The sequence below is a fragment of the Piliocolobus tephrosceles genome, chromosome 7 (assembly GCF_002776525.5).
Source record: "Piliocolobus tephrosceles isolate RC106 chromosome 7, ASM277652v3, whole genome shotgun sequence".
NCBI lineage: Eukaryota > Metazoa > Chordata > Mammalia > Primates > Cercopithecidae > Piliocolobus > Piliocolobus tephrosceles.
This window is the reverse complement of record NC_045440.1, coordinates 57,781,830-57,853,918: the sequence shown is the minus strand read 5'-3', so window position 1 is coordinate 57,853,918 and position 72,089 is coordinate 57,781,830. Positions and strand designations below refer to the sequence as shown.

Below are 72,089 nucleotides of genomic sequence, written 5' to 3'. Positions count from 1 at the left end.
GGAAATCTCACAATACCCATGGACATTTGAGTTGACAGGGGGACCTGCCCAGACAGTCAACAGAGACAGAGCTTGAGTCTGCACACAACCTAGGAAGTTTGGTGCAGAGACAGCTGCAAAGGAACACAGCCATAGACACCCATTCCCCAAGGCTCTTCATACTCCTCTAGGTGGCTCAGGCCTTTGGTAACTGCCAGACCTAGAAAGATCAGGGCTGTCTTCCCCTTGGAACTAGGGCAAATTGGAGCTACATACCCCCTGTTTACTGGCCCCTCCTAGGGTCCCTGCCTGGCTGCTTACAACGGAATGAGTACATAGCACAGCTTCCACTGCTCTGCTGGTGTTCTGCCAAAGACCACTACTGTAGTGCTTTTACTGATTGCCTCCACCACTTTTGCCAACAGCCTCCTGACAGATTGCCCTTGCTAGCAGTCCTTACCACCCCAGGGAGTGTACCACCAGCAGCCTCTGCTGTCTCCAAGTTAGTGCTTCAGCTGGTGGCCCCCCAGTGGAGTGCTTTTACTAGCAGCCAGAGAGCACCTCGGCACCACTAGCACAGTTGGTGCTTGACTTTGAGGGGCCAGAGAATAAAACCACTGGACTGGTGCCAGCCCCCAGGGTTATAGAGTGCAGCCTAGGAGTGTCAAGCTGAGCCAGAAACAAAGTCAGTAAACTATACCCAATTTACACCAGTCAAACCCTTGAGAGAAATAAAGAACAGTTTTATTAAAATTGTTTCAAAAATCAAGGAGGAGGGACTCTTCTCTAATGCATTTTATGAAACCAGCATCATTCTGATACCAAAGTTGTACAGAGACACAATGAAAAGAGAAAATGTCCAGTCAATATCCCTGATGAACACAGACACAAAATTCCTTAACAAAATACTAGCAAACTGAATCCAGCAGCACATCAAAAAGCTAATTCAACATGATCAAGCAGGGTTTATTCCTAAAATGGAAAGTTGGTTCAAAATAACAAGTCAATAAATGTGATCACCACATAAACAGAATTAAAACAAAAACCACATGACCATTTCAGTAGAAGAAGAAAAGGCTTTTGATAAAATTCAACATCATTTCATCTTAAAAAATTTCAACAAATTAGGCATCAAAGGAATATACCTCAAAATAATAAGATCCAAACCTACCACCAAGATTATAACTGATGAGCAAAAACTGGAAGTATTATCCCTGAGAACCGGGACAAGACAAAGATGTCCACTTTCACCACTCTTACTCAGCATAGTTCTGGAAGTCCTAGCCAGAGCAATCTGGTAAGAGAAAGAAACAAAAGGTATCTAAATAGAAAGAGAGGAAGTCAAATCATCTTTCTTCACAGACAATATGAGTCTATACTTAGAAATCCCTAAGCACTCCACCAAAAAGCTCCTTGAACTGACAGATAACTTCAGTAAAGATTTAGGATACAAAATCAACATACACAAATCAGTGGCATTTCTATACACCAGTAATGAGAGAGCTGACAGCCAAATTAAGAACACCACTTACAATAGCCACAAAAAGAACAAAGTATCTAGGAATACAGCTAACCAAAGAGGTGAAAGAACTCTACAATGAGAATTACAAGGCACTGCTGAAAGAAATCAGAGATGACAAAAACAAATAGAAAAACATCCCACCATTCCATGCTCATGGATAGAAGAATCAATATTGTTAAAATGGCTATAATGTCCAAAGAAATCTATAGATTCAATGCACTTCCTATTAAACCATAAACATAATTTATCACAGAACTAGAAAAAAACTACTCTAAAATTCACATGGAACCAGAAAAGAGTCTGAACAGACAGAGCGATCCTAAGCAAAAAGAACAAACCTGGAGACATCATGCTGCCTGACTTCAAACTATACTGCAAGGCTACAGTAACCAAAACAGTTTGATACTGGTACAAAAACAGATACATAGACAAATGGAACAGGATATAGAACACAGAAATAAAGCTATATATCTGCAACTATCTGATCTTCAACAAAGCTGACAATGACAAGCAATGGGGAAAGGAATCCCTATTCAATAAATGGTGCCGAGGCCAGCTCGGTCAGGGAGACCCTAACCCAGTGGCACTAGAAGAATTAGACACACACACAGAAATATAGCATGTAGAGTGGGAAATCAGGGGACTCACAACCTTCAGAGCTGAGAGCCGAACAGAGATTTACTCACATATTTATTGACAACAAGCCAGTGATAAGCATTATTTCTATAGACTCTAGATTAACTAAAAGTATTCCTTACAGGAAACAAAGGGATGGGCAGAAACAAAGGGATGCCTTCTGGCTAGTTATCTGCAGCAGGAATGTGTCCTTAAGGCAAAGATCGCTCATGCTATTGTTTGTGGCTTAGGAACGCCTTTAAGAGGTTTTTTGCCCTGGGTGGGCCAGGGGTTCTTTGCCCTCATTCCAGTAAACCCACAACCTTCAGTGTGGGCATTATGGCCATCATGAACATGTCACAGTGCTGCAGAGATTTTGTTTATGGTCAGTTTGGGGCCAGTTTATGGCCAGATTTGGGGGCCTATTCCCAACAATGGTGTTGGGATAACTGGCTAGCAGATTGAATCTGAACCCCTACCTTTTACTATATATAAAACTCAACTTGGCAGGGTGCCATGGCTCATGCCTATAATCCAAGCACTTTGGGAGGCTTAGGTGGGTGGATCACCTGCGGTCAGCAGTTCGAGACCAGCCTGGCCAACAGGGTAAAACCCTGTCTCTACTAAAAAAATACAAAAATTAGCCAGGCATGGTGGTAGGTGCCTATAATCCCAGCTACTCGGGAGGCTGAGGCAGGAGAATTGCTTGAACCTGGGAGGAGGTTGCAGTAAGCCAAGATCGCACCATTGCACTCCAACCTGGGCAACAAGAGGGGGATTCTGCCTCAAAAAAAAAAAAAAAAAAAAAAAAACTCAACTCAAGATGGATTAAAAACTTAAACGAATTCCTTACACTGTAAAAATCCTAGAAGAATACCTAGGAAATACCATTCTGGACATTGGCCTTGGCAAAGAATTCATGAGCAGTCACCAAAAGCAGTTGCAACAAAAACAAAAACTGACAAGAGGAATGTAATTAAACTAAAGAGCTTGTGCACAGCAGAAGAAACTATCAACAGAGTATACAGACAACCTACAGAATGGAAGAAAATATTATCAAACTATGCAGCCAACAAAGATCTAATATCTAGAATCTACAAGGAATTTAAACAATTCAACAAGCAAAAAACAAGCAGCCCCATTAAAAAATGAGCAAAGGACATGAATAGACACTTTTCAAAAGAAGACATACATGTGGCCAACAAAGGTATGAAAAAGTGCTCAACATCACTAATCATTAGAGAAATGCAAATCAAAATGAGATACCATCTCACACCAGTTAGAATGGCTATTATTAAAAAGTCAAAAAATAACACACACTGGCCAGGTTGCAGAGAAAATGGAATGCTGACACACTGTTAGCAGGAAAGTAAATTAGTCACTTTAATTTGGAGATTTCTCAAAGAACTTAAAACAGAACTACTATTTGACCCTGCAACCCCATTACTGGGTATGTACCCAAAAGAAAACTGTACCACCAAAAGTACACATACACTTCTTTGTTCATTGTAGCACTATTCACAATTACAAAAACACGAATCAACCTAGATGCCCATCAGTGGTGGAATGGATAAAGAAAATGTGGTACATATGCACTGTGGAATACTACACAGTCGTAAAAAGAATGAGTCATATAAAAGAATGAGATAACACTCATTTGTAGCAACATGAGTGGAGCTAGAGGCCATCACCCTAAATGGGTTAATGCAGGAACAGAAAACCAAACACTGCATGTTCTCACTTGTAAGTTTTGAGCTAACCATTGAATACATATGGACACAAAGATGGGAACAATAGACACTGGGGACAATTAAAGGGGTTGGGGGGTAGGGGTTGAAAAACTACCTATCAGGTACTGTGCTCACTACCTAGGTGACAGTATCATTCATACACCAAATCTCAGCAATACACAATATTCCCATGTAACAAACATGTACATGTACCCCTAAAACTAAAAAGTTAAAAGAAACAGAATATGTACCATATTTTAATTTGAAATAAGTATTTTGTTTATTTAAATATCAAAAATGTTACACTGATTGGAGTTTTAAGACCTTTGGAATGCAGGAATGTGTTTATTATATTTTATGCAGAATAAAATTTGTATTTACCACACACAAAAACAAAAGCAAAACACAAAATGGTCTTGTGGTCAAGCAGGCTTCTCAAAGATTGTGATATATAAAACCAGCCTTGAAAAATATGAGGCGTATAAAACTTGAGAATTTGTCAGGGTTGTTCATAGTAATAAGTGACTCATAAAGTCATAAAGGAGAAATAGGAGAATATTTAAAATTAAGTTGTATCAATCAAAAGCACTCAAGAAGTGAAAAAAAGTAAAAATGCAATCTGAATCAAATCATATGGAAGTCAAAAGTGGTTCAAAGAAATTTTAAAAAATGAGAAAAGAAAGAATGAGAAAGAACACCCTGCACCCACTATGGAGCAGGCACCATAGCAGGTGCTGAAAACTTGGGCTCTGCATTTGAGGGGCTAACACACTTACTGTGTTCCCAAGGATATTTGTATCATCCATATCTGGGCATTTGGTGGAAATCATGCTAAATGGGAACTGGGAGACCACGTTTCTCAATTTGGCCTAGCCTTCAGGGAACTCAGTTTACTCACCTATACAATCAAGAGATTGAGCTAAATTATTACTCTAGCGCTCTAACCTCTAAAATTTTCTGATTTGATGTGCACTCAGCAGGTGTTTGTAACTTTGTCATGAGGTATAATAACGTTATTTCTTGAGGAACTTTGTTAGAAGGTTAACAGTGGCCATATCTGCTACAGTCCTCTGCAAAGGAAAGTACCATCAGGCTATTACACTTCTTCAGGTTTGCTATGGCTTTTCCCATGTGTGTGGATGTCAAATAAAAATAACCTTGCTACTCTGGCTGAAATGATTTGGCCAGATGCAAGACACCTATGTGAACGTATGTGAGAACTACAGAGTGATAAGGAGCTTGGGGTGAAACATGACCAGTATGAATGACCCAAAGGGAGCTCTTCATGCCGGTGTGAACACTGATACATGGAAGAAAAAGGCTGAGCATGGTGGCTCACACCTGTAATCCCAGTACTTTGGGAGGCTAAGGCAGGTGGATCACTTGAGGTCAGGAGTTCGAGGCCAGCCTGACCAATATGGTGAAAGCCCATCTCTACTAAAAATACAAAAATTAGCTGGGCTGGTGGTGCATGCCTGGAGTTCCAGCTACTCGGGAGCCTGAGGCATGAGAATTGCTTGAATCTGGGAGGCAGAGGTTGTAGTGAGCTGAGATGGTGCCACTGCACTCCAGCCTGGGTGACAGAGGGAGATTCCATCTCAAAAAAGAAAAAAAAGAAAGAAAGAAAAAGTAGGTCACTAGAATTGCTTTTGTATTCTACATGACTATGAGTCATTCTTAAAGAGCTTCAGGATCTGCTGAACATGACAGTTTTAGAAGCACTGAGAGACAGAATGACTCTACAGTTGCTTGCCTTCCTGGGCTCCTCTTTACTACAGATATTTGTTCACAAACTCCCATCACCCAGAGAAATATGGGTGTGTCTCATCTTTTACAACTGTGAAAACCTCAGGGGCAGGCAGGAGGTGTCTCCATCTGAATGGGGCTTATACATGAAGACAGATGAGTAAGCAGCTAGTTCTACGCAAAGAATGGGTTATTCAGGAAGACCTTACAGCATAATACAACTTTTAGCAAGTTGATGTGGCAAAACTATATATTTTCTAGTTGGTTTAGGACTAAGATAAAGAAATAAATTGGGAAAGTTGGTTTTACCACTTAATTAATTTGGGTTGTTTTATTTATTGAATTATGATTAGGATTTTCTTCAAATTCATAAAAGCAAAAAAGATTTTTTTTTGCTATTAGAAACACTGGCTTTATTATTAATCCTTCTTAGGTCAATTTCTGGGCATGCTAACATTAAGTAGATGAAATAACATGACAAGGAAAAATTTATAGTTCAACTTTGCTTAAAAGTTACAAGAAGTTATAAAGACTCTTTAAGTCATCTCTGAAAAAGTCTGAATTTTTAAAAAATGCCCCTTTTCATATGATTATCCTTTAATTTTCAAGTTTTCTTTTTAACTTGAGGGTGTAGTGAAATCTCAATGTGGACAAAATTATAATTCTGTATATAAACTACAGGAGTTTTTTCTAAAATGTGGGGATTGTGACTATCAAGAGTGTGAAGGTTCTGAGATTTTACTCTGCTTGCAGCTAACAATTGAGTCTGCTAGCCACATGGATGCTGACAGAAGTCACTAGATTCTAGGCTCAAGACAAAGCAATTGTGGCATTTAGAGTGTCAGCATTTGCACTTGTTCCTCAAGCCCCAATTTCCACAGGGTAACAATAAGAGGGTCTCAACTTGTGAACACACAATTGGATGCATTCCAGGAAAGGAACTCTGAGTTGAGGAACCCTAAATCTTTTATAATTAGCAATAAACCTGCCCTACCTTTGCCCCAGAGTGAGCCATCATTTACATTATAATGTAAATAAAACCAACTTGTCCTTTGCTCTAGAGGGAAACACCATCTGTGCCTTCAAGGCTGTTTCCGTATAAACACCCTTGAAAAGATAACATTCTTGAAAAGGAAGTCAGTCCCTTGCCAGGAAAGACATTGAGAAACACAAGAAATCACAGAGATTTGTCTATCAACAGTGACCCATTAATGGAACTGAGAGAAGAGAGACAGACCCTCCAATATTGTCTTATACTGTTTTATACTTAGAAAAGGAAAGAGAAGCAAAACTAAAGGCAGGTAGCCTGGCGCCTAGGAACCAGACCCAAAACTAAGGAACTAGACCCGAAACCAGGCCTGGGCCTGCCTGACCTAAGCCTGGTAGTTAAAATTCGACCCCTGACCTAACAACTGATGTTATCTATAGATTATAGACTGACATTGTGAAACTTCCCAGTCTGTTTCACTCTGACAACCGGTGCATGCAGCCCTGGTCACATACCCCCTGCTTGCTCAATCATGACCCTCTCACGTGCACCCCCTTATGGTTGTGAGCCCTTAAAAAGGACAGGAATTGCTCACTCGGGGAGTCGGCTCTTGAGACAGGAGTCTTGCCGATGCTCCCGGCCGAAAAAACCTCTTCCTTCTTTAACTCAGTGTCTGAGGAGTTTTGTCTGTGACTCGTCCTGCTACAGAACCATCAAATCAGTTTGAAGGGTATAAAAGTATACAATAATATGTCATACATCAGGGTAAGTATTGTTTAGTGAAGCCTTTGTTTGCTATGTCTAAATGTAAAACTTATTTTAATTCTCAAAAAGTTTAAGAAACACTTGCTAGTATATCATGGCTATATTGAGTTCTTACATTCTAGATGACACAATTTGTCTTATGTCTAAATCTACGTAATAGCAATATGCATTATGTTGAGAATTTGATATAATATAAATTATGAACAAAATTCCATAAAGTACATATTCTAATCATGATTGATGAATAGCACTCAAATGCTACTTTCTACAGATGAGAAAATTTTAGATATTTATATATATACTTTTTTTAGAGACAGGGTCTTGCTCTGTCACTCAGACTGGAATGCAGTGGTGGGATCTGGGCTCACTGCAGCCTCAACCTCTTGGAGTCAAGCAATCCTCCTGCTCAGCATCCCAAGTAGCTGGGACTATAGGCATGCACCACCACGCCCGGCTAACTTTTGTATTTTTTGTACAGATGGGGTTTTGCCATGTTGGCCAGCCTGGTCTCAAACTCCTGAGCTCAGGCAATCTACCTGCCTTGGCCTCCCAAAGTGTTGGTATTACAGGCATGAGCCATTGTGCCAGGACTATAAAATTTTTTAATAAATGAAATTTTAAGATGATAATTTTACCTCAGGTTTTAGATAGGTAGTGAGCAAAATGTATATGTCCAGATCACCTAGAGAATAAAATATAATGTGGGAAAATTTACATTACTCACTGAATTGATGCTTTGTAAGCAGCAAGATTTAATGAAGAGTACAAACAAAAAAGTTAAGAAATATTTGATATCTTAAGGATGCCAAAGCAAACATATATATATATATTTAGGCTGATTTGTATGCTGGTGAAACAAATGTTTCGAATAAGCAAAATGAATGTTGGGTCTTTAATGTGTTCGTTAAATTCATTTTTTTTGAGAAACACTTTACAAAATATACAACATTTCATTAAAAAGTAGCTTTTAAAAGTCCAGTTTCATAAATACTTACTGAGTTCTTGCTATATGCATAGGATCTGAGTTAGGTCAGAAGATATAAAGATATGCAAATTAGTTACCTGGCTTTATGTTGTGCATATGGATCAGAGTGATTATAATTTCAAAGGACTGCAACTATTTCCACTTTTCTATTGTATATATAGTGGTCCCTCTCTATCTGTGGGTTCCACATCCATGCATTCAACCAACAAGATAAAAAATATTTGGAAAAAAAATACCAGTAAAAATAACAATGCTATGGTAAAGATAATACAAATAAGCAATACAGTATAACAACTATTTATATACCATTTATATTGTATTAGATATTATAACTAATCTAGAGTTGATTTAAAGTAAATGAGAGGATATGTGTAGGCTATATGAAAACACTATATCATTTTTTTAATGTTGGTATCTGTGTGGGTCTTGGAACCAAATGTTGGTATCTGTGTGGGTCTTGGAACCAAACCCTGCAGATACCAAAGTATGATTATACCTACAGAACTGTCTCCAACAAGAATTCAATATTACTATTGCTAAGATTGGGGCCATACTAAAATGTTATAATGCTAACAAAATTATTTTACATTAATTTTAAAAGTTACACATTTAATTGTTTATTTCTAAATCTAGGGGAAACAATTTTAAGAATAGATGTAGATCCTGTTTTAGAAAAAGACTATCCACAATCTTGATATATGCAAGCCACTTTTCTGAACTTCAATTATCTGCCAAAGACGGAACTTTAATGGCAGAAGCAAACATTGTATCACTGGATCTATTAAAAAAACAGAATTATTGTTTCTATAGGATAGAATCACTTAAGGAAAGAATATGCAAATAATAATCTTCTTGGAAGTTTTATATTTTAAACATGTAAAATGCCATCAGTTCATTGTTTTCTTTCTCAGAAAGGTAGTAAAAGCACTTTTAATGAGGGTTCAACTAAGCTGAACCTGTCTTTAATTCCATTGTACCCCTCCAATGCATATTTAAAGGAAAAAATACAAGGAAACTAACTGGCAGAGATTAATTTTTTTTTTTTTTTTTTTTTTTTTTAGACAGAGTCTCGGTCTATTGCCTAGACTGGGTGTAATGGGGTGATCTCGGCTCACTGCAACCTCCACCTCCTGGGTTCAAACAATTCTCCTGCCTCAGCCTCGCAAGTATCTGGGATTACAGGCGTGTGCCATCGTGCCTGGCTAATTTTTGTATATTTAGTAGGCACGGCGTTTCACCGTGTTGGCTAGGCTGGTCTTGAACTCCTGACCTTGTGATCCGCCCACCTGGGCCTCCCAAAGGCAGGTGGGTGAGCCACTGCACCCAGCCAAGATTAATTTTTATAAAAAAGTTTTTCCAGGGTAAATTTGAAGGTCAGGAGTCATTGAAAGGAACCAAAATGTCCTTAACATCTCAGATGCTAATAATGTTTCATAAATTGATATTGTTTATTCTGTACACATGGAGACTACAAGGAAAACTGGTATTTGTAGGAAAGGTAGCAATATGCAGACATTTAGAAGAGGTCCTTTGCCTGATGTAATCAGAACTAGTGTGAGCCAGTTAACTGAGAAAACTGAATTAAAGTGGGGAATTACAGAAAAAAACTAGTCATCTTAACAATTGAACCTAAAACAAGTAAAAATATATCCATTTGTCTATCTTTTATTTTAAGGCAGGGTTTTTCATTGGGTATAGTTTCTAGTTGCAGATTCAAGTTGTCTCACTTGTATCAGCCTGCATAATTATTTTGCTTTAATTTAAAAAGTTAACACATTTAATTGTTTATTTCTAAATCTTGGGGAAAACAATTTTAAGAATAGATGTAGATTATGTTTTAGAAACAGACTGTCCACAATCTTAATACATGAAAGCCATAAAATTTTCATTTGTATGTATGCATTGTTTGAAGCTTCTGACAACTTGATGCTAAAAAAACAAGTTTCTTTCAATCAAATTCCTATAAAGGTTTTATGATATCACTGTACCACATGTAATTAGTCAAATGTTTTCTTATTGTCATAACTTCTCTTGTTGATTACAGTTATCTGTTAATACTGATTCTCTATGATCAATTACCACTCGAGTGCTAGAACGCCTCTTGGAGCTACAATCTTTAAAGTGACTCCTTCTTTTCACATACCTTCACATTTTCTCCCTCGAGTCTTAATTCCCTTTTTTGCAGTAGAAATGCTCCAGAGCTTTTAGTATTTGCCTCAGTGGTATACTGTACATACTGCCACACTGAATGTGACCCTACATTATTCACCAATATCCTTGGAAAATATTATTCCGTTTATTTTGAGAAACCTCAGTTAGACTTCCCAATGATGCTTTTAATATTGACATGACTACTATCCAACTCATCTTTTTGTTGCTCTCACAGTTTAGGTTGGGGTGGTTCCATTTAACTTAAACCTTTATATTTCAACCCTGATCTTTATCTTTATCTCTGGGATGGGTTTTGAGAATTACTCTGTGACATTCACTTTCAGATATTTGAAAGCAGCTTTGCTTCATTGCAAAGCTGCTCTCAAAAGCTGACAAGAAAGGTAATGCTAGTTCTTTAAGTTCTGGTGCTGTCAATACTCTAGGGATTGTTCTTTCATTGATTTGTATTTGTACTTGATTTTGTGCTGTGATTATTTTTAAGCTACTTAGATTGCTGGCAGGGAAACCAAACAATCAATAATCAGTGCTTTTGTTGTATCTGTATTATCACATGCAAATTCTACAGATGCCCTGAACTCTAAGTAAGCGGTAAAGGTCAGGCTCTACATGACTTGCTTAGCAATGGATGTTTAGAAGTTTGGTATACTTGTAGTTTTTCAGGTGGTTAATTCTAAAGTCCACTTAAAACCAATGCTGTTTTGCTATGAACAGTAAAACAGGCTACATTTTAAGTTGATTTTATATAGATATTTTAACATTTAAGAACGATACTTAATGTTACAATCTTAATATTCACTGTTAAGATTAAAGATTAACTTATGAATATTTATGAAGTATTCACTATCATACTAGCTAAGATCGGTGTTATAGTAGAAGGTAGTTATTTCTGTCAGATTCTTAGAGAGCCTACACTGACTCAAAGATTACATGTTCTAGATTGACCATCTCCGGATAACCTCTATTTTAAGTGGACTCTGTCAAGCAATTCCTTTTCTCCTCAAGTTCTGGTAAGACAGCCAGGCTCGAGTACCCTTGGAAATGAGAGAAGCCCCTGGTTTGTTTTCTCTCATGAAAAACCGGGATCAAGGCATGGTTTTCAGCTGCTTCGAGGATGGTTTATTCTGGCAGGTGGAGGAGGGAAACTCCATACACAAAAAAGCATTTAGAGCACGACAAAGATGTCAAACAGAATAAAGAGCCAAGTACAATTCTTCCCCTCACCGCCCAGTCCCCCGTCCTGCCGGGAAGAGCGCGGAGAAGCGACTTAAAGGTACAGGCTGTCTACACCCCCGCTGGCTAAAAAAGCTTGCAAATCAATCTGTTAAAATGGTTTATTGTGTTTTCCTCCGTTCCTCAATAATCTGAGTGATGAGAAGACTAGACTGTTACTGTGACTTTATTACAGCCATCCATAGTCGTACAATGGGATATTTAATTTAAACATCCACAAGGCACTCAGCACAGCACACTTTCCTGCGTGGATTGCTGCTCGCCACTTGCAGGAATACCTTCCCACCCAGACCAAAAAAGGCAGCTCAGTCCAGCGCCTCCCGTCCCGCCCCGCCCCGCCCCGCCCCAAGGGGAGGTGCCCAACTCTCACCGCCCCTCGCCCTCGCCCCGCCCCGTCGCGTAACCCGGATACACACCCACGCTCCCCTTTCACCTCACGGCCGTAGGCTAACGTGGAAGTCGGACCGGTAGGCCGGCGGAAGAGCCTAGACCGCGCTACCTGGCGAGTCAGGCGCGCGGGGCGGCGTCGGTGCTCTCCGCGGCGCGGCTCGGCCTTTCCTGGGAGGGAGTGATGGGGCGCACCGGGGCCGGGGAGCGGACGCCGGTGTAGCCCGCCCGGCGCCTGGCCCGGAGCGCGGCAGCGGCGGCGGGCGCGGGGAGGCCTGTGAGAGCCGCAGCCCGGAGCGCCCGGCCTCCCGCGCCATGGCCCCCATGGGCATCCGCCTTTCCCCACTGGGGGTGGCCGTGTTTTGCCTGCTGGGGCTCGGCGTGCTCTACCACCTCTACTCGGGCTTCCTGGCCGGCCGCTTCAGCCTCTTCGGCCTGAGCAGCGAGCCTGGCGGCGGCGCGGCGGGACCTGCGGCCGCGGCCGACGGGGGCACAGTGGACTTGCGCGAGATGCTGGCTGTGTCAGTGCTGGCCGCAGTTCGCGGCGGCGACGAGGTGAGGCGAGTCCGCGAGAGCAACGTCCTCCACGAGAAGTCCAAGGGGAAGACGCGCGAGGGAGCCGAGGACAAGATGACCAGCGGCGACGTGCTGTCCAACCGCAAGATGTTCTACCTGCTCAAGACCGCCTTCCCCAGCGTCCAGGTGGGAGCCCACGGGCGGAGCGCCCACCCGAGCCGGGGAGCGCGTCTCGGCCGGTGGACTCTGAACAGTATGGGGTGTGGAGCTTCTGATTCCCATTTTGTAGATGGGGAAATTGAGACGCAGAAGTTAACGTGCACAAGGTCAAACAGCAGAGGAGCTGGGTGAGGTTGCCTGTAGTCTGACTCAGGGCCCCTGCCTTTTTGGCTCGTCCTGGGTCGGGTGTGCGCCGTGTGTACTTAGGATCAGGAGGCCTTGAAACGAAAAGGCTGAGAGAGTTAATTGCACCCGCGGCTTCAAGCTCTTCCGTAGAATGAAGGGGTTGGCTAAAATCCCCCAAGACCCTCTATCCTTCCTTGATTTCATCCCTAGAAGGGTCGAAACTGGAGTACACATTTTCTGGCTGGCTGGCCAGTAGCCAGCTGAAAGACCGAGTCTTGTTGCAGAGCTATTAGCGTGCGGGGTTGGGGGTGGGGAGGTTCGGGGTGAGTATGCTCATTTCGCAGTCGTTTTGTAAGGACGCTCTTAAGTTTATAGTTTGCGGGCCCTTAAAGGAGGTACTTAGAAATATACCAGCTGTTGATCCTACCTGGCCCTTGATTAAAGATCCATGTTTACTCCAGAGAATAAGAATTAAATAACATTTGCCTTTTCTTTGGGTAGGTTTCTAGGAAGGGAATTGACATTTTCTTAGGGAAATCCAGACATTTTTGGATTTGTTATTAATACTTTTTGAATTCGCAATTTCAGTGGAGCTGCTGTTGAGTTGAATAAAGCATTTTTAAAATTTGCAGTTCCAGGAACTGCAAATTTTGTTGAGGAAGAGCTGAACATAGTGTAGCAGCACCTTATTAGTGTATATCTTAACTCACCTAATTGTAGTTTTGGCTACTGGGAAGAAAAATTGTCTTTACTGAAATTTTATTAGATAAACAGTGATGTGCAAACCCAGGCTTCTTTGGAAGGTGACTGACCTTTTACTGCTGATCTTGAAAGAGGAGAATATTGTCATTGTTTAGTTAATGTATTTTGTGTAAGGCTTCTTCCAGTCTGTCATATTGCTTTGGTTTTGCTTTTTATTCTCCTCTCTTCCTCCCCTTTCTTTCGTCTTTTTCTTTTTTTCCGGTGGAAAGAAACATTGGATTTCCTATCATGAGCTACTGGATACCAGATGTAATTAACGTTAGAATTTTTTTTTTTTCAAATTTCTATTTAAAACACAGAATATTTCCACTTTTTCTTTTTCCTCTACTCTGTTTTTATCATCACAAATAATAGTTATCTTTTTTTGCATCTAGATGTAAGATGTGTTTATGAACTGTTTTACCGCCTTTCCAAAACATATGTGTTTCCTTCCCCAAGAATGTATAGAGGAAACAGGAGATTCAGAGAAGTTGCTATTTAATAGTTTTAACAGTACTAATAATAACCATTTATTGAATATATTCTACGTGCCCAAATACTGACTACACAGGACTTCATTTGATCGTTACAGCAACTTTAAGAAGTAAATTTTATTTCTGCCTACTTTACAAATGGGAACTCTGAGGCTCATGACACTCCAGCTTATATGAACTATCCAACATTTTAGCTAGATCTTTAGAAACCTGCTTAAAACTTATAATTTTAGAAGCTTAAAAGCAATAATAGTGAAATGTGGCAAGCAGAGTTGATTTTTTTTAAGTAAAAACAAAAGTTTCTTAAATGTTGAAAACACATCTGTGTGTGTGTGCATTCTCATTTATTAGCAAACAATAAGGGGAATGGCTGCCAAGAGTAGTGAGCTGCGTTTTATTAAACACAAAAGCTAAGCTTTTGGAATTGCAGATGTTGAAGTCTCTGGCTTCATATAAAACAACTTTTTGTTTTCTTGTGACTATTTGAATGTTTGCATGTGCTTCTGCAGTATTCCTGTTGGGTCATGGCTGAAGGAATAGAGGAGATTTGTGCTCATTTATACAGTGTCAAAGTGGAGATGGTGTCATGTTGAGCGATCTCCTTATACCCCTGTGTTATAGGCTAGAGGCCAAATATTGTAGCCATCTAAGTGGAGAATCAACCTAAAAGAGTTTTTCTCCTTTTGTGCCTTCCCCTCTCCTAATGCCCAGAAATACAGTCTTAAATGCCTGGTTGATTTTGAAGCCTCACCCCAAATTTCTTGGTAAGAAACTTAAATTATATTCCACTTACTTTACTTCCTAGTGGAAAAAGACCTTTGAGAAGCATCAGATACTTCTCTTTTATCCTAGTGCCCTGTGTAAATATAGAAAGATCTATTTTCTCCCATTGCTTTCCTATGTAGAGGCTGAAGTCTGAGCTTTCATATCTAATGTTCACTCCTCAGTAAAAGGATATACCAGGGGTTTTTCTAGAGCACTCAGCTGGAGACAGTTTGGTCCCCTAACTGACATTTGACAAAATCAGAAGACATTTTTGGTTGTCACAACCAGGGGTGGGATGCTATTGGCATCTAGCAGGTAGAGGGTAAACATCCTATAATGCACAGGACAGCCCCCTACAACGAAGAATTATCTGCTCCATTTGTCAGTTGGTGCCCAAGTTGAGGAATCATACTCTAGAAAAGTGAGTGCTGTCTTAACAAAACTCAAGTTTCACGTAGGCTCCCTGGGTTTCCTTTTGTCTTCAATTTTCTTCAGGTTAGAGATCCCAGAGAGTCCTCCAGGCAGCTAGTCTCCTCTGCCTAAACACTTTGGCAATGCTTATTTCATTGTGTCAAAGTAATAATAACTCCAGCCATTTGTATGGCACTGTCTCTTTATCCTTGCAGGTAACAATGAAAATGAAGGCTGAAGATACTTTTGTGGAGTGGCTTTGCAGCCACAGAACAGACAAACTTAGATTTATAGTTTTGATTTAATGTACAGGGGGACTGTCTGTTTGAGGGGCTCCTGTCCTCAACTTGCTTTGTTCAAAGTTCTGACAGTAACTTATTTGAAGGTAAAGCATGGTACTCCAAGCTGGTAGCAACAACTTGGGTCTGTGTCTTCCTTGACCTATAAGATGGAAGTTATGCTTCTGTCTTTCAACAGAAGTATGTCCCAGAAAAGTTTGAGAAGCACTAATATAGTGCACAGAACACTTGCATTGACATCTTGTGCAGTCACCAGCCTAGGTGATACTGGCCAGTCATTTAACATTTTTGAACCATAGTGTCCTCTTCTGTAAAATTAGAATAACTAGTAATTGGTGTAGACATAAGCACTGAAAACAGAGGAAAAGAAACTAGTTCAAAGGAACAGGTCCAAGAGAGATAGTAGGACAGCTAATTCTTGTAATCTAATGAGTTTGAGTAAAATGCACTTGGGAGAATTATTGTGGAAGAGATTGGGAAGGTAGGTAGGGGCTAGGTCGTATTCCAAGCTCAAAGGAATTTGGACCCAATCCATAGTTTACTACTAGAATACTAAAAGAAGGCCAGATTTAGCTGACTTTTCTTGAGACCTCAATAAGCCATACTTTGGGCTTTGGGCATTTGGAGGTAGATAGGGACTAGTTAGAGACTGCTAGAAGATGCCATGTGAGAGATGAGGACCAGGACTCAAGCGGTGGGGAAGTTTTGCTGAGCTTGTTTTACTAGCTAACATTTGCATAGCCCTTTGCAAGCCACAAAAATTGAATTAAACTTCTTAATGACATTACTAATTTTATGTTCACAGCAATAAAAGAGGTTAAGTACTACAGCCTCTATTTTTCAGATAAAGGCTTGGAGAGGCTAAATAATTTGCCAAAGATTGCCCAGCTAGAAAACAATCTTTTTTTTTTTTTTTTTTTTTTTGAGATGGAGTCTCACTCTGTTGCCCAGGATGGAGTGCAGTGGTGCCATCTCGGCTGACTGCAAGCTCTGCCTCCCAGGTTCACGCCATTCTCCTGCCTCAGCCTGCCGGGTAGCTGGGACTACAGGCACCACCACCACGCCCGGCTAAGTTTTTGTATTTTTAGTAGAGACGAGGTTTCACCATGAGAATAATCTTAGACTCGCTGAGATTCACTTAATGGTCAGAGAATCATCTCAGGTCTGTTTAATTCTCTATATAAGGCAGTATAACAGATGTAACAGAAGTATACTCTTAATTAACTATAATGTTATAAGTGAATGGAAGGACTCAGTAGTTGCTTGGAGGATGGTTTGGAGGGGAGGAAAGTAAATACTGGGAGACCAGTTAGGAGGCTTTTTCAGGTGAGAGCTAATATCTTTTGAATTAGGGCTATGGTTGTAGAGAAGATAGATGTAGAAGGAAATGAAATAATTTTTAGGGATATGTTAGAAATAACTCCTCTATTTATAGCTTTCACAACTGGGGTTTTGTTGCTGGTGAAGGGGAGTAGTGGTTAAGTTGGGGGGCAGATTATGAATGCCATTTTAGGCTTGCTATGTTAGAGATGCCTTTGATATGTGCAAGGGGAGCTGTCAAAGAGGCAGTTGAATATATGAGTCTGAAGCTCTGAAGAAACATCTGAACTGAAGATACAAATCTGCGAGTCATCCGTGTTGTGATGTTAATTGAAACTGGTTGTGGACAGAATTGGTTAGGGAGAGAATATAACATGAAAGGGGAATATCAGGGCCTAGAACCAAGGATAATGAAGACTGAAAACAATCATTTAACAAGAATAGTAGCAGACAGCCTTTATTAAATGCTTACTCTGTGTTAAGCATTGTACTAAGTTTGTTTTACCTTTTCTGTTTCATTCTTCTTAAGAACCTTACAGGGAGATAGATCATTGTCCCTTTTTACCAATGAGGTCATTGTAGCTCAGAAAGGTTAAGTGACTAGCCTAAATTATTCACATACCCAATAAATTGAAGAGTTGGCATTTGAACTCAGGCAACCTATGATTAGGAGGTGAGGAAATGGAGACAGTGAGTAAAGACAAGTCTTATGAGAAATTGGGCTTTTGGCCGGGCCTGGTGGCTCATGCCTGTAATCCCAGCCCTTTGGGAGGCTGAGCTGAGCAGATCACCTGAGGTCAGGAGATTGAGGCGATCCTGGCTAACACAGTGAAGCCCCGTCTCTACTAAAAATACAAAAAAAAAATTAGCCGGGTGTGGTGGCGGGCACCTGTAGTCCCAGCTACTCAGAAGGCTGAGATAGGAGAATGGGGTGAACCCAGGAGGCAGAGCTTGCAGTGAGCTGAGATCTCGCCACTGCACTCCAGTCTGGGTGACAGAGCAAGACTCCGTCTCAAAAAAAAAGGAATTGGGCTTTTAAGGAAGTTGGCTCGGGTGTTAGGTGTATTATGTTTCCTAAGAGAAGGTTCTGTGCTTTCTTTTTGGTATATTTGTTTTTAAGATACGAGACACTACAGCATGCTTAATTGTTTATAGAGATATATTTGAGAGAGAGTAGTTGATAGTAAAAGGTTTCTGTAAAGGTGGGAAGAGAATAGGACAGGTAGAGGGATGTTTATTTATATGTTTAGAAAATAGTTATTGAGGGCAGGTGTGGTGGCTCACGCCTGTAATCTCAGCACTTTGGGAGGCCAAGGTGGGCGGATCATGAGGTCAGGAGATCGAGACCGTTCTGGCTAACACAGTGAAACCCCATCTTTACTGAGAATACAAAAAATTAGCTGGGCATGGTGGCGGGTGCCTGTAGTCCCAGCTACTCGGGAGGCTGAGGCAGGACAATGTCGTGAACCTGGGAGGTAGAGCCTGCAGTGAGCCGAGATCGCACCACTGCACTCCAGTCTGGGTGACAGAGCAAGACTGTCGCAAAAAAAAAAAAAGAAAGAAAGAAAATAGTTATTGAATGTCTACTGTATTGGTCAGGGTTCTGCAGAGAAAGAGAACCAATAGAGATTTATTATAAGGAATTGGCTCGTGATTATGGAGGCTGCGAAGTCCCTTGATCTGTCAGCTGGAAACCTGCAAACTGGAAACCCAGGAAAGCAAGTGATGTGATTCAGTCCAAGTCCAAAGGCCTGAGAACCAGAAAGCTGGTGATGTTAGTCTCAATTGGAGGGCGGGAGAAGACTGATGTTTCAGCTCAGCAGTGGGGCAGAAGAAGGGGCAGAGTCTTTCTTCTCCCTCCTTTTGTTCTATTCACACTCTCAAAACATTGAATGCTGCCCACCCACATTAGAGAGGGCAGTCTCTTTTATTGAGTTCACTGATTCAAATGCTAGTGTTATCCAGAAACACCCTCACAGATACAACCAGAAATAATGTTTATCCAAATCTCTGGGCATCCCATAATTCAGTCAAGTTGCCATATAAAATTAACGATCGCACCTATAGTATGATAGGCACTGTGTGAGGTTAGGATATAATGATTTATGGAGAAATGAGGTAAATGATCGATTCCTTCTTAAGGCATTAACCAGAAGTCCCTTCAAACCCCAAAGTAACTGAACTAGCATACTAATGGCATTGATTGTATTTGGGGGCCTTGAACTTTGACAATACTGTTGGAGAATAGTTTCCTTCCCCTTTCTGGAATTTAAAAGACAAGCCTAAATATATATATGTGTGTATATGTATGATATGTATATATATATGTGTGTGTCCATATAATTAAATAAAATCTTTAAATAGACCAACTTAAGAACCTTTGTACAGATGGTCCCCAACTTAAGATGGTTCAACTTGGGATTTCTTTACAATGGTGCAAAAGTGATATGCACCATTCATTGTAAAGAAACCATACTTGTACCCATACAACCATTCTGTTGTCCAGTTTTAATAGTCAGTGAATTATATGAGATATTTAATATTTTATTATGAATTAGATGATTGTGCCTAACTGTAGGTTAATGTTAGTGTTCCGACTACATTTAATTAAGGTTGGCTCGGCTAAGCTGTGATGTTTGATAGGTTAGATGTGTCAAATACATTTTTGCCTTTAGATATTTTCAACTTATGCAATACAAATGCTTCTCAATTCACAATGGGTTTATGAGGACGTAACCCTATCGTAAGTTGAGGAGCATTTGTATACATAAGCATTTGATTCCTGACCCCTGACTTGATTGTACTAATTTTAAGGTATTATCTAGCATATAGATTAAACATTTTCTATCCTCACAATTATGGAACACTCCTACTATTCTGTACCTATTCTCCTATCTAATACTGCCTCCTCCTTTAAGCTGTGCTTTCCCTTCAGATCTGCACCTAGGTATTACTATTTTATCCCCCAAATTATTTTTCCTATTTCCCCTACCTCCCATCCAGTAACAACAACGGTTTTTTTTGTTTGTTTTGTTTTGTTTTGTTTTGTTTTCTCAGAGTTCGTGATGCAAGGTTGAGGTTTAAAGGAAGAGACTCAAATTGATTCACCCGTGTGAATTTCTTCTGACGCTTAAACTACTTAGGAGTATTTACTTTTATAAAAGGAAAAATGCATTAGTCAGGGAAGACTGAGTAGGCAATGCTGTAGTAATGACATCCTCCAATTCTCAGAAGCCTGACACTCTCCAAAGCAGTTGTCCTCCATGAAGTGACTGTGACCTAGTTGATGTTGATGTGGAGAATTGGGCAGGAGCTTTCTTTTTATTGCCTAAGCCAGAAAGTGATGTGCATTCACATTTTTGTCCATATTTTGTGCGTTTACATTTTTGTCCATATTCTACTGGCCACAGTCACTCTCATGTGCCTCTGACTACGAGGCAGATGCGAAGTATAGTCTCCCAGATATTCAGGAAGGAAAAGAAAAGTAGATATTATGAGTACTAGAAATGCCTACACAGGAGGCAAGTTAACTTAAAGAAATCCATACTTGCTATACATAGAGGCTAACAAAAGGATCTGAGAGTGTTTTGATAGTTGCCGGGTGTAGGTGGAGACTGCAAGATGAGCTATTATGTATCAGCATAGACCAAGATCAGTTTAGTGTTTTCTGATTTCTAGAACTTTTTTTGCTTACTCTTCTAAAATTATAAGTTCTCTAAAAGCTGCATTGTTCATTCCCACCATACTGGGCTTCTTTGGGAGTGATTGGCTGGGTGTCAGGAGGGGGCAGGGACTGGCCAGGGCTGTTTGTAGGTTTGGGTTTTTGGATCTTGGGTTGATTTCTTATGCTTCAATTCCCCGTTGATGTCTTTGACAGGCAGTAAGGATGAGGAAGGAAGAGTAGGTTGAGTGGAAGAGGATTATGGGGAAGAAATTAAAAAACTACAGTGGCTAAGAATAATATTGTCAGTTAAGGTATATTTATTGAGTACCTACTTTGGTTTAGACAATGGGGATGGAGCTACAGTAATAAAGAAAATTTGTGTCCTTGCACTCACAGAACTTACATTCTAGCTGATCAAGATAGTAAATGTAAACAAGCAACATGGTTTCTGATAAGGGCTTTGAAGAAGAAAAACAGAGTCATGCAGGGAGTGTGTCTGGTGGTCCCACTTTATCAATGGTAGTCAGGAAAGGCCACTTTGAGAAAGTCTTGTTGGAGCCAAGACCTGAGTAAGAACCATGATGTCATGCAGAGATCTGGGAAAGTGTGTACAAGCAGAAGAATGCAGTAAGTACAAAGGCCCTGAGGCTGAGTGATCACAAGAAGACTAATGAGTCTGGAGTACAGTAAATAAGAGTGCAAATAGAGAGAAATTACTGGATAGCATTTACTACTGTCATTACCTAGATCATCTAGGACTTAACGTTGTAGATTATGATAAGGAGTCTGGATTTTATCTCTGCATAATGAGAAACCATTGGAAGATTGTAAACTAGAGTGCCATGGTCTGATTTAGGAAGATGGCAGGTTGCTGGGTTGAGAACGGAAGCTCTGTAAAAGCAGTGATTTTGTCTGTTTTGTTCATTACTGTATCCCAATCCCCAAAACAGTTTAGAGTATATAGCCATTAGATGTTGAATGAATGGGTGAATGAATACACTGTAGGAGGCAAGAACAATTGAGGATTATTGTAGGAATCCAGGTGAGAGATGGTGGCCTAAACTAAGATTTTCTTGGTAGACATGGTGACATATTTACATATTTAGAATTGGGAGGTAGAATTTCCAGGACTTACTGACTTGTTTGGATGTGGCATGTGAAAAAGGATTGAGGAAGACTTTCTGGTGTTGACCATAGCAACTATTGATAAGGTTGTTTACATTGGTGGGTAATAGATTTTTCAAATTTGTAGGTGTGTAGTGGTTGTGGCAGTTTATAAATAGCAGTTACACAAAAGCAGATTAGGTACTTGTGCTAGTATTCTTGTTCTCCTGCTCTGTTTCTCCCTAACCCGATTCTCAGTGAAGATTTTTTCAAATACTGTTCTATAATGTGTTCGCTCATACTCAGTTGCAAGTATATGGAGTAGCTGACTTGAATTCTACAAAAAATCAGTGAAGCTCCATAGTTGCCGGACTTGGCACTGCCATTTTTGTAAGCTACAGTGGTTAAGGCCCATAAACTACTTTGTCTTTTCCAAGAGTCACATTTCTTTTTTTAAAAAGTTTATTCCTTTTTGCTTGGTGTTACTATTAACCTTCATTGATCTGAAGTAGTCTGGCATTGTTGTTAAGAGTGGTTTCTGAAGCCAAAATGCCTCACCAGTGTTACACTGTCTTAATTATTCTGTCATTAAAATAGGTCTTGATATCTGGTAAGGTAAGTCACCACACCATGATGGTATTTTTTTTCCCCTCTTCCCAAAATGTGTTGCTTCTTGACTTTTTGTTCTACCAGGTAATTTTCAGAAATGGCTTGTCCAGTTTCCAAGGAGAAGGTTAAAAAACACCACTACCAATAATAAAAAAACACCTGTGGGGATTTTGATTGGAGTTGCATTTATCTGCAAGTTCTTTTATATTTTCTCAGTGTTCAGTAATCAACTTCATATTATGGGTTTCTTTCTTTCTTTCTTTCTGAACTTTGTACCTCCCCACTTGCTCGTCTCCCCCTCCCTTTACCTTACTGCAATGACTAGGACCCCCTGCACATTGTTCATAGCTGTTGTGATGGAGGGCAACTGGCTCTGTGTTACAGCCTGCAAGGTCCTTCACCATCTGGCTTCCATTACTCTCTGACCTCAACTTTCTCCTTGGCTCAGTCTGCTATAGCCTTGCTGGCCTCCTTGCTGCCCTCTGAACACACCAGGCATATTCCCACCTTAGAATCTTTTCATTTGTTACTTATTGGGCTAGAATGCACTTCGAGCTGCCTGCCAGGCTTATTTTTTAGTGTCTTCAATGCTTTATTCCCATATATGGCTGAGTAACTTTCCATTGTGTGGATATACCAAATATATTTATCCATTCATCAGGATAATGGATAAACTACTAATTGATGGACTTAGTAGTTCTCTGGTTTTAGCTAGTATGAATAATTGCCTAGCCACCCTTTCTTAATCTTATCTACCCTTTTTCTTAAAGAATAAACCTTCCTCTACTCTCTAACAATCCTTTCTCTACTCTCCAGCACTCTTTCTGTCCTTCTGTTTTTTTTTTCTCCTCCTTACCACTATCCAACATACTACATGTTTTTTTCATGTGTCTCGTTGTTTATCTATACTAGAATCTGAGTTCCACAGGGCAGAAATTTTTGTCTCACATTGATCACTGTGGTATCTTTAGGACCTGTAACTGTGTCTGTCATATAATAGGCAATCAATAAACGTTTGCTGAATTAATAAAGACATAAGTGAATAAATTGAATGTTTACTTTGCTCTGTGCTAAGAAATATTTAATGATTTCCTAGGCACGGTGGCTCATGCCTGTAATCCCAGCACTTTGGGAGGCCATGGCGGGCTGATCATGAAGTCAGGAGATCGAGACCATCCTGTCCAACACGGTGAAATCTCGTCTCTACTAAAAATACAAAAATTAGCCGGGTGTGGTGGTGGGCGCCCGTAGTCCCAGCTACCCAGAGGCTGAGGCAGGAGAATCTCTTGAACCTGGGAAGCGGAGGTTGCAGTGAGCCGAGATCACACTGCTGCACTCCAACCTGGAGACAGAGCGAGACTCCATCTCAGAAAAAAAGAAAAAAATAATGATTTAAGTGGTTTGATGTTTCTAGACTATTACTATTTTTAACCTCTCCTCTGATAATTTGGGGTGTTTCAGGGTACCTTCTGGAGATTGCTGATAGTAGTGGTATTTTTTAAAATCATGTCTGTGACTTTCTGAAGACTATTCTAGTGAGACTCCAGGTGAGAGATGGTGTATTGACAGTACTCGTGTATTGTCAGTGCTGTGATCACTCTGGCACTGTAGCATGGGGTCTAGGCATGGCATCACATGTAGCATAAACATGACCTAATCTGGAAAGGGAACTTGTCAGAAAGCACAGGACCCAATAGCCTGTCCTGCTGAGGGTGTAAGTCCCTAACTAAAATTCACATTTTGGGGACCTGTTTTCTTGTGTGTGTGTGTATTACTATGTGATACAAGTCTCGTGGTGAGGCGGTATTCAAATAAGATGGGTGATCTGTTATTAACTTAATTCTTAACACTCAATTCTTAGATTTAGTCCATTGGTATATGCAAGTTTATAAAAGTAAATGCAGTTCTAAAACATTATTATTTATTATTATTACTATTATTTTTTTTTTTTTTGAGATGAAGTCTTGCTCTGTTGCCATGTTGGCAAGTGTGGTGGCGTGATCTCAACTCACTGCAACCTCCACCTCTAGGGTTCAAGCAATTCTCCTGCCTCAGCCTCCCGAGTGGTTGGGACTACAGTCACGCACCACCACGCCTGGCTAATTTTTGTATTTTTAGTAGAGACGGAGTTTTACCATGTTGGCCAGGATGGCCTCTACCTCTTGACCTCATGATCCACCCGCCTTGGCCTCCCAAAGTGCTGGGATTACAGGCATGAGCCACCACACTTGGCCAAAACATTATTTTTAAAACACTATTTTACAAATTAGACTATATTTTAGCATGCATTAAGAAGTATGCTGTTAAAAACTGTTTTTTTCATAGGATGAGACAGGGGTGTACTTGACAATGTCTGGAGACATTTTTGTTTGTCACACTTGAGGGTGTTGCTGCTGGCATCTAGTGGCATTTAGCCAGGGATGCTGTTAAACATCCTACAATGTACAGGACAGCCCTGCGCCAAAGAAATATACAGTCCAAATTGTCATTCGTGCCAAAATTGAGCAATCTCAATTTAAAGGAATCTGTAATGTATTTGTAAATGCATAGAATACTTATATAAAGTATTATACAAACACATGTGTATATATGTTATATATAGAAATAATATGTAACATATATAGAGAGAATATATATATGTATGGGGGTGTGTGTGTGTGTGTATATACGTATGTAAGGGTGTGGGGTAAGGAGAGAATATATTCCTCTCTTCTCGTAACAGCCCTTCCTCTACTTGTATTTCTCTCCTTACCCCACATCCTTATATATTTGTATGGTAAGTTAAATTTATTTTATGTTTTAATTTTATTCCTTAGTTTAAAAAAAAAAAGGTAGAAAATTGACTGTACCTCCCTATTCTGTGATATGTCTTTCTTCTAACTCTAGTTGCTTGTGTTGTGTTCCAGAATATTGTCTATTTTAACACTTTAGAGCTATTCTTTTTCATAAAGCGTTGTTAAGGTTTAAGTAGCTTGTTTCTTTGATGCTCAGTTTCTCTATATTTCTCTATGTCTGAATTATCTGTCTTGATTAGTCAACAAACCAAGTTTGAATATTAGATTGGGAAGCATTTAAAGACCTGATATCATGGATTTTTTTTTTCTTTTTCATTTTGCAATATGGAGCATCAAAAGAAATAAAAATAGGGATTTACTTATTTATAATTTATGTGATTTTTGTCTGTAATACTTTCTCTTTTGTAGTTTATCAAATAGTGATTGTTTTTCTTACTTTTTTTTAACTGTCACCTGTTTTTAATGCAGATAAATACTGAGGAACACGTGGATGCAGCTGATCAGGAGGTTATCTTGTGGGATCATAAGATTCCTGAGGATATCCTAAAGGAAGTAACTACTCCTAAAGAGGTACCAGCAGAAAGTGTTACTGTCTGGATTGATCCACTTGATGCTACACAGGAATATACAGGTAATTTTTAAACTGAACTCAAAACATTTGATTGACATTTAGTAGTAGAGAACCAGAACCAAGGCATACTTCCTATAGGTGATAGTGGCTCACTGATTATTCAGTAAAGAAGCATTTTTAACAGTAGTAGCAAAATGTTTTATATTGGACACCTATAACTGAAGAAACTTTAGCCAGAATTTAATATTTACTCAGGATATTAGGAATTTAAGTTTTAATGCATGTACATCTGACTTTGGAATTCAAAATAGTAAATTTCTAGGTACTCAGAAAGCAAGTAAGTAATAAAACAGAACTACTGCCCCTCCAGTCCCGTTTTTTACCTAGTCCTAGTCAAATTTTATTTTTGTAGATCCCCTCTCAGGACTTATTTCTTACCCAGAAGTAGCTAATTTCTGCCTTTCACTCTTCCTTTGGTTTATATGTTAAAGTTAATCCATTTATCCTGCTAGATGGTAAGTTCCCTAGATGTGGAGGCTTCTACCTCTTTTTACCTTTGTATTTCAGTGCTTTTGCACTGAACTTGAACCATAACAATCAATATATAACTTTGGAGAACAGGGAGAGGACACTAGATGTATATATCTAATAGTAACTGAAATTACTACATAGAACTTTTTAGGAATAGATAATAGAAATATGGAATATCAAGGAATTTGTTCATAAAAAGTTCTTCCTAAACTGAGATTGGCCTGTTCTTATAATAACAACATTTAGTGAGCGCATCCCTTGTGCAGGGATTATTTTAAGTGTCTAATTTGATTTTTTAAATTAAAAGTTATTTTAATTTATACCTAAAGATGAGTGCTTAGTTATTGTTTATATTATACAGATAAGGAAGCTGAATTTAAGTAATTTACTCAAAGACATTCGGTTAACAAAATGGTGGGCTAGGAGAATAACCCAGGTAGTCTGCCTTTAGAACCATAACTCTTTTGTTTGTGTGATTTTTATAATATAAAAGAGTTATGACTCTAAATGCAATTTTTTTTAACTTTTATTTTAAGTTCAGGAGTGTTAAGTGCAGGTTTGTTACATAGGGTAAACTTGTGTCATAAGGGTTTGTTGTACAGATTTATTTCAGCACCCAAGTATTAAGCCTAGTATCCATTAGTTATGGTTCCTGATTCTCTTCCTCCTCTGACTCTCTATCCTCTGAAAGGCCCCAGTGTGTGGTGTTCCCCTCTATGTGTCCATGTGTTCTCATCGTTTAGCTCCCAACTTAGAGAACACGTGGTATTTGGTTTTCTGTTCCTGTGTTAGTTTGCTAAGGATAATGGCCTCCAGCTCCATCCATGCCCCTGCAAAGGACCTGATCTTGTTCTTTTTTATGGCTGAATAATATTGCATGGTGTATATGTACCACTTTTTTTTTAACCTGGTGTATCATTGATGGGCATTTAAGATGATTCCGTGTCTTTGCTATTGTGAATAGTGCTGCAGTGAACATACACATGCATGCGTCTTTGTAGTAGAATGATTTACATTCTTTTAGACCAGTAATGGGAATGCTGGGTCGAATAGTATTTCTTTTTTTAGGCCTTTGAGGAATTGCCTCACTGTCTTCCACAGTGGCTTAACTAATTTACACTCCCACCAACAGTGTATAAGCATTCCTTTTTCTCCACAACCCTACTCACATCTGTTAATTTTTGACTTTGTAGTAATAGCCATTCTGACTGGTGTGAGATGGTATCTCATTGTGAACCAGAACTGTTAGCCACTCCTTTAAACTGGCTCTTGCCCTTAGACTCTGTTTGCTTGAAGGGATTGTTGTTTTGGAAAGACATTTCATGTATATAAATTTTTTAATGAACTAAAGTGTAGTATCATATCCTGAATTTATGCACATTACTTTGACATTTGTGTGTGTTGTTTTGTTTTTTTTCTCGTAGAGGATCTTCGAAAGTACGTCACTACTATGGTGTGTGTGGCTGTAAATGGTAAACCTGTGTTAGGAGTTATACATAAGCCATTTTCCGAATATACAGGTATGAAATTTGCTAGAGCTTTCAAGAATTATTGTTATGGAACCATTTGTCTATAGTATTTACTGTCATACACCCAAATTTGTGTCCACTCCTATATTAGTTTCCTAGGGCTGCTGTAACAAAAAAACACACATCATGTGTCTTAAACAACAGAATTGTAGTGTCTGACAGTTCTGGAGCCTAGAAATCTAAAATCGTGGTGCTGGCAGAGCCATGCTCTCCCTGAAACTTTTAAGGCAGCATCTTTTTGTTTTTCTCTTAGCTTCTGGCATTTTGCCAGCATTCCGTGGTGTTCATTGGCTTATAAGTGTTTATTCCAATCTCTGCCTCCATCATCATATGACATCCTATCTGTGTGTCTATGTCTCTTCTCCTCTTACAAGCACACCAGTCATTTTGGATTAAGCGCCCACCTTACTCTAGTGTGACCTTATCTTAACCTAGTACGTCTACCATGACCATATTTCCAAATAAAGTCAGATTTCGAGGTGCTGGGAGTGAGGATGTCAGCTTATCTTTTTAGGGGACACAGTTTAACCATAACAACACAGAATGTTAAGGTAAGCATTGAGATGAGATTATACTGGATTAGAGAAGGTTCTTAAGCAAATTGGAATATTTTTATAAGAAACAGAAAGAACACAGACATATGTGGGATAAGATGATGTGAAGGTGGAGGCAGAGATTGGAGTGATGTCTTTAATAGGGTAAGGACTGCAGTCACCAGAAGCTAGGAGAGAGCCCTGGAAGTTATTTTCCCTCAGAGCTTCCAGAAGAAACTAATCCTGCTGATCCCTTGATTTTAGACTTCTGGCCTTTAGAACTATAAGGAAATATATATATTTTTATAAGCCACCAAATTTGTGGTACAGATTAAGTATCCATTATCTGAAATGTTTGGGGACCAGAAGTGTTTCACATTGCAGATTTAATGTATTTGCATATATATAATGAGATATCTTGGAGATGGGACCCAAGTATAAACATAAAATTTATTTATATTTCATATATAGCTTGTTTACATAGCTTGAAGGTAATGTTATACAACATTTTAAATAATTTTGTGGTTGAAGCAAAGTTCTATCTGTGAACTATCATGAGGTCCAGTAGGTAATTTTCCACTTGTGACATCATGTCAGTGCTTGTCCTGGATTTTAGAGCATTTCAGATTTTGGAATTTTGGATTAGGAATTCTCAACCTGTAGTTTTTTATGGCAGCTTTAGGATATGGACACAATGGGCATCCTATACTACCATCATTTACTGCAGTCATCCCCATTGTGTCTTAGGGGCGTGACTGATAATTGACATAAATAGGCTGTCTGTGAAGTGGGGAGAAGCAGAAAGACAAAGTTAATTTTTGATTACTCTAAAATTATGTATTTGCTTTGCTGTGTAACTGTGAATCCCAAATCCTGGCTGCTCTGAGATTGGCTAAACATCTATTTGAGTGTTGGCTCTGTGTTTCAAAATCAAGTCCACTTTGTGCTATCTGACCTTTTTTCTTCTTTTCATAATTCAAATAATTTTTAAAGTTGATGGTTTGATAAGCTACAAAAGATTTATGCCATTAGTATGACAATGTACTGTAAGATTAATTTTATAGTTGCTTTTTGGCTTATGGATTACCTTCACATATTTTCCTTAATCCTTACTGAATTAGTTGGAATACACACTAGGCTGTTAATTTAGACTACTGTAATGTACACCAAAATATATGAGGTTGAATACAAAGTAGTTGTATTCTTTAAAAGATAGTATATAAGCAGCCCATGACTGCCAGGGTGGTTCCCTGGTGCCAGGCATGCAGTTCTCTCTCTATTATTGTTGCTTTGCTGTTGTCTTCCTCTGTGTGACTGAGGATGGCTCACCACTTCGGCCATATTTCACCCGTGGAAAGGGTAAGAAGGGAGACAGAGGACATTTCCCACTAAGGGTTTGACTTGTGAAGTCAAACATGCATCTCTTCACCTCACATTCTATTGATCAAAGCCTATCTAGAACCCAGTCTCAAAGAAGGCAAAACAATGTAGTCCTTATTTTCAATGGCCATCCAAACTAAAATTTAGGGATTCTTTCAAGGAAAACAGGGAAAGTATGGAGTACAGCATAGTACTGCTACACAGAGAGAGGGACACAGTTACTAAAATCAGTACTCTCACTTAACAAATGAGGAAATGAGACTCAAAAATTTAATACCTTCCTCAAAGTCATTCATGTAAATTAGTGGTAGAATCAACCATAGAAATTTTATTCAAATCAGTATCACACGACTTTCAAAATAATAACACCATAATTTCTAACATTTATATAGAGTTTAACAATTTGCAGTATACATAATGTTATCTCATTTGAACCTTTCACTATGTGACAAGGAAAGACATTATCATTTTTTATAGATGAAAAAATGGACTTAGGAGCTCCTGTCATGAAAACCATAAGTTCAAAATGTTACTATAAGAACTAACCACTCCTTAATAGTATCTTACAATTATTTTGTATTTTCACAGTCTATGAAGTGCATTGACATAAGTTTTTTCAGTCTTCGGTAACTCTGGAAGGAATATAAAATGGAAATTATGGTGACCTTTTTTAATAAAAAAAAACAGGCATATAAAAGTTAAATACAGGGCTTAAGTCTTTAATCCCTCTTGTTCTTTTGACACTGTCCCTTATTATCTCACTATATCAGTTAGGATGGCATTTAGCTACACACAATGTAAATCTGATTGCAGTGGTTCAACAAGGGTTTCTTTTTCTCAGCTAACAGGAAGGCCAAAGCATAGGTGTGCTTTAGTGACTCCATAATATGTTTAAGGATCTAAGTCCTCTCTTTTTGCTTTTTTTCTTAGAAGGTAGCTTTTTGTTTTCATGTTCACAAAGGTGGCTCCTCTCATTTACCATGGTTCTCTGTTCTAGGCAGGAAGAAAGGAGAAAGAAGAGAGACTAAAGGTCTACCTTATATTCTTTGTATTAGGAAAAAAATATCTTGAAGTCCTATCCATTAAACCTCTGCTTCATTTTATTGGCCGAATGTCACATGACACCCTTAGCTGCAAACACAGCCTGCTATTCCAAAGAGAATTGGAAGCTCAATGAAGGAAATGAAAAGGAAATTGGTATTAGATTGGCAAATAGATTCACATTCTCTGGGCATTGATTTTCACATCTGTAGGTATTAGGGGGAAGAATAGGGATAATAAAATTCTCCTTTTTAGAAACGTTTATTTAATAAGAATATATATTCCTCTCTTGTCTGTAGGCTTACCCACCTTAAAGAAGCCAAACGTCCCTAACTTAGCAAAAAGTGGTTTCTAAAAATGTCTTTTTAAATTAGTAATATGATACCCAATCTTCTGTAATGCAGCTAACTTGCCCAGTGTGCTGGAACACAAAGGTGCTTGCTAGTCTGCAAACTCTCTAACATAGTAAGTTCAGAATTATGTTGGGTTGACCTTCCATTCCCACACTGAATGTTTGCTTGCCTTGTGCCCTTCTCTTGGAATGTTATTTTCAGATCCAGACGGTATGTTGATGTTGGAGGAATACCAGTTGTTAAGTATTGGGTATGTTTACCAGAATTTAACTACACTTGTCTATAGAGAGAACTAGATATTATTGTTGTTGGCAGTAGTTGGAGCAAAGCTTATAAAAATTTTTATCAGACTTAATTAGCATTAATTCCTTGAGTTTGAAATTCTTAGAATCAAGAGATACTTGAATAGTATTTTAATGAAGTAATATATAAATGTATAAGTAAGTGTAGTACAGTAGACCCATGAACAGTACAGGAGTTAGGGCACTGATGGTTGAAAATCTATGTATAACTTTTGACTCCTTAAAAACTTAACTGCGAATAGCCTTGTTTTGACCAGAAATCTTAATGAATAACATAGTTGATTAACACATATGTTGTATATTTATTATCTACTGTATTCTTACAATAAAGTAAGTAGAGGAAAGAAAATGGTCCTGAGAAAATCATAAGAGCAAATATATGACTGAATAAGAGGGAAATGGCTTATAAAGATCTTCATCCTCTTTGTCTTCACATTGAATAGGCAGAGGAGGAGGAGGAGAAAGAGAAAGGATTATTAGTCTTGTTGTCTCGGGTGGAGGAGGTAGAAGGAGAGGCAGGATATACTTGATGTAACTTTGTGAAAATATGTTGTAATGTCTGTTTGACTTTTTTACTTTTCATTTCTGTAAAAATTTTACTATATGGTACCAATCCTTCCTTATTTGCTTTAGTTTCAGTGACTGTATTATAAAATGGTCCATGTCATAAAAGAAGTCAAAAGCAGTTTTGAATAATGAGAACCTTTCTTCCGAATTGTCTAATATCAATGTATTTTCTGGCACTGCTTCTTCTACATCTTCTTTCTCATCATCTAGCCCTGGTTTGAAGCACTCATCTCCATCAAGTCATCTTCTGTTAATTCCTCTGGTGTGTGGTGTCTATTTACTCTTGAATGTCTCCAAGATCCTTATCTTGAAACCCTTTACCTCCCACCTTTTAAAAATAATATCTGCACTCTTTCATGATTTTCTTGATTGCCTCTGTTGTAAGTCTTGAGACATGCACAGTATCTGGACAGTTTTTTCCAGCGGGAATTTATTATTTTCGGCTTGATGAATTCATGGGTTTTCTATAACAGTGGCATCTTTAGTGGTGTAATCCTTCCAGACTTTGAATGATCTTCTCTGTCAGGGTTCACTACTATTAGTATTGACAGTCCTTTCCATAGAGTACTTTGTATAATGAGCCCTAAAGGTCCTCATGACCTCCTCCTCTAGAGGCTGGATTAGAGACATAGTGTTTGGGGGCAAGTAGACCACTTGATGCCTTTATTGCTGAACTCATGGGGTTCTGGGTAGCCAGGGGCATTGTCCAATACCCAAAGAACTTTAAAAGGCAGTCCCTTACTGGCAAGGTACTTTCAGACTTCAAGGTCAAAGCATTAGTGGACTCAATCCAGAAAAAGGATTGTTGTTGTCCAGGCCTTCTTGTTGTAGTCAGAATACTAGCAAGCAGCTGGTGTTTTATCTTTTCCTTTCAAGACTCAGGGTTTAGCGGTTTTGTAGCTAAGGGCTGTCCTGGTCATAAAGCTGACTGCATTATACAAAACAGTAGAGTTAGCCCATCCTTCGTGTCTTAAATCCTGGTGCTCATTTCTCCTCTTTACTAATAAATGTCTTTTGTGGCTTTTTTTTTTTTCCAGGATAGGTCACTCGTCTGCATTGAAAACCTGTTCAAGCAGACAGAATGCAGTAATTTTCTTAATGGCATCTGGAAACTTATCTGCCTCTTGATTGGTAGAAGCTCCTTCTGTTATCTTGGCATTTTTTAAAACCAGACCTCTTTCTAAAATTATCACACCATCCTTTACTGGCATTAAATAATCCAACTTTAGATTCTTCACCTTCCTTTTTTTTAAAGTTGTCATATGACTTTACTTTTTCTTAAATCGTACTATAGTCTTTAGGCATATAGCAATTTTGTACCCACATAATAGCTGCATTTTCATATGAGATAAAAAGGTATTTCATAAAAAGTGTTAAGGTTTTTGCACCTGTTGGTGTAGCTTCAGCAATGACTTCATGAGTTTTCTTGTTTGTTTTTTTTTCCACAATTATTCTTATGCTGTATTCATTTATCTTGACATAGTAGGCAGCCACAGCTATAGACCTCAATCTGTGGTGTATATCAAGCAGTTCAACTTTTTCTTGTAATGTCATGATTTTTCTCTAGGTGGGAGCACTTCTGGCATCACTAGTGGCTCTTCAAATGAGTCTTATGGTGTTATTCAAAGTTTGCATTAAACACTATGAAATTGTACTAAACACTATGAAAAATATGCAAAAACCACAAAAGATCACTTTTTACCATGATAAGCAATTTACCAGAGAAACAAACTGCTCACACAGAGATGATTACATCACATAGGGTTTTAAGTGGGTGTTCATGACACTTGGGCTCACACAATAGCATTGGGGGGTGGTACAAAATTATTTCAGTAATATATTATGTACTATAATTAATTTTGTGCAGTTTATGATTTTATATTTGTTTACATTTCTCTTAACTGTGAATGGTGCTATGTATGTATGGTCTGTAAGTGCTTGTGTGCTTAAGTTTTCATAAGTTGTAACATTTTATACTTTGTATATATTTTATGGTAGTAAATGATAAAATAAGCTAGTACCAACATACATTTCATGCATTCATGACATACCTAGCTTTTTCTTTTTTTTTTTTTTTTTTTTTGTATTTCTAGGCTACATAGTTTGTCCGTGAATTTTTTTCAAATCATCACAAATCTCCAAAAAGCTTACCAAAATATTTATTGAAAAATATCTGGGTATAAGGGGAGCCACACAGTTCAAACCCATATGTTGTTCAAGGGTCAAGTGTATATTCACTCAGTGGAAATTTGTAGCTATTAATAATAAATTGTAATGTCTGAAGTCGGTGTAGGAACGTACCAACCACTTTTTATTGCCTACTGGGCTTTTTTTTTAGCATATCTTACAGGTAAGATAAACACATTTTGTAGCTGCTCTTCTACCTTACCACCATACCTCAGTATCATCCATCATTTATATTTATTTAAGCACCTACTGTGTTAGGCACTTGAAATAATTGTGTTCATGTGTTACTAATGAATGTATTGAGTTTATGTAACATGAAGAACATTTTTAAAAATATGAAGTCAGCAATTCTTACATTATTCTGGTAGTATGTGCTGAGATATGCTATAATATTTTTATTCTCTTACACAAACAACAATACTGACCTCTAGAGATAAAGCATTGTAAATTCACTTCTTAGTAAAACTGATTTTGGGAATATTTATAAAAAGGAGGATTTTTTGTTTTTTTGTCTTTTTTTTTTTTAACTTTTATGAATAATTTCAACAAACATAAAATTATTATTATTATTATTTTTTTGAGACGGAGTCTCGCTCTGTCGCCCAAACTGGAGTGCAGTGGCCGGATCTCAGCTCACTACAAGCTCCGCCTTTCGGGTTCACGCCATTCTCCTGCCTCAGCCTCCCGAGTAGCTGGGACTATAGGTGCCTGCCACCTCGCCTGGCTTGTTTTTTGTGTTTTTTTTTTTCAGTAGAGACGGGGTTTCACCGTGTTAGCCAGGATGGTCTTGATCTCCTGACCTTGTGATCTGCCTGTCTTGGCCTCCCAAAGTGCTGGGATTACAGGCTTGAGCCACCGCGCCCGGCCCAAACATAAAATTATAATGAATGCTTATATACCCCTTCATCCTGATTTAACAGTTGATAACAGTTTTACGTATTTGCTTTCCTATTTTTCAGCCTGTGTACCTTAAAGAAAATTATAAGGATCATAATAAACATTTTACCCTTATACTTCAGTATGCATCTCTAACAAGTTAGGAGATTTCCTACAAAAGGACAGTATATTAATATAATAAAATTAACAATTATTTCCTAATGTCGTCAAATATTTACATTTCCCCAATTGCTGCTAAAGTGGATTTTACAGCTGGTTAGTTCAAACCAAGATCCAGTCAACCAACAAGCATTTATTTTGGTTGATAGGTTGTTAAGTTAAGGTTTCTTAATCTAGAACAACCCCTAGGCCCCGCTTATGCCCCCCATGACATTGATGTTGGGAAGCTTAAGTCATTTCTCCTTTAGAATAGTCCGACTTTTGGACTTGTCTGATTGTTTTCACAGGGTATCATTTAACTTCTTTATATTTATATCCTCTTATAAAGTGCAGATTAGATCTGAATCCTTGATAGGATTGAAGTTAAGCATTTTTGTCATGAATACATTGTAGGTATTTTTCACGTACTTCCTACTGCATCATATTACATGATACTTGTCTTGCCATTAATGATACTCAGATGATTAAAGCCTTTGTGACCTGATCTCTTAGTTACAAAATTTTTATTTTTTTGCTACTAGCAGGTAATCTGGAGAGAGATTTTGACATCATTTGAGATCCAGTTTTATTAAACCTTTTGCAGAATCGTTTTAAGATCTCTTAAAGATGTTATAAAATGAGATTTTCTGTTTCTGTTGTTTCTACATATATTAGCTTGAATTCTTCTATAGAGAACTTTCTCTATTAATTGGAATTAATTTGTTTATTCTGAAGTGTTTCTTCTGGAAAAGCAGGATAAATGTTTAATTATTTTACTTTATTTACCAATTTTCAGAGTAAGGAGTTAAAGTACAGAACCTTTCCAGCGGGAACATGTTTTTCCAGGGAGGAACAGGCTCTCTCTCTGTAAAATATTCTTATGATCTTAATGAATTTTATATGTTCAGTGTGGTTCAAACAACTACTGTTATTATTTTTAAGTTAAATTTGTTCTTTTTGTTGCTTTTACTAATGCCTTTATTTATCCTTTTTTCTTTACATACTCATGTAGTCCTTTTCTTTAGACATTGTCTTATTGTCTCTTGGTTCACTACTATAAGTGGCGATGAAATTAGCATGTTTTAGCCTTGACCATCATTTCATTTTAGACAGTTATTTTTTTTTTTTATGTTTACTTTTCAACTCTGCTGTTCAGCTTGTCAGAGTTAAATGGTGTCCTTAAACTTTTATCAGCCAACTGTGAGATAACCATTTATACACCTTTATTCTTTTACCTTATTCCCATCTTTGGTTTCCTCTTAAATCCACAGTTAAATTTGTTCAATGGTAACCAACAATGCATTTGCTAAGAGTTTCTCAGTCACCCCTTGGTTTGATAAAGCTTGTCTTCTAATAGATTACCTTAGAAGAGCTAACTCATGGTATGATCTTCCCTGAGTACACGCTAACAACTTTGTCTATAGTCTTGATACTTAAAAGACTGCTTGGCTAGTTATTACAGTCTTTGGTTCACTCTGTATTAGTTTTCTTGGGCTGTTACCACAAACTTGAAACAACAGAAAATTATTCTCTCAAAGTTTTGGAGGTTAGAAGTCTGGTATCAAGGAGTCAGTAGGACCACATTTTCTCTGCAGGCTTGGAGGAAGTTTTCTCTTGCAGCTTCTGGTGGCTCCAGACATTGTTGGCATTCCTTAGTCAATAGATGCGTCACTCCAATCTCTGCCTGTCTTCACATGACAGTCTCCTTTATGTCTCCTCTGCTTATAAGGACACCGGTCATTAGATTTAGGGCCCACCTTACTCCACGATGACCTCAGCTGAACTAATTACATTTGCAAAGATCCTATTTTCAAATGAGTTCACAATCTGAAAGTTCGAAGTGTACAGGAAGTTTGGTAGGACACTGTTCAACTCACTAAACTTTAATGATATAACTATGATGTCTTTTAGAATTGGCCTTCTGGGCAGATTTCCCAGGTACTCGATATGTCTCTCAGTGTAGATATTTAGATCTTCTCCTAAATTTTTTTATTTTTTTAAGAGACAAGATCTCACTCTGTTGCCCAGACTGGAGTGCAGTGGCATAATCATAGCTCAAGCAGCCTCGAACTCTTGGGCTTAACAAGTGATCCTCCTGCCTTGGCCTCCCAGAGTGCTAGGATTATAGGCACAAGCCACTGAGCCCAGACTAAGGTTCTCTTTTGTTTTTTAGGGACATTTTCTTGAATTGTAATTTTAAAGATTAGCTCCATCCCATTAATTTTTCTTTTTCAGGGATTCCTTATATATGTATGTTGACTCTTTTTTGTTTTTTTTAATCTATCACTTTCTCTATAGTCCCTTTTATCTGTTTACTTGTTTCATTTCCCTTTTTGCTTTTCTCATTGCTTGCCATATTTTGAACAAGTCTGTTGCCCTTTGTCCTGTGATTTAGTGCTAAGCCTGCAGTGATTTTGTTCTTTTCTTTTTTTTTTTTCCAGTTTCTTTTCTGTGTTATGTGAGTGCCCATTTCACATCTTGTTGTTTGCCCATCTTTTCTGAGTTGTTGATCTTTTGTTTCATGGCATTTATTCAGTATATTGTTGTTTATTATTTGTAATCATGTTAGAATATTGGTTTATGGTTTTTCTCTGCATTGTGGAAATTTGAGTATCCTGAAATGTTTTAATCTGTGTGTTCTCTATGTTTTCTTTTTGTATTTTTCAGTGCACATTGCAGTTTTATACTTCTTATTCCTGTTTGGGCCAGCTGTTGTGGGATTAATGGAAGGTTGGTGGCAGGAAGGAAGTTTGGATGATTCTCAGTTCAGGAGGTTTCATTTCTGTTAGTGTGGGAAAGGCTTTATCTTCATTATCAGTATGGTTTTTCATTTTCAGAGCTCTTCTTTCTTGTTTGATCTGACTTTGTTTCAATAAAGCCCCTATCTTAATCTCTAGTTGCTACCTTCCATATCCCAAAAATTGTCTTACATCATCACCCCCTCCCTTGCCACCACGAGGGTGTTCTCAAGACTACAATTCTGGTCCCATATCTTCTCCAAGCTGCTTCTTTATGCTTTGTTGCCAAGTTTCAGGACTTTTTCAGTACTTCCCATTTTAGATGGAACCTCTTCCTTCTGGGGAGAAATCCTGGCTGCTATTATCTGAGTCCTGCAGCCACTGAGAGTTCTCTGACCTCTTAGCACCTCTGTGAAGCTCTTGCTATAATCCCCATACTAGGGTCAGCTCTAGTGCTTATCCTGCTGATCTTCAGTGTTTACCCCCCTACTTTCTCATACATTTGTGTTGATAGCTCTCTTCTGTCTCCTACTTACTCTGTAGGTACAGAGCATGGGTATTTCTGTTGTTCTTGTTGCTGTGTATAGTTTTTAGAAGGAGGTATGAGAAGGGTCCAGGAGACTGCCATCATTCTTGGGGAACTCAGAAACCCAAACTCAGCTAATGTTTTTGATTTTTTTTTCTGCAGCCAGAAATAAGCTGGTGATGCAGCTGGTTTCATTACTAGCCATGGTGGACTATATCTTGCCCTGTAGTGAGTGACTGCTAAAACAACAATCTAATTGGGATAATTCTGAGTAAGTTTGTTCTCTTGTATAGTTTTATAGTCAGTGAAGAAAACTTCCAAACCAAGAAAATCATCTGAAGCCATCTCTGGCATCCGCTTCCCTTTTAAAAATTCTATTCTATTTTTGAAATCTAAAGCTTTTTCTTTAATACTCTCTGATAAGGCTGATATGTAAACCTAACTCACCTCTTTCAACTATTTTCTGTTTATAAAGTCACTTAGGAGATTGAGCTAATATGCAAATAATTGAAACCATGAGTATATAGAAGTGGAGGCAGTATAGGAGAAAATGCATTTTAAAATTGGAGTTAGGGAAGTTAGTCGTGCTTATGTTGCAAGTTGGGTTCTCCAGGAATCAGACTTGGAGCTGGAGATTAGCTTCAGGATGTTTATTAGGGAGTGCTCTTGGGATCACAATTGTGAAAGGGAGGAAAGGAAGTGGGAAAGATGCAGGGAGAAGTGGAGTTGCAGTGTCATGCCAGTGGAGCATGGGAATCCTTAAGCTAAATATTTAATAGTCGTTGTCTTTGGCTGTGCAAGATAACATGACCTTTTTTAGTTTCATCTTAATACATGTCCATTTTAATGTAAAAATACATATATATTACTTTTGTATTCTGAAAAAAAAATAAAGCTTTCTGTTTCGGGGGAAAATACAAATAACTTTTTAGAAGAGAGTATTTTGTCAGTCGTACATGGCACTTTGGGTTCTGAAGAATATAACCTTTAGTTTTAAAGCTTCAGTGCCATTAATGGATATTATATTTGCTTTTCAGCTTGGGCAATGGTAGATGGTGGTTCAAATGTGAAAGCCCGCTCTTCCTACAATGAGAAGACCCCAAGGATCGTTGTGTCTCGTTCCCATTCAGGGATGGTCAGACAAGTCGCTCTTCAGACTTTTGGAAACCAGACTACAATTATCCCAGCTGGTGGTGCTGGTATGTTCCTCTTCCTGTGTGATCCCTGGAGAATATTCCTGGCATGGTCAAGGCTGTGTTAGGAGACTGATTTGCTTGTCCATGCTTGGGAAGAAAGTGAGGAAGAATGGTGTACTTTTAAGGCAGGCTTGGTCTCCTGTTTGGTAACCTCGAGGGTGGGAGTTTTGTCACTCTGCCCTTCTTATTAGAAAGAAGCAGTCTCACAACAGTGATTTCTCTTTCTTGAATACACAAAAGCATATTCCCTCCCATTAGATCTACCACTAATTGCTTTTTATGCAATCTAATTTCAAAATAATTGTCTTATCTGTGGGAATATCACAGAGGGGAAGAAAGATCAAGCACTTACGATGCTTCATATGGCAGAAAGACGCCAGGAGTCATCGTAAGTATTATTAGAAAGGCTAATCCCTGAATCAGTTTTAACACCCCTGACCTCTTTAACCTGCATGCCTGGGATGAGCAGGAGAGGCTAGTGCCCACCCACCTTACTGTATATTCTGTACTATTATATTAGTCAGCCTAGTTTTTCGGAAAAGAAACCGATAATACAATTTCAAGCCTCGTGAGCCATATAAAGTCTGTGTTGCATACTATTCTTTGATTTTCTTTAATGAACGTTTGAACATATTTTTTAAAAATTCTCATCTTAAGAGCCCTACAAGAACAGGCCATGACCTGGATTTAGCTTGAGGGTCTGTTTGTCAGCTCCTGTTGTGGGTACTGTCTAACATATCAGAAATGTTTTAATTCAGGTTAATAGCAAATTATGGTCAGCAAACAAATATGTTGAAAAACCTTCTCAGCACACATAAAGGGAGAAGTAATACTTCCCAACTTTTTTTTTTTTGGTCTTTTTTGAGATACGATCTCATTCTATCTCCCAGGCTGGAGTGCAATGGTGTAATCTAGGCTCACTGCAACCTCCGCCTCCTGGTCTCAGGTGATTTTTGTGCCTCAGCCTCCCAAGTAGCTGGGACTATAGGCATGCACCACCAGCGCTGGCTAATTTTTTGTTATTTTTAGTAGAGATGGGGTTTTGCCACATTGCCCAGGTTGGTCTTGAGCTCCTGAGCTCAGGCAATCTGCCTGCTGTGGCCTCCCAAAGTGCTAGGATTACAGGTGTGAGCCACCACACCTGGCCAATGCTTTTTAACTTTTAAGCCTAATAATTTTAATTTTCTTTTCTATATATCTGCCTTCTTTAATATGGCTTCATTATTTTCTTAGAGGCTCTCTGTTAGGTTGGTTAGGAAAAATGTCCAGAATACCCAGTAGGGAGGAGATAACTAGATTCTAGACCCAGTTTCTTTTGCATTTTTTATTAATTTTAAAATTCTGCCTCATTACAAAAAGTCTTTAGAGTGGTAGTGTTACTGTTCTCTTTCACATGAGGCCTACTTAGATGTTTAGGTAAAACTTGTGTGTTTAATATGTCATTCCATAGAAAATGGCACATACTGAATGTGTCATTCCATAGAAAATAACCACAATGTATAGTTAAAAATTTTAAATTATAGGTATATATTTAGTTACATTTGAGACTAGCTTAATAAGTTACTTTGCAGGCTGAGTGCGGTGGCTCACGCCTGTAATCCCAACACTTTGGGAAGCCAAGGCAGGCAGATCAGGAGGCCAGGAGTTCAAGACCAGCATGACCAACATGGAAAAACCCTGTCTCTACTAAAAAATACAAAAAAAAATTAGCAGGGCATGGTGACGCTCACCTGTAATCCCAGCTACTCGGGAGGCTGAGGCAGGAGAATTGCTTGAACCCGGGAGGCAGAGGTTACAGTGAGCCGAGATCACGCCATTGCATTCCAGCCTGGGTGACAGAGCGAGACTCTGTCTCAAAAAAAAAAATAAAATAAAAAATAAGTTACTTTGCAATGTATTTCTGTTCTGAGTTTAATGTTTATACTGTTACTTTAAAATTGTTTCAATTTGAAATAATTCTAAACTTAAGCAGTTGCAGAGACTGCAGCAAGCTCCTGCACACCCTGTCCTGTTATTTTAACGGTATACTTAACCGAAAAAGTATGCTACTTTCTTAAAATTTTTTGAATAATAACCTAAATTCTTTGTTTATCTTTTAGGTTATAAAGTTTTAGCACTTTTGGATGTGCCTGATAAGAGTCAAGAAAAAGCTGATTTATATATCCATGTGACATACATCAAAAAGTGGGATATATGTGCTGGTAATGCCATCTTAAAAGCCCTTGGGGGGCATATGACTACCCTGAGTGGTGAAGAAATCAGTTACACTGGTTCAGACGGCATTGAAGGGGGACTCCTTGCTAGCATCAGAATGAACCACCAGGCCCTGGTCAGAAAACTCCCAGATCTAGAAAAGACAGGACATAAATAAGCATAACTGATTACAGGGTGCAGTTCTTCACAGCTGAAATGGTTAGCCTGAAATGCTGGAAGCTTCGAAGGATTGGTGGAGACTATGCATGGTTAAGGCCATCCCGAACTTTTTAAAGTATTTATGAAGCATCAGAGACTTATTTTCCCTGTAATAGGATGCAAGATCAGGGAAAATGGGTTGCTTTGTGTCTCAAGTATTGTCTTTATTTTTGAGACTATTTTCATACAGTTGTCATACACAAGACACATATATATATTTGTGAATTAAAATCTGTAGCTGAGTCTACATTGTTATGAGTCACCATTTTCACACAACATCATGAATCTTCACTGTTTGTTAGTACTTTCATATAGAATTCGGTTGAAGGAAAGATTGATTTTTGTGTAGATGTTTAATATAACTTTCCAACTCTATCTCATTGAAAATAAAGTCATTGGGGATTTTTACCTCTAATTTGGATGGAAAGCACAAGAAGCCACACATTCATTAATATGCAACAAATGTTGTATGTATGTTACTGAATATTTCTATGGATTAAAATAGAAAAAGTTTAATTGATTTTTTCTTTGAAATTTTAATAACAGGTTCACCAGCTGGTAGAAAATAGAGACACATGATGGTTTGCATTGTAATAATTTCTGTGTGTATGTGTGTGTGTTTTGTTTTTATAAAGATATAAATGTGTTTGTACTCATGAGTTCAGCATTTCTGCTCTCTTGCTGTCTATTTTCATTTTCCCTATGGAAGATACATAGTTGCATCATTTTCCGTCTGACCAACACTTAGTCTTTAACTTTGTGAGGTTTGGTTTAAGGATGCAGGGTTAGCACTATAATTTTGGTTCATTTTCTCATAAGGATAAAATATGCTGTAAGGCACTATAAGAATATAAATGATTCTATTACAATTGAAAGTTACTTGACATTACATGAATTGAACTAGGTTTCATTATTTTCAGACTTTGTTTTAGTATTTTTTTTAAATTTGCCAGGTTTGTATATAGAAGATTCTCTCATTATCAAGAATGAGTATGGTTGCTTTTGCCATGGTTGCTTTTACTATGAATGAATGTATCTAGCCTAACCAAACTGAAAGTGTAGTAACTTTTGAGATTCTCTTAACTTCCCTTCAGATTAAAATAGAGAAGTTTGAAGGTACTTTTTGATGAAATTTTTTTCTATTCAGTCTGGTTAGAAAAAAAAGTTGTGACATATTCATTGTGTTACCATAACTAGAACCTTGCTTTGTGAACTATCTTTCATTGGGTTGTGTGGTTTCTCTCAATGTGATATCTGGAAACTTCCTGTAAACTATCCATGCCATTATTTCATGTGTCTCCAGTGCCCTTGTATTCCATAACATACTGATAAGGAGAGGGATTTTTCATGGTTTCTTTCTTTGCTAAATTTTTTAACCATAATGCAGCTTTCCCTTCATTTTCTTATCTTGGAAGTAAAATTGACCAAAGAATGTACATTCTAGCCTGGTGGAATGTGCATACTTTAGGTTTCTGTGTTACATTGTCCAAAGCCCTTTACTTTATTATTAGTAAACTGAGTCTAATATGACACAAATGTTTTCACCCAATCTCTTGCAACAGGTCAAATTCGAGAAGGTGGTGGGCCTCATTAGTAGGCCTTTTCAGTGAAAATTCAAAGTTTTGGTAGTTGGAACACTTGATATTTAAATAGGACTTGAGAATTTTGAAAAGAGTCAGACCTCATCTTTTTTGCTTTGCAATAAGCTGAAGAAACTTTCTTTTTCAGGAGAGATGGCAAAGGTATATGCTGTTGCCAGAGTCCTGTGGTATAAGCATCTGTTTTTATTATAGTATGTCAAAGTTAGGGAAATGGGACTGGCAAGTAAAAAATGGAATTTAATTTCAATGTTATATGGGAACCCTGATTTAATTGGAAGCAAACTAGTTCAAATTAGCAGGAATTATTTTATTTTATTTTTTCGAGATGGAGTTTCACTCTTGTTGGCAAGGCTGGAGTCCAATGGCATGATCTCGGCTCACTACAACCTCCACCTCCTGGGTTCAAGTGATTCTCCTGCCTCAGCCTCCCAAGTAGCTGGGATTACAGGCATGCACCACCATGCCCGGCTAATTTTTTTGTATTTTTGTTAGAGACAGGGTTTCTCCATGTTGGTCAGGCTGGTCTCGAACTCCCGACCTCAGGTGATCCGCCTGCCTCAGCCTCCTAAAGTGATGATTTTATTTTTGTTTTAATTTTATTAATCTGCATGTAGATAATGACTTTGTGAAGAGTTTGTGTTGTGTGCAAAACTTAAGATATTGGTTGAGAGTTAAATACATTATTTTTATAATATGTTGGGTATAGTCTAGTTACTAATGATTTTTAAGTACTTTTAAAGTTCATTTTTAAAATTGTTTGTTTTTAAAAGCCAATATACATTGCAGAATTAGGAACAGTATTTATATTTATTTATACAAGACATTGTGTCAGAGCATACTAGTAAAACACCTTCATGAATGGGTAATGTAATCTCCCAGAATTACATTAAAATTATTTCTGAAAAGTAGCAAAGTCATTACATTTTACTTTTAATGACACATACCTCACCAGCTCCTCATCTTTTCTTCACTGTTGCCCTTATTTTCAGGCAATTTTTCCTTAAAATATAACTTACACACCACATTTAGTAGAGGCAGTGACAGTGATCTCAGTACCCATCAGCTGTCCCCCTCCTCTGCCCCTCTTCATCTCTTCTACCTTGTGACCATTTCCCTTGCCCATTCATGTTCTCCTTTATCTCTGCTTTTCTTTCTTAGCCAGGATGCTTCCCCCACAACTCTCACTCCCAAATTCTTTTAGATAATACATTTTTCTGGATATTGGCTGCTGAAATCTGAAGCTCTGGTAAAGTTCTAGTACGGGAGATCAGTCCTGGAGGAGGCCTAGTTAACTATTACAAACTATTACAAACTATTAACAAAGACTCCTCAGAAAGTAAAGGAAAATCACCTTCAAAACCACAAACCTTTACGTTGTCAAGTCTAACATGAGTGTTTTTACAAAGTATTTCTTTCTTCCCATTGTTCAAGAATGTAAATGTAGAAAAAAACACAAGAGAGTTGGGTAGATACGCATGCTTGAGGAAACTTGCTTTTGCTGTTTTCCTACTTGTATCCCCAGTTCAGTTGAATTTACAAGGACCTACAAGATGGTCATGTTTGTCTTGGTATGTGTCACCCCAATTTTAGTGTTTCTTTTTTGATTTTAAATCAGTAATTATTCAGTGGATTGTTTATACTGTATAATGAAGTAACAAAAACATTTTGGTTTGTATGTTTTAATTAACAGTTGTGCAAATTCTTCCTGTTTGTTAGGTGCTCCCTTTGAATATTTTGTGAACTGTGTCAGAGGGAGAGGGGTGGTGGCTAGGAAGAGGGTCAGAAAGAAGCTAGAGGGAGGTCAGGTAACAGGGAGGATGCAAAGCAGACATCTACCCTGGTCACCCCAGGGTGAGGGTATCTGTCCTTGTCTCATGTTGAATTCAAAAATTGGATATCACTTAGGCTTTGAAGGTGACAGCCGTCTTAGCTGAGCATGAGTAAAGAAAGGTAGAGTGCCAGTGCAGAGAGGAAAATATTCAGCTTTCCTCTCTTAGATCACACTTTGAAGATGGCCTTCTGGAGACAATCTGACGGGTTAAAACAGGAACTGTTGGAATTATTCTAGCTGTAACTACCTATCAGCTATGTGTTGATTGATCCTAGAAAGAAAAATTAATTTTTCATTTTAGATCTTGATTGAATTTAAGATGTATTTATATGCCTACAAAAAGTCTGTCTTGTTACTGTTGTATAAAATAAACCTAATCTGTGGTTTCATTTTTAATCTAAAAAAGTTGTGCCTTAACAATAGGGCATTGTATGTTAATAAGGGAAAACAATCTTTTTAGGAGATGGGGAAAATAGGAACTTTTTGCCATTAAAACTTAAGTTCTTTTGATGTTTTTAATATTATAGTTGGGGGAAGTTCATTAAAATTAAATTGAAATAAAATTATTTTTGCATAATCTAGCATTTACAACTAAAGTATGTTTTTTATAAGAACTGGCATCTTGATGTATATAGGTCTGAAATAATATTTCACCTTTTGATTTTTAATTTTAATAATATTAGACCAGGATAGATCACATTTTTGCAAATCTTAGTTTTAAATAAATTATTTCAGTGTGCTGTTAGTCTTCTACAGTCATTTTGGTTTAAAAAGTGACTTTATTTATGGTAGCATATCAATAATTTATTAATGTTAAAAAATACTTGTGTATGACATTACAAACCAGTACAGTTCCTAGGGGGAGAGGATTCTAATTGATAGGCAGTTCTGAGAGGGCAGGAAGAATGGAACTTTATACTTCAAAAGGAGGTTTTGGTTTTATAAGGTACTGCTTATGTAAATTGTTTATTTTTATTTCATCAAAGCCTGGCAAGTATATGCATTCCAATTTACCATTGGCAAAGCTTTATTTTTATTTTTAAGGTTGGATGTTGAATTAATTTTATGGGAAAATGAGATTTGTAAGTAATCTAGATAAGATAACATAAGCCAAACTTTCAGAAGTTAAGGATGATACTATTAAAATGACTTGTATATTGTGTTTGTAAGGGTTCCCTTAAGTATCATAACTAACAATTTGTGGAAATTGAAAAAGCATAAACTGTATTATTTGATCAGTAATATGTTCCCTTAAAATTCATTTTGAGGTGTATGTTATAGTAAATTTTTGTTCGGGAATGACTTGCTCATTCTGTATTTTTAAAAATAGGAAATAAGGCGTAGTGAGTCGTCATTACATCAATTAACCAAAAAGTGTTTCATCCCCTCCGTCACTGAAATTATCTCCTGTAGCCACCTTTCTTATTCTTGCATTATGAGGACACATTTATGGACTTATATTTCCATGTGCCATATTGTCCACTACCGGCAGTAGCCAAAGCTAGCTGTTTCTGTCCCACAGAAGAGACAGTGCTCTGCCATGATGACAGGGCACTGCTAGAACTGGTTTTTCTTGTTTTTCCGTTTTGGCGATGTGGACTTCAGGAACTAGATGTATATGCACAAGGACTTGAGTTTACACTAAAACTAGGAAATGGAGTTTTCAGTCTGTGTTCCTGCCTCTTCATACTTTTATTTATTTTTTGTCATTCTGCCTTATACTGGGCTAACAATGAGATAAATTAAAATAAAAATGCCTTTGAATACTCTTCCCTTTCATATATTTAAAGCCATGGAGGAACTAGACCATTAGCTGTTGCCGTCACATGCTTAGACACCAGTTTACTTAGCGTGTTATGGCCTTCCTCACCCACACTACCAAATTTAAGTCCTGACTTCACCCTCTGGGAGGAAGTAAACTGTTCTCTCCCTATCGTTTTAGAGGAGTTTTTACCTGCAAGCACCATCTCTATATGTGCTCTTACTCGATTATACAGTTCTTGAGAGGGATTGCATCTTGGTGATTTTTGTATTTCCACCTCAACCCCAGCACCTAGCCCAGTCTCTTGCACAGATTAAGTACTTAATGTGTGTTGAATTAAATTGAATAAAGGATTATTAGCATTAGCATGTTTCGTGCCTTGGTTGTATAAGCTGGTTGTTTGTTTTGTTACCTTTGCAAATATTTATGATTATCACCCCCCACATACTAAGTTGTTTTAAAAGTTTTGCCTTTCCTTCAGATACTACCCCAGGCAATTTGCTGTAGATAATGTGATAGCTTCCAATGACATAATTATCCCAAACTCTCTGCCCCATATACTTTGCCAAACGAAATTTGAAATCTCTGAATAAATTGGTCATGTCTAAGAGATGGTGTGCTGCATCTCCTTTTTTTTTTTGTGCCCCCCCCCCCCCCCCCCCAGCCTTTTTTTTTTCATTGTGGTAAAAAGCACATAAAAATTTACCATTTTAACCATTTTTAAGTGTACAATTCAGTGGCATTCTGTACATTTTCAGTGTTACGCAACCACCTGGAACCATTTCCAGAACCTATTCATCATTTCTAAACAAACTATACTCATTAAATAGTAACTCTTCATTCTCCAGCATCCTCACCAGCCACTGCTGAGATCCCTGCCCCCACCCCTGAGCCAGCTCCTAGTAACTCTTCAGCTTTCTGTCTCTACGAGTGCATCTGATTTTCAGCTCTTAAGTCATCTGTTTGAGAACAGACGTACGTTGACTTACATATTATAAAACTAGCTTGAATCCTTTCTTAGATTTTTAAAAAGTAAGATGGAGGATAGAGAAAAGAACAAAAGAAGAAAGGAAAAAATTGTAGAAAGGTGGTAATGTTATTGAACACCGAGGTTTTGGTCTAGGTCTGTTTCTTTGCCACACAGAAAGCCATTCACTGAGACAATGAGTATTGCCAAGGAAGAAAGGCTTTATTTATTTGGGTGATGTTAGGGAGATGGGAGATAAGTCTCAAATCTCTCAAATCTATCTCACTGAATCCCCCGAATTCCTGACTAAAGTTACGAGTTTATAGAGCAGAGAAGGAAAACAGGAGGGATGAGAAAATGGAGTGGGTCGACAGGCAGCAAGTGGTTGAAAGAATGGTCTGATATCTCATTAGGATGGTTGGGATGACTGGGTAAGGTTCAGTTCCTTGATATTAATACTATCTGGGAGGCCTGAAGGAACTTAGGTAAGACAAATGTAACTTTTAAACTTTAAGCCCAGGAGGGTCAATTTCTATGTTGATTGAAAAAAATCCCATAAACATCAGTTTTATGGGTTAATTGGGCCAGTTTCACTAATACAAAACGTACAGTGAAAAGGCTACACAGGCTTTTGTTCTTAAGTTTTGTAGGTATTAGGCATCATCTAGCCTCTAAAATTTTTCAGGTTTCTTCTGAAGATCAATAAAGCAAGCTTCAAAAAAGCAAGACCTTTCATTCCATCACTGGCAAACTTTCACTCTTTAAGTCCATTGAGAGCAAGTTTTTATTACCCACAACATTATCTTAATTTCTTCAGCTGTAGTTCTTAAGTATAAATTGACATTCCTGACCAGGTGCGGTGGCTCACGCCTGTAATCCCAGCACTTTGGGAGGCCAAGGTGGGCGGATCACGAGGTCAGGAGATCGAGACCATCCTTGGTAACACGGTGAAACCCCGTCTCTACTAAAAATACAAAAGAATTAGCCGGGCGTGGTTGCGGGCACCTGTAGTCCCAGCTACTTGGGAGCCTGAGGCAGGACAATGGTGTCAACCTGGGAGGCGGAGCTTGCAGTGAGCCAGTTCATGCCACTGCACTCCAGCCTGGGTGACAGAGCATGACAGAGCAAGACTCTGTCTCAAAAAAAAAAAAAAAAAAATTCAAGTTTCTTCTGAGGATCAACAAAGCAAGCTTCAAAATAGCAAGACCTTTCATTCCATCACTGGCAAACTGTTTCTACGTCCATTGAGAGCAACTTTTTATTACCCACAACATTATCTTAATTACTTCAGCTATAGTTCTTAAGTATAAGTTGACATTATTTCCAATGTTGCATGAGTGAAATTTTGCACATTAAATTTCCTAAGGACTTCTTGGAAAAAGTACTTACTGACTTTGCAGGTTAGTACTTCCCTGACAAAGCTGTATGTAAAGATGGCAGGGTTGGGGAGACTGGGCTTGCTCTGAATGCTGGTGAATTCTGCCCCAGCCTCGATTGTCTAGGTGGCTGGTGTTCTGGAATTCACTACCACTCCTTCCATATACTTCCAAGCACACTCTCTAGGCTACAGTTGAATATAGAGGCAGAAAATACCTGAGTATTACAAGAAGTTTATGACTTCTTGATGCTTTTTAGAGGCCTAAGTAATTTTTTACTGTCTGAGTCCATTGGAGTATTGGGTTTGTATTTTTAAAGTATTGTAATTGCCTCACGCCTATAATCCCAGCACTTTGGGAGGCCAAGGCTGGCGGATTGCCTGAGGTCAGAAGTTTGGGACCAGCCTAGCCAACATGGTGAAACCCCGTCTCTACTAAAACTGCAAAACTTAGCTGGGCATGGTGGCAGGCACCTGTAATCCCAGCTACTCAGGAGGCTGAGGTAGGAGAATTGCTTGAACCTGGAAGGCAGAGGTTGCAGTGAGCTGAGATCGTGCCACTGCACTCCAGCCTGGGTGACAGAGCAAGACTCCATCTCTCTCTCTCTTTCTCTCTCTCTCTCTCTCTCTCTGTGTGTATATATATATATAATTGCATTTATTATTATTATTATTATTTATTTTTTTTTTTTTGAGACAGAGTCTCGCTCTGTCGCCCAGGCTGGAGTGCAGTGGCCGGATCTCAGCTCACTGCAAGCTCCGCCTCCCGGGTTCACGCCATTCTCCTGCCTCAGCCTCCCGAGTAGCTGGGACTACAGGCGCCCGCCAACACGCCCGGCTAATTTTTTGTATTTTAGTAGAGACGGGGTTTCACCGTGTTAGCCAGGATGGTCTCGATCTCCTGACCTTGTGATCCGCCCGTCTCGGCCTCCCAAAGTGCTGGGATTACAGGCTTGAGCCACCGCGCCCGGCTTTGCATTTATTATTTTAAGCACACACTCATGAAAGGGCAGTAGGTGAGTGGTATACTTTACCTACCTTGTCTTCAGTTAATCTTTCTTTTTATAACCATTGGTGAGATAGGGGAAATTTAAACTCCTGGCATCCCCTTTAAATTCATACCATCTGCCCAAAAAGTATCAGGTGTTTGTATGGTTGCTGGTGAGTTTTTTCACAGTACATTTTAATTTCATGAAATTAAATCGCCTCTGTGGCTCTCCTTTGGTGATTCTAGTTTCATTGCTGTCATATATCCTGACACGAAATAAGATTTTTCTGTTCCTTGAAAACTAACATTATAAGCCAGCATCCTTTGCTATGGCCCTATGATCCTACCAGAATAGGAGAGGCTAGCTTCTTGTGTTGGAACACCTTTGTTCATGGATTACATAAAAACAAGTAGTACCTAGAAGAGTCAAGATCACAGAAGGTAAGCTGGTAAAAAGCACAAAAGAGTACAGTGGATATTTGACAACTACTTGAGGAAGATAAATGTAATGTGTCCACATAAAAGGATGGGGAATTGGATTATGTGCATCTGAGGATGGTTAGATAATTTGTATAATATTTGTAGATTTCTTACATCAACCTTACTTATAGCCAATGGAGGGGAAGGGAAATATTCCCATTTTAGAGATGGTCTTCCATACTGGCCAGTAGTGACTTCTCAAACTGCCTAATGGGTTGCCTGTCTGGCTTGAACTTTGCTGTGGCTAATTAATACTTTCTGGAGACTGTTTTTCCCCCTTTGATTTCAGTGACCTTGTTTTCTTCTGGTTGTCTTCCTACCTCTTCGACTTTTCTTTTCAGTTTCTTTACTCTGTCCTCTGCTACAATGCACACTTCAATGTTTGTGTTTTCAAAGGTACCATTTTTGGGTCTCCATTCATCATATTCTCCTAGAGCAATTTTCAAATATCGCCTGTGTGCTGATGACCGCAGATTTATACATCCCTGCTTTAAATTTATCCTACACTTTAGACCGATATTTTCAAATGCATATCTTTAATTGACTATACTGCATGCTCCTCAAAGTCAGTATATTCAAATCTAAAGTAATTATGTTGCAGTACACAACCTCTGGTAGTCTCCTTAGCTAAAGACAATAGTGTCCAAAAAGTCTCCCAAACTAGGAAACTTAGAGATATGTTCATCACCTTTCTCTAATTGTCTGCCTCTATTTTCACCCCATCTTCAAGAACTTATACCCACCAGTGTCTCTTGAAACTATTTTTTTTCCATTTGCCATTGAACAATTTTAGATTCTATCATTAAATTGGTTTAGAAGATTTAAAAATACATTGAGGAGATAGAACTGAAAGTAATTGTTTTTTTCCAAATAAATTTTTTTCCTGTTTTTTTGTTTTTATTGAGACAAGGTCTCACTTTGTCACCCAGGCTGGACTGGAGTGGCGCAGTCTTGGCTCACTGCAACCTCTGCCTCCTGGGTTCAAGCAATTCTCCTGACTCAGCCTCCCGAGTAGCTGGGATCACAGGCGTGCAGCACCATGCCTGGTTAATTTTTGTATTTTTAGTAGAGACGGGGTTTTGCCATGTTGGCTAGGGTGGTCTTGAACTCCTGGGCTCAGGTGATCTACCTGCCTCCCAAGGTGCTGGGATTACATGCGTGAACCACTGTACCCAGCCGTCTTCCTAATTTTAAACAATGCATGCTCAAAAAGAAAATGAGTAAAATACAGATCAATGCAATGCAAAAAGTAAAAACCACCCTAATCCCGCTATCCAAAGAAAACTGTGATTCACATTTTTATGTGTTTTTTTGTCTATATTTTCCTATGGAAATATAAATTGTATTGTGTATTTCAACAATAATAGAAATATGTTTTTTCTCTGCTTTTTTAACTTAGGAATATAGCTTTGATTTCTTATGTCAGTAGATACTCACTTTAGCATAAGTTATAAAACAATATTCAATATACAGATGTGTATGATTTACTTAATGCATTGTCTTTAGGTTATTTCCCATTTTAGTTATTACAAATAACATTACAGTGATTACCCCTGGGATTACTTCCTTAAACTACTTCTATATCAAATAATACACACATTTAAAGGATTGAAGTAGTGGAAACATTCTTATAAAATCAGTAAAATATGTTTATTGTAGAAAAATTATAGATCAGCTAAAATTTCAGAACCTTACCCAGACAAACACTACATAATGGCTGCAAGTTCTAGAGCTCCCCAAGACCACGCTTAGCTTCACTTTATTAGACGGACTACAGAACTCAGTAATATTATTATATGGTAATTGTGTATTAAAGCAAAAGGATAAAGATTAAGATCAACAATGGGAAAAGGATCATAGGGCAGAGTCCATAAGAGTTCTAGATATAAGCTTCTAATTGTCCTATCCCAGTAGAGTCGTGCAGACAGCATTTACTTCTGTCATCAACCACATGTGGCAACACACATGGAGTATTGCCACCTTGGGAGTGTAAATGACAGACAGGTTTATTTTGACAACTCCCCAGATAAAAGCCAACTTATCAAGACAGGGGAATTGCAATAGAGAAAGAGTTTAATACATGTAGAGCCTGTGTAAGGCTAAGTGGAAGATCAAAGCTTTATTATTACTCAAATTAGCCTCCCTGAAAATTCAGAGACTAGGGATTTTCAAGAATAGTTTGATGGGCAAGGGGTTAAGGAATGAGCGCTGCTGATTGGTTGGGGATGCAACCAATAGGGGTGTGAAAATCAGTCCTCGGGCATTGAATCTGCTTCTGGATGGGGGCCACCAGAGTTGTTGTTGATCTGGGTGGGGTCATCTGGTCATCAGAAATGCAAAAGCCTGAAAAGACATCTCAAAAGGCCAATCTTAGGTCCTACAAGAGTGATGTTATTTATAGGAGAAATTAGGGAGTTGGAAATCTTGTGATCTCCAGAATAACAGATGGTAACAACTACTATTTGTTGCAGAATTCAAGCCTCCCTCCCCCTCCTAACCTGGTGGTCTTTAATTAGTTTTACAAAGGCAGTTTAGTTTTTGCAAAGAGTTATTATTTAAATATAAACTAAATTTATCCAAAAGTTAGCTTGGCCCATGCGCAGGAATGGCTAAGGACAGTTTGGAGGTTAAAGGCAAAATGGAGTTGGTTAAAGCAGATCTCTTTCACTGTTAAAATTTTTGCAAAGTTTGTTTTGGGAGGCTCATGTCAGGTGTCCAGGATTTTTATTGGGATGGATACTTAAGGATGATCAATAGGTCAGATTACTGACTTTAGTCTCCAGCTCTTTAAGAGGTCAGATTGATACCATGTGAACCAAAGTCCCTACCATAAATCATGTTGTTAGCCTAGACTATCTAGTGTGGCTCACAGCCCCCATGTAAACACATACTGTCCTATCAGGCAGGATATTTCAAGGATTAGAGGTTACTTCCTAGAAGTTAGTCAAGAGCCAAATATTCCTGGTCAAGGTTAATCCTTTACTGCATACTGGTGTATGTTCTACTAACCTAGATTTCTTTGTATGTGTATATACATACTGATGCAGGATTTTTGCAGCAGGATTTTTGCTCCTTAGTTCAGCTAAATTCAGGTTCTTGTCTCACGACAAGGAAAAATTAGGCACATGGACACATTGAAGGGTGAGGAGTGTGGAGTTTATTAAGCAAAAGAAAAGCTCTCAGCAAAGAGAGGGGTTCTTCAAGCAGGTTTCCCTGTCACAGTTGAATACCAGGGCTACCACATACAAGCTTCAGAGGCCAGCCTCCTCCCCTGCATAAAGCATGAATTCCTGGTTGCTCCACCCCATTCCCCTAGTGCCTGTGGGCCTCCAGTCTGCTGTGGGCATGCCCAGGCAAGTCCCCTGTGCAGATTCCCTTATCTGCACAAAACATCTGGTGTAAACACTTGTGGGGAGGGTCAGAGATTCTCTGGGGACCCTTCCCTATCTGCCTAGGCCTTTGTCTGCCTCCTGCCTCTTATCAATATGTTTCCCATCATATTTATATTGTATTCTATTTACTTAGTTTTTCTGTGTCTAGAAATGCTCAACAGAATTTTTAAAAATAATTGTTGAATAGGATTCTATCATATAAATGTGATATGGTTTAGCTCTGTCCCCACCCAAATCTCATCTTTAATTGTAGTTCCCATAATTCCCACATGTTGTGGGAGGGGCCCAGTGGGAGATACTTGAATCATGGGAGCAGTTTCCCCCATACTGTTTTTGTGGTAGTGAATAAGTTTCATGAGAGCTGGTGGTTTTATAAGGGGAAACCCCTTTTTCTTGGTTCTCATTTTCTTGCCTGCCACCATGAAAGATGTGCCTTTTGCCTTTGCCATAATTATGAGGCCTCCCCAACCACGTGGAACTGTAAGTCCATTAAACCTTTTTTTCTTTATAAATTACTCAGTCTTGTGTATGTCTTTATCAGCAGTGTGAGAACAGACTAATACAGTAAATTGGGACCAGTAGAATGGGGTGCTGCTGTAAAGATGCCCAAAAATGTGGAAGTGACTTTGCAACTGGGTAACAGGCAGAGGTTGGGACAGTTTGGAGGGCTCAGAAGAAAACAGGAAAACATGGGAAAGTTTGGAACTTCCTAGAGACTTGTTGAATGGCTTTGACCAAAATGCTGATAATGATATGGGCAATAAGGTCCAGGCTGAGGTCATCTGAGATAGAGATGAGGAACTTTATGGGAACTGGAGTAAAGGTGACTCTTGCTATGTTTTAGCAAAGAGACTGGTGGCATTTTGCCCCTGCCATAGAGATTTGTGGAACTTTGAACTTGAGAAAGGTGGTTTAGGGTAGCTGGTGGAAGAAATTTCTAAGCTTGATCAAAGCATTCAAGAGGTGACTTGGGCGCTGTTAAAAGCATTCAATGTTAAAAGGGCAACAGTTCAGAAAACTTATAGCCTAACGGGATAGAAACAAAAAAACATCAAACAAACATTTTCCCAGGAGAAATTCAAGACAGCTGTAGAAATTTGCATAAGTAAGAGGAGCCAACTGTTAATCACCAAGACAATAGGGAAAATGACTTCAGGGCATGTTAGAGATCTTTGCAGCAGCCCCTCCCATTACAGGTCTAGAGGCCTAGGAGGAAAAAATGGTTTCATGGGCCAGGCTCAGGGTCCCCATGCTCTATGCAATCTAGGGACTTGGTGCCCTGCCTCCCAGCTGCTCCAGCCATGGCAAAAAGGGGTCAAAGTACAGCTCAGGTTATGGCTTCAGAGGGTGCAAGATCCAAGCCTTGGCAACTTCCACGTGGTGTTGAGCCTGCTGGTTCTCAACAAGAATTGAGGTTTGGGAACCTCCACCAAGATTTCAGAGGATGTATGGAAATGCCTGGATGTCTAGGCAGAAGTTTGCTGCAGGGGCAGGACCCTCATGAAGAACCTCTGCTAGGGCGGTGCAGAAGGGAAATGTGAGGTTGAAGCCCCCACATGGAGTTCCCACTGAGGCACTGCCTAGTGGAGCTGTGAGAAGAGGGCCAATGTCCTTCAGACCCCAGAATGGTAGATCCACCAACAGCTTGCACTGTGCACCAGGAAAAGTTACAGACACTCAATAACAGCCTGTGAAATCAGCTGAAGGGGAGGCTATATCCTGCAAAGCCACAGGGTAGAGCTGCCCAAGACCTTGGGAACCCACCTCTTGCATCAGCATGACCTGAATGTGAGACATGGAGTCAGAGGAGATCATGTTGGAGCTTTAAAATTTGACTTCCCTGCAGGATTTCAGACTCACATGGGGCCTGTAGCCACTTTATATTGGTCAATTTCTCCCATTTGGAACAGCTGTATTTACCTGTACCCCCATTGTACCTAGGAAGTAACTAACTTGCTTTTGATTTTACAGGCTCATAGGTGGAGGGGACTTGCCTTGTCTCGATGAGACTTTGTACTGTGGACTTTGAGTTAATGCTGAAATGAGTTAAGACTTTGGGGGACTGTTGGGAAAGCAATACTGAATTTGAAATATGAGGACATGAGACTGGGTACAGTGGCTCATGCCTGTAATCCCAACATTTTGAGAGACTGAGGCAGGTGAATCACCTGGGGTCAGGAATTCGAGGCCAGCCTGGTCAATATGGTGAAACCCCATCTCTACTAAAAATACAAAAAATTAATTGGGTGTGGTGGCATACACCTGTAATGCCAGCTACTTGGGAGGCTGAGGCAGGAGAATCACTTGGACCCAGGAGGAAGAGATTGCAGTGAGCTGAGATTGTGCCACTGCACTCTAGTGGCAATCCAGTGCACTCCAGTGGCTCTGGGAAACAGAGCAAGACACTGTCTCAAAAAATAATTTTTTCTTATTATGAACATTATTTTCCTGACTCTTTGCATGTGTAGTTCCTTTTGATTTCAGGAAGTCAGCATCTTGAGCAATGAAAAGTTATTTCAACAAAATTTTACATTTGTTTAAAAGGTGCATATTCTCCAGAACAGTGGTCCTCAATCTTTTTGGCATGAGGGACCAGTGTTATGAAAAACAATTTCTCCACAGACTAAGGCAGGAAGGGGAGGATTTCAGGATGATTCAAGCACATTACATTTATTGTGCACTTTATTTCTATTATTATTACATTGCAATATATAATGAAATAATTATATAATTCACCATAATGTAGAATCAGTGGAAGCCCTGAGCTTGGTTTACTGCCACTAGATTGTTCCATCTGAGAGGTGATGGGAGACAGTGACACATCATCAGGCATTAGATTCTCATGAGGAGTGTGAAACCTAGATCCCTCGTATGTGCAGTTCACAGTAGGGTTTGCACTCCTATGAAACTCTAATGCTGGCACTGATCTGACAGAAGGCGGAGCTCAGGCAGTAATGCAAGTGGTGGGGAGTGGCCATAGATACAGATGAAGCTTTGCTTCACCCGCGGCTCACCTCCTGCTGTGCAGCCCAGTGCCTAATAGGCCATGGATTGATATTGGTCCATGGCCCAGGGGTTTTGGGACCCCTGCTCCAGAGGACATAATATTTACTAACTTATTTTTAAGCATTTTGTTGAATATCAATTTTATCACTTGGTTGTTACAAAATATCAGAAAATAAAGAGAAAGTAAAGCATGATCTACAAATATAGTTTATTTACTATTTTTTCCTTTAAAACCATGAAGAATTTATAATGAATGAAATTTGATGATCACTGTCTTGAGAATTAATATGCATTTTAAGATTAAATATAGGTAGTCTAATCAAAATGTCAGGATTACTATAAGGCTCATAATTTAAACTGCTTAGTTCTTGGAGTATAAGAAAATTTAAACTCTAGACTTTAGTTTGCTGAAAATGAACATTTTCTATTTTTGTAATTTGCATGAACTTGAGTCATATACTGAATTTAAAAGCTATTTATATGGTAATAAAAGCAGAATAACAGTCAAGTTAGAGCATGAACTCTTTCATTTGCAAAGGCAATTAGAAGTCTTTCCAATCAGAAAAGAATAAATTTATTTTTGCACAGAAAATATTTTTAGCTTTAGTTCATTCAGAGACAATGTTTATTGACTACAACAGTTTCTTAGTTATTGAAGTCAGGTGGGGAAATTCTTCTCTGGGTATGTGAAGAGCACTCCAGTTCTACTTCTTGGGAAAAAAGATTATTGTTTAAATGGAGAAATAGATGAACAAAGCCTGGGATGCACTAGACCCATAAAAAAAAGTGTTTAGGGCAAATATTAACACAAATATTATGGTAAAATTTGGCAAAAAAAAAAAAAAACAAGACATACTGTTTTGAAAAAGCCTTCAAGCTGTTCTCCACTGCTTTTACACCACAGCAATCAGCACAGAAGACTTTTATGACCTTGTGTAGAAAATACTTTCTGTGTTTTTTCTCTGCTCTCACAGCATAACAATAATCAACACAGAAGACTTCTGTAACCAAATGTGTGGCATTTTTTTCCGCACACACTGAGTAGTGGACACAGACTGGGTGTCCTTTAATTCAGTTCTGACAGTATTTGCCCAGAGACAGTGTCAGATCTCACAGACTGAGGGCTCAGTCCCCGACTGCTCCTCCCCACACACCAGTCTCAATTCTGGGCCTCCAGAACTTCTGACTGACGAGCTTCAAGTTGGGGTCCCCAGGTTACTGGTTGTGGAGCCATACAGGTCTGCAGCAACCTCAGTTCCTGCCTCCTCCGGAGAAAGAATTTGGCCAAGGGGCATAAGGCAGAGAGTGAGAAACTGAGGCAATTTTTAGAGCAGGAGTGAAAGTTTATTAAAAAGCTTTAGAGTAGAAACAAAAGACATTAAAGAACGCTTGGAAGAGGACCAAGTGGGTGACTTGAGAGATCAAGTGCATTGTTTGACCTTTAACTTGGGGTCTTATATGTTGGCAGGCTTCCAGGGTCTTGCATCCCTTTCCCACAATTCTTCCCTGGATGTGAGCTTTCCACATGCACAATGGCCTGCCAGCACCTGGGAGGGGCTGCAGGCACAGTGTGTTTACTGGAGTTGTATGCCTGCTCACTTGAGGTGTTTCTCCTTACCAGTCTAGCATTCCTAGAGGAAGGTCATAGAGCAGTGAAACTCCACCATTTTGCCTCTTGGTGCGCATGCTTGAGCCCATTTGCCCAACTCCTGAGATTTTATCAGGAAGCTGATCGCCAGCTTCATGTGTTTCTGTCTATTGGGAGACTGTATTTCCCTGGCACTGGCTGCAACCAATTCTTATTTTAGAGAGACAGCTTAAAAACTGCCTGGTCATCACCAGATGTGTGCCTGACACCCCTGGTGTGTGTGTCACAGGGAGAGGGAGCCCTCTCCTGCCCTGCTGATGCCTGTCTAGCTACCCAGTAACAACCCCTCTTTGGGTTTGATTAACTTGTTGAAACAGCTCACAGAACTCAGAGAAAAACTTATGTTTACTGGTTTATTATAAAGAATATTGCAAAGGATACAGATGAAGAGATCCACAGGGCAAGGTATGGGGGAAGGAATGCAAAGCTTCCATGTCCTCTCCAGGGCACCACCCTCCAGGAACTTCCACGTGTTCAGCTATGGAAGCTCACTGAACCCTGTCCTCCTGGGTTTTTATGGAAGCTTCATGATGTCAGCATTCCTTTCCCAAGAGTATAGGATGGGACTGGGCGTGGTGGCTCATGCCTATAATCACAGCACTTTGGGAGGCTGAGGTGAGCAGATCACCTGAGATCAGGAGTTCAAGACCAGCCTGGCCAACGTGGAGAAACCCTGTCTCTACTAAAAAATACAAAAATTAGCTGGGCGTGGTGGCAGCACCTGTAATCCCAGTTACTCGGGGAGCTGAGGCAAGGAGAATCACATGAATCTGGGAGCCAGAGGTCGCAGTGAGCCGAGTGCACCACTACACTCCAGCCTGGGCGACAGAGCGAGTCTTACATGGGAGAATCTCAGGAGCCACAATCAGAAAGGCAGGGAATATTAGAGTGAAAGAAGGCAGAAGAGGGTCAGAGGGCTGCCTCTGAGGCTTAACACACCCAACTTGATAACAAAAGACTGCAACAAGGGCTATGGGAGCCATGAGCCAGGAACTGTGGGTGAAAACCAATATATATCATGACACCACAGACCCCAAAATACGTGGGGATTTCTCCCGCATCAGTAAGCAAGCAGTCAGTTCTACAGTGGACACCAGCTAGTGTCCTCCAATCTAATTCCAACACTATCTGCCTGGAGACAGCAGCAGACCTCACAGGTTGAGGGCTCAATCTCCAAGACTTCCTTACTCCCCACAGATCGCAATCTTAGGCCTCTGGAATTTCAGACTAACTAGCTTCAAATTGGGGTTCCCATGCCCGCAGTGCTCTTTGGGTTCAGGAACAACTCATAGAATTTGGGAAACACTTACACATTTATTATAAAGGATATAGATGAAGACATGCATGGGGCGAGGTATGCAGGAAGGGGCATGGAGTTTTCATGCCCTCCCTGGGCAGGGCACCCTTCAGGAAACTATTCTACAAGTTGTGCTATTTGGAAGCTATCCAAACCGGTCCTCTGGAGTTTTATGGAAACTTCCTGATGCAGGCATGATTGATTCAACTATCGGCCAAATTGGTAATCAACTTGACCTTCAGCACCACCCACCCTTACCCTCCCTGGTGGTTGGAGGTAGGGCTGAAAGTCCCAACCCTTTAATCAAGCTCTTTCTTTTCCAGTGACCAGCCCACACTGAAGCTATCTATAAACATTAGCGTACAGAAAGCACTTGGAGATTCCAAGGATTTTAAGGTTGTAAGAGAGGAAAAGGGGATAAAGACTAAATATATATTTCACAGTATCTCACATAATGACTTCTGGATAGCAAGAAAAATAGCACATGTCAATCACTCACTGTACCAGCCAAGGGTGCCACGTCCTTTTCCTTCTATAAGGGAAACTGCTTGCTGTCCCTCCCCCTCTTATGTAGGTCGGCTGTGTCCCCACCCAAAACCTCATCTTGAATTGCAGTCCCCTTAATCTCCATAATTCCCACATGTCAATGGTGAGACCAAATGTGGAGGTAATTGGATCATGGGGGCGAATTCCCCCATGCTGTTCTTGTGATAGTAAGTGGGTTTCATGAGATCTGATGGTTTTATAAGCATCTGGTATTTCCCCTGCTTGCTCTCACTCCGTCCTGCCTCCCCGTGATGAAGATGCTGACTTCTCCTTGCCTTCTGCCATGATTTTAAGTTTCCTGAGGCCTCCCCAGCCATGCTGAACTGTGAGTCAATTAAACCTCTTTCCTTTATAAATTACTAAGTCTCAGGTGTTACTTCATAGCAGTATGAGAACAAACTAACACACCCCCTGAGCACTTGAAATTTTCCAAAATATTCATATGATGTGTGCATCATAGAGATATTGATAAGTAGCATTAATTTGAAGCTATTCAGTTTGGGACTTTATGAAAACAACAATGACTTGTCAAGAGTATCCTCCCCACCTGATGAAACAAGAACTTCACAAGCTTTAGGTAGTGTAAGTTAACCAGATACAGCAACCATAAATGCTATTTGGTGGGTTTCTAATTATAATTTACTATTCTCTCTCTCAAGGAACTATTAAAACAACAAAAAACCTTTGTGGCAGTTGCAGCAGCCCAGAGAGCTGTTTCTTCTCAGATGAGGGAATGTGGGGTAGTGGTGAACACAGGCACAGAAGTGGGATGGGATAACTTCTCACCCAGTTGAGTGACCTAGGACAAATGATTTATCCTCTGTGTGACTCAGTTTTTTTATCTGAAAAATGAGGATGATTTGTTTTCCCCTAAGGTCTAATCACAAGGCATCACACTGAGGTAGGAAAGCAGCAGGATTATTTTCAGGGCCCTGCTGTAGGACGAAGCAAAGAACAAAGATAAAAACAGCTAGGACTAGGAACTATAATACATTTGTATGCTATAAGACACTCCTATCAGTGCCGGGACAATTCACAAATGCCATGGCAATGCCCAGAATTTACCTCATATTGTTCAGGGAACTCGCTGTCCCCTTTCCAGAAAGTTCATGAATAACCCATCCCTTATTTAGCATATAGTTAGGAGTAGGAATAAATATAGCTAGCCAGCAATTCACGAGTGCTACTCTGCCTATGTGGTAGCCCTACTCTGTCTATGGAGCAGCCATTCTGCTGTACGCTGTTGCCTTAATAAACCTGCTTTCTTTCACTATCAAGAAAACTCCTGAGCTGAGCTCCAATTTAGGGGTTTACCTGCATCAGTGTCACCTAAAAGGTCAGCTATTGTTACTATTTTTGAGTTTTCTCATTCCATAGAGCTTCATCTGTGGGCCCTACATTGTCCATGTCTCACAGGGGCCAGAACTGCTGCACTTATTTCCCTGAATTTGTGCCTCATATTTAACTGGAGAATATTCATAGTTTCTCAGACTGTAAATAGTCAAATTCCAGGCCTTATATTCAGAGCTTGCATTGACTACTTAAAGAAGGTTGCTTTCTTCCAGCCACATGCCCACTGCCTGCTCCTCATTGCCGTTGGAATGGTTTCCTTTCATTTTCTCAGCCCTGCAGGTGTTTGTTTCCTTTGAGGGTTCTCTTTCTGACTGTCCATTCTTTAAGATCCATTTTCAGCTTTATGTTGTCACAAAAAAGGGTTTTATTTCCTTGCCTTCTGGGGGACAAAACTCTTTTCACATTGGATACCATGGTGGCTGGCCACTTGGAAGAGATATAGATGCTTTTATGTTTTCTGTAGCCTGGGATTAAATGTCCTTATCTACTGCAGCTCAGCTCCAGGTCTGATATTTAATTATTTTACAGACATCATCATAGAGGCCACACAAGTTTGTTTCATCTAAACGTCTAAGAAAAGCACTGAGTGATAAGCAATTGTACAAAATCATAACCCATATAAATAACTGGGCATAAAAATTAAAAAGTTTGACAGGAATTTGCTTATAGGTAGAATTACTTATGTTTTCATTTGCTCAGAACAATCCTCATCAATGCAAGAAGCCTAGCACCCCATTTAGTCATGTATTTTCCCTAGATTTCTAAAAAAATTTTTTTTTTTGATTTCTAAAAATTTTTAATGAAGCATTTAATAGTTGCATTAAGATGAGTGTGGAAGGTTTTGGTAGACCTCCACCTTTTATTTTCAGCTTCTGCTTGTCTTTTCTGGTAGTATGTGACATGAATGTGCAATGAATAAAATACTCACTTTAGCATATGGCTAAGTCTGGAAAACAAGTGATAACCTATCTTAGTCAGCTCAGGCTGTTATAACAAAATACCATAGACCGTGTGGCTTAAACAACAAACATTTATTTCTCACAGACCTAGAGTTTGGATGTCCAAGATTAGGATGCCAGCAGGATCAGGTTCTTGGTAAGAAGCCTTTTCCTGGTTTATAGGTAACTGTCTTCTTGCTGTTCCTTGCCTGGCCTAAAGAGAGCTAGCTCAGCCTCTGGCCTCTTCTTAAAAGGGCACGAACCCCACTCATGAGGGCTCTACCCTCATGAACTAATTACCTCCCAAAGGCCCCACCTCCAAATGCCATCCCTTTGGGATTTAAGTTTCAACATATGAATTTGGGAGTTACACATTCAGTCCATTGCATAACTCATTCTAATTTCCAGATTTTTTCCAGACACACACAATGAATACCTTCTGATATGGTTTGGCTGTGTCCCCACCCAAATCTCATCTTGAAGAGTAGCTCCCATAATTCCCATGTGTGGTGAGAGGGACCTGGTGGGAGATAATTGAATGATGGAAGTGGTTTCCCCCATACTGTTCTCATGGTACTGTCTCATGAGTCTGATTGTCATGAATCAGTCTCATGAGATCTGATTGTTTTGTAAAGGGTTTCCCCTTTCGCTTGGCTCTCATTCTTTTTTGCCTGCCACCATGTAAGATGTTCCTTTGCTCTTTCTTCATCTTCTGGCATGATTATGAGGCCTCCCCAGCCATGTAGAACTGTAGGTCAATTAAACTTCTTTCCTTTATAAATTAACCAGTCTTGGGTGTGTCTTTACTCATTGATCCAACTTTGTATTTTCTCTACTCTGATTCCACACCCTGAAGATCAATTCTCTCATATATTCCTCAGGTTTATGTCAATATAAGTTGGAAAATCATGCAGTTATTTTGGTGTTCATTGCATCTCATTACAGGCCACATTTTGAGTCTCACCCTCTGAGGCCCTCAGGGACCTGTGGTGGGAGTACATCCTGGAGAGCACCAGCAGCCCTGTGTAAAGCAGCCAAGTGAAAGTTGTTAGAGGTTCTTCAGGCAGTAGCAGTAGAAGTGCAAAGAAGGCTTGGTGGAATTTAGGGATACAAGGTCTCCAGATTTATCAGAATCTGTCCATATGACCCAATCCCAAGTTTTAGAATCTTATTCCTTCCCAGTCAGTGCCCTAATTTTCATAAAATAGACCATGCAAGTTTGAGTATTCAGTTTGCCTTGTAGTTCACCCACCAGTAAGATGAAATTTTGGATTTGCTTTTCAGAATCTCAATTCTGTGGTCACAGGAGATAAGAATTTTTTTTAAGTTTTTAATTTATTTTAGAGACAAGACCTCACCCTGTCACCCAAGCTGGAGAACAGTGGCCCAATCATAGCTCACTTTAACCTCAAACTCTTGGGTTCAAGTGATCCTCCCACCTCAGCCTCCCAAGTAGCTAGGACTACAAGTATGTGCCACCACACTTGGATAATTTTAAAAAAAATTTGTAAAGATAGATTCTCACTGTCTTGTGAGAATGTGTTGACCAGGCTGGTCTTGAACACTTGACCTCAAGCGATTCTCCCACCTCAGCCTCCCAAAGTGCTGGCATTACAGGCATGGATCACTGCCCCTGGCCTGTATTGTTTTTAAGGCAGTCATAGGAGCTTTTCAGGTCCTTATTGCAGATATTAACTTGGGAATTTAAATCCCTGAACTCACTTTTTTCCCCTAAGTTCTACAGCACATTTAGAAGAAACCAACCTACCCTTTTTCACTCTGCATTTTGCTGAAATGTTCTAGAGTGGTAAATACTTTGTCCCCAAGAGACTTATCTTCTATAGGTAAATGTAGTTAAAAATTTGCATGACTTTTGCAACTGATTGCCATGTTCTGCCCGTTTGCCACTGGAAACAGGGTCAGTAATGCCTTCAAATCTAATCAAATTGAAAACCAACTCCATATTCAATTCAAAGAACTTGTCCTTAAGATTTCGTCCCTCTGAAACTCTTTCTTGGTGCCAAATTCTGTATCAATTCAAGTTCAATCAGAAAAACAACCACTAGGAATATATATCATGTACATGTATATAAAAGTATATGTAAAAACTGAGCGAGGTGGCTCATGCCTGTAATCCCAGCACTTTGGGAGGCCCAGGTGGGCAGATTGCCTAAGGTCAGGAGTTTGAGACCAGCCTGGCCAACATGGTGAAACCCCGTCTCTACTAAAAATATAAAAATTAGCCGGGCGTGGTGGCAGGCACCTGTAATCCCAGCTACTGGGGAGGCTGAGGCAGGAGAATCACTTGAACCTGGGAGGTGGAAGGTCACAGTGAGCCAAGATAGCACCATTGCACTCCAGCCTGGACAACAAGAATGATACTTCATCTCCAAAAAAAAAAAAAAAAAAGTATATATAAAATAAGGAGCTAGTTAAAAGGATTTGACCTCATGTAATTGTGGTTGTTCTTTAAACAGTCTCTAAAGTTGCTGTCTTGTGCTGATGCTGAATAGCAGGGTCGAGCCCTATCTAAGTCACAGGATCAAAAATTGTGAAAATCAACACTGCCATTAACATAGGACTTTCTTCAAAAATCCCAGGGACTAGAAGGAGCTGAGGGAGCAGTATAACTAAGGGAACAAGAGTGAAATGTTTTACAAGGCTCGGGCAAGAGGCATTCTGTGACAGTTTAACTAGTTTAACTTGAATGATTCTCTGAGAAGGAAGAGATTATTCTGTGGATGTGCAGCCATTGTTTGGGCGATTTGGATTTTATTGGTTAGTGTAAATCAAAGATAGTGGTGAGTCTCAATCATTTTAAAAGGTTTATTCGCCAAGGTTAAGGAGGCACCTGGGAAAAAGACATGGAACCACAGGAAAAACTGTGGTTTGTGCTTTTTCTAAAGAGGATCTAGGACCTCAATATTTAAAGAGAAAAGGGCATATATTGGGAAAAGAGTAAAAAAAAGCTTATAAGGGTGTGGGTAGATGAGAGGCAAGCACTTGCATTCTTTTGAGTATTTGATCAGCATTTATTGAATACACATTTTATATGTGAGAAAGAAGTAGAGGGATAGTCACTTTGCATTTTTCTCACTCAGTGAAACTGCATTTTTACATAAGATAAAATAAACATAGGGCAGAGGAAGAAATCAGATATACATTTGTCTCAGGTGAGCAGAGGGATGACTTTAAGTTCTGTCCTTTGTTCCATGCTTGTGAAGATAAATGAGCTATCAATTTACATTGTCAGGGTGAAATTCAACAAAACTGTTTTAGGGTAAAGATCTTGGAGCCCATTGTGGGCACATGGTGAGGGAGATATGTAGCTCTTTTATCTCTGTAGCTGTCTTATGTAGGAAAAAAATGAGAGGCAGCTTTGTGTGACTTCGTTCCCAGCTTGACTTTTCACTTTGGCTTATTGAGCCTGGGGTCCCAAGATTTATTTTCCTTTTACTCCAGCTATGGGAACAAGGACATGCAAGGGCCACAGTGAAACACTCTGTCTCTCCATCATGTTCTCAGGCAGTGGGAAGCCCTTTCCTCCTCCTCTAGAAAGGGAAGGGATGCATGTTACTCTTCTTTATGTTCTCAGTGACCAGCATGGTACCTGACACAGAGGGGTGCTCCATAAATATTTATTGACTTAAAATAACCTGAAGAGAGAAAATGAAGATGCTGGAGAAAAAGAGAAACAACTGTAGAGAAATATCATAAAGAAGTGGAAGTAGTTTTAAAAGCACAGATGGGCTGACTCAGGAAAGGAGAAGAAATCTTCTTCTCAGACAAGGAAGGAAGAATTTGTGTAAGAATAAAAGCATTTAATAAAAGCATTTATAAGGAAAACTCTCACACCTCTAATCCCAGCACTTTGGGAGGCCAAGGCAGGCAGATCACCTGAGGTTGGGAGTTCAAGACCAGCCTGACTAACATGGAGAAACCTCATCTCTCCTAAAAATACAAAAAATTAGCTGGGTGTGGTGGTGCATGCCTATAATCCCAGCTACTCAGGAGGCTAAGGTAGGAGAATCTCTTGAACCCGAGTGGGGGAGGTTGTGGTGAGCCGAGATAGTGCCATTGCACTCCAGCCTGGGTGACAGAGCGAGACTCTGTCTCAAAAAAAATGGGAGTTATTTAACAGCCTTGGCATTTGTATTTCTTGGAGAATTGGGAGTAAGATGAAAAATTTTAGGGACAATAGTAACAATGCTGTTTTCTTTTTATTTTTAAATTATACTTAAAGTTCTAAGATACATGTGCACAATGTGCAGGTTTGTTACATAAGTATGCATGTGCCATGTTGGTTTGCTGCATCCATTAACTCGTTATTTACATTAGGTATTTCTCCTAATGCTATCCCTCACCCAGCTCCCCACCTACCGACAGTCCCCGGTGTGTGATGTTCCCCTCCCTGTGTCCATGTGTTCTCGTTATTCAACTCCCACCTATGAGTGAGAACATGCAGTGTCTGGTTTCCTATCCTTGTGATAGTTTGTTCAGAATGATGGTTTCCAGCTTCATCCATGTCCCTGCAAAGGACATGAACTCATCCTTTCTTATGGCTGCATAGTATTCCATGATGTATATGTGCCACATTTTCTTAATCCAGTCTATGGTTGATGGACATTTGGGTTGGTTCTAAGTCTTTGCTATTGTAAATAGTGCCACAATAAACATATGTGTGATGTGTCTTTATAGTAACATGATTTATAATTCTTTAGGTATATACCCAGTAATGGGATTGCTGGGTCAAATGGTATTTCTAGTTCTAGATCCTCGAGGAATTGCCACACCATCTTCCACAATGGCTGAACTAATTTACACTCCCACGAGCAGTGTAAAAGCATTCCTCTTTCTCCACATCCTCTCCAGCATCTGTTGTTTCCTGGCTTTTTAATGATTGCCATTCTAACTGGTGTGAGATGGTATCTCATTGTGGTTTTGATTTGCATTTCTCTGATGATCAGTGATGATGAGCACTTTTTCATATGTCTGTTGACTGCATAAATGTCTTCTTTTGAGAAGTGTCTGTTCATATCCTTTGCCCACTTTTTGATGGGGTTATTTGTTTTTTCCTTGTAAATTTGTTTAAGTTCTCTGTAGATTCTGGATATTAGCCCTTGGTCAGATGGATAGATTGCAAAGACTTTCTCCCATTCTGTAGGTTGCCCGTTCGTTCTGATGATAGTTTCTTTTGCTGTGCAGAAGCTCTTTAGTTTAATTAGATACCATTTGTCTATTTTGACTTTTGTTGCCATTGCTTTTGGTGTTTTAGTCATGAAGTCTTTGCCCATGCCTATGTCCTGAATAGTATTGCCTAGGTTTTCTTCTAGGGTTTTTCTGGTGTTAGGTCTTACATTTAAGTCTTTAATCCATCTTGAGTTAATTTTTCTATAAGGTGTAAGGAAGGGATCCAGTTTCAGCTTTCTACATATGACTAGCCAGTTTTCTCAGCACTGTTTATTAAATAGGGAATACTTTCCCCATTGCTTGTTTTTGTCAGGTTTGTCAAAGATCAGGTGGTTGTAGATGTGTGGTGTTATTTCTGAGGCCTCTGTTCTGTTCCATTGGTCTATATATCTGTTTCGGTGCCAGTACCATGCTGTTTTGGTTACTGTAGCCTTGTATTATAGTTTGAAGTCAGGTAGCGTGATGCCTCTAGCTTTGTTCTTTTTGCTTAGGATTGTCTTGGATATGAGGGCTATTTTTTGGTTGCATATGAAATTTAAAGTAATTTTTTTCAATTCTGTGAAGAAAGTCATTGGTAGCTTGATGGGGATAGCATTGAATTTATAAATTACCTTGGACAGTATGGCCATTTTCATAATATTGAGTCTTCCTATCCATGAGCATGGAATGTTCTTCCATTTCTTTGTGTCCTCTTTTATTTTGTTGAGCAGTGGTTTGTAGATCTCCTTGAAGAGGTCCTTCACATCCTTTGTAAGTTGGATTCCTAGGTATTTTATTCTCTTTTTAATCATTGTGAATGGGAGTTCCTTCATGATCTGGCTCTCTGTTTGTCTGTTATTGGTGTATAGGAATGCTTGTGATTTTTGCACATTGATATTGTATCTTGAAACTGTGCTGAAGTTGCTTATCAGCTTAAGGAGATTTTGGGCTGAGATGATGGGGTTTTCTAAATATACAATCATGTTGTCTGCAAACAGGGACAATTTGACTTCTTCTTTTCCTAACTGACTATCTTTTATTTCTTTCTCTTGCCTGATGGCACTAGTCAGAAATTCCAACACTATGTCGAATAGGAGTGGTGAGAGAGGGCATCCTTGTTTTGTGCCGGTTTTCAAAGGGAATGTTTCCAGTTTTTGCCCATTCAGTATGACATTGGCTGTGGGTTTGTCATAAATAGCTCTTATTATTTGAGATATGTTCCATCAATACCTAGTTTCTTGGGAGTTTTTAGCCCAAAGGGCAGCTGAATTTTGTCAAAGGCCTTTTCTGCATCTGTTGAGATAATCATGTGGTTTTTGTTGTTGATTCTGTTTATGTGATGGATTATGCTTATTGATATGTATATGCTGACCCAGCCTTGCATCCCAGGGATGAAGCTGACTTGATCGTGGTGGATAAGCTTTTTGATATGCTGCTGGATTCAGTTTATTGAGGATTTTCGTATTGATGTTCATCAGGGATATTGGCCTAAAATTCTCTTTTTTTGTTGTGTCTCTACCAGACTTTGGTATCAGGATGGTGCTAGCCTCATAAAATAAGTTAGGGAAGATTCCCTCCTTTTCTATTGATTGAAATGGTTTCTGAAGGAATGGTACCAGCTCCTCTTTGTGCCTCTGGTAGAATTCATCTGTGAATCTGTCTGGTCCTGGACTTTTTTTTGGTTGGTAGGCTATTAATTATTGCCTAAATTTCAGAACCTGTTATTGGTCTATTCAGAGATTCAATTTCTTCCTGATTTAGTCTTGGGAGGGTGTATGTGTCCAGGAATTTATCCATTTCTTCTAGATTTTCTAGTTTATTTGCATAGAGCTGTTCATAGTATTCTCTGATGGGAGTTTGTATTTCTGTGGGGTTGGTGGTGATATCCCCTTTATCATTTTTTATTGCATCTATTTGATTCTTCTCACTTTTCTTCTTTATTAGTCTTGCTAGTGGTCTATCTATTTTGTTGATCATTTCAAAAAACCAGTTGCTGGATTCATTGATTTTTTGAAGGATTTTTTTTTTTTTCTGTCTCTATCTCCTTCAGTTCTACTCTGATCTTAGTTATTTCTTGCCTTCTGCTAGCTTTTCAGTTTGTTTGCTCTTGCTTCACTAGTTCTTTTCATTGTGATGTTAGGGTGTCAATTTTAGATATTGGTATTCACATAGTCCCATATTTCTTGGAGGCTTTGTTTGTTTCTTTTCACTCTTTTTTTCTCTAATCTTGTCTTCTCGCTTTATTTCATTAATATGATCTTCAGTTACTGATATCCTTTTTTCCACTTGATCGAATTGGCTATTGAAGCTTGTGCATGCATCACAAAATTCTTGTGCTGTGGTTTTTCAGCTCCATCAGGTCTCTTAAGGTCTTCTCTACACTGTTTACTCTAGTTAGCCATCCGTCTAACTTTTTTTTCAAGGTTTTTAGCTTCCTTGTCATGGGTTAGAACATGCTCCTTTAGCTCAGAGAAGTTTGTCATTACCGACCTTCTGAAGCTTATTTCTGTCAACTCATCAAACTCATTCTCCATCCAGTTTTGTTCCTTTGCTGGCAAGGAGCTGCAATCTTTTGGAGGAGAAGAGGTGCTGTGTTTTTGGAATTTTCAGGTTTTCTGCTCCCCATCTTTGTAGTTTATCTACCTTTGGTCTTTGTTGTTGGTGACCTACAGATGGGGTTTTGGTGTGGATGTCCTTTTTATTGATGTTGATGCTGTTCCTTTCTGTTTGTTAGCTTTCCTTCTAAGAGTTAGACCTTTCAGCTTCAGGTATGTCGGAGTTTGCTGGAGGTCCACTCCAGACCCTCTTTGCCTGGGTATCACCAGCAGAGGCTGCAGAACATCAAATATTGCTGCCTGATCCTTCCTCTGGAAGCTTCATCCAAAGGGGCACCCGCCTGTTTGAGGTGTCTGGCGGCCCTCCTGGGAGGTGTTTCCCAGTCAGGCTACACAGGGGTCAGGGACCTGCTTGAGGAGGCAATCTGTCCATTCTCTGAACTTGAATGCCATGTAAAGAGAAACACTACTCTCTTCAGAGCTGTCAGACAGGGACGTTTAAGTCTGCAGAAGCTGTCTCCTGCCTTTTGTTCTACTATGCCCTGCCCCCAGAGGTGGAATCTGCAGAGGCAGTAGGCCTTGCTGAACTGTGGTGGGATCTGCCTAGTTCATGCTTCCCGGCCTCTTTGTTTACACTGTGAGATACTCAAGCTTCAGCAATGGTGGATGCCCCACATCAAGCTGCAGCATTGCAGGTCAATCTCAGACTGCTGTGCTAGCAGTGAGCAAGGCTCCATGGGCATGGGATCCACCAAACCAGGCATGGGAGGGTATCTCCTGGTCTGCCAGTTGCTAAAACTGTGGGAAAAGCACAGTATTTGGTCAGGAGCGTACTGTTTCTCCGGGTACAGTCTGCCACAGCTTCCCTTGCCTAGGAAAGGAAAATCCCCCGACTCCTTGCACTTCCCGGGTGAGGTGACACCCTGCCCTGCTTCAGCTCACCCTCTGTGGGCTGCACGCACTATCCAACCAGTCTCAATGAGATGAACCAGGTACTTCAGTTGGAAATGCAGAAATCACCCGTCTTCTGCATTGATCCTGCTGGGAACTACAGACTGGAGCTGTCCCTATTCAACCATCTTGGAAGTGACTCCAACA

The 72,089-nt window shown here is 39.3% G+C and overlaps 1 protein-coding gene and 1 pseudogene across 2 annotated transcripts; both read left to right on the top strand.

The window, feature by feature from the left end:
• Positions 1-12,144: 12,144 nt before the first annotated feature.
• IMPAD1 (inositol monophosphatase domain containing 1) lies at positions 12,145-47,889 on the top strand. Its single transcript, XM_023190156.3, has 5 exons — positions 12,145-12,821; positions 25,651-25,813; positions 27,709-27,804; positions 39,513-39,674; positions 41,771-47,889. Exons 1-5 carry the CDS (start codon positions 12,435-12,437, stop codon positions 42,040-42,042), a joined length of 1,080 nt encoding a protein of 359 aa, XP_023045924.1. The 5' UTR covers positions 12,145-12,434; the 3' UTR covers positions 42,043-47,889.
• On the top strand, positions 43,885-47,889 carry LOC111524861 (annotated as a pseudogene). The gene has a single exon (XR_002725888.2). The product of XR_002725888.2 is annotated as a histone demethylase UTY-like (transcript).
• Positions 47,890-72,089: the final 24,200 nt, after the last annotated feature.

Excerpts from the sequence above, each read along its gene's own strand:
- IMPAD1 (XM_023190156.3), top strand. The coding sequence starts at position 12,435 with ATGGCCCCCATGGGCATCCGCCTTTCCCCACTGGGGGTGGCCGTGTTT. Across the intron at positions 25,814-27,708 it reads TGCTACACAGGAATATACAG|AGGATCTTCGAAAGTACGTC; the intron begins GTAATTTTTAAA and ends TTTTTCTCGTAG. Across the intron at positions 27,805-39,512 it reads GCCATTTTCCGAATATACAG|CTTGGGCAATGGTAGATGGT; the intron begins GTATGAAATTTG and ends TTTGCTTTTCAG.